The following is a 60,948-nucleotide window of genomic DNA, read 5'->3' on the forward strand; positions in this document are numbered from 1 at the left end:
GATCCAAATCACCCCATGGGGGTGCAAGGGAAACAACAGGAACAGATTGTTTGAAGATGCCCTTTTTAATAGACAACCCCCATTTACAGCAGATGAGGTGAAAGGTGGAACCACAACTGTAGTAAATCTAGCTCTGGAGTTGCCGTGTTGTTGAAAAAGAGAGAAATCCTGGGAGCCACATCTAATGTGCAGCTAACTGAAACGTAAATAACATGCACAGCTAACTCCAGCTATTTAAGGGGGGGGAAGGGGGAGGAGAGAGAGAGACACCAAAAAAACCCACACCAAAACAGCTTTAGTTTGGGGTTGCCTATAGAAGACTTACAGGGTTATTAAAGAATAGTTGCATGGGAACTGACCTGTTTGCTACAGTAAGAAGGTAAGGTAAACAAAATCAGCTGATCTAATCTATGGGCATCAAATACACTTTGATGCTCTTCAAGCCTGCTGTTCTTTAGGCTGTGCTTTGGTTTGGACTGGCAGAGTTTTTAAATACCATCATGCTGCCCAGGCTGTGATGAAGCAGTGATTGAGTGTGGCTGTTGAAAAACAAAAATCATGTTCTGACTTGTAATCTGAAAACAACCATTGCTTGGAAAGTGATTTTTAGATTCCTGATGTATTCCTGCTTTTATCTTCTAAGCTTCAGCCACACATTGCTAAGCTGATTTGTTACTCTTTTTTTTTTTCTCTTCTTTTAAACACATTCTATTTATTTACTACTCATTTTTGTTTAGTTTTAATGTGAGTGATGTACTTTGTCCATATGCAGCCCATTATCTGTCTCAGGTGTAGGATGGAGTGCTCTCCATTCTGATTGAGACACCTTGATTTTCTGGGGATATTTAACTACCTAGTGCTGTTCTGAAGGCAGTGGCCCTTTTTATGATTCAAATTGCAGCTGAATAGCTATCTGGCAGAGAGGATGATAAAAAGGGCTAGTTACTGAAACGAAATACAGTAGTAGTAAAACTATTACTTAATGTCTTGGTATTAAGTAGAGACTGCATGAATATGCAAAGCTTCTGGAGTTCTGCAGGTAATAACAGATGCTGAAAACAACTGAAATAAAATTACTGGGGACCCAGACTCACTTAGGCAGCAGGAAATGACCAAGCATAAACATTTCTTCATAATCTTTGGATCGTATTAAAGTAATAATAGCCCTACTGGTGGCTGGCTGCTGACATTAATGTTCTGTCTAGGCTAGTAGACATCCTTCCCCTTTTTGAATGTTTTCCCTCTCGGTTGTTAATACACAGCCTGGTGCCCTACCAGCTTTACCCTCACAAGGTGAATTTCTCTCCAGCTGAAATGTGTACTCAGAGGGAAAAGTTGACATGTCTTTGCAAGAGCGTTGTATATGGCTGTTCCCCCCACCAAGAAATTTTTTTTGAAAATTATTAAGTTAGTTAAATAACTTCTGAGTGTACCAAACTGGAGAGTTGAAAAGGTAAATTTAATCACAGGACTGAAAAGGAATTCTTTTAATACACCTGAACTTCTTTTAAGTGAAGAAAGGAGGATTAGCTCTTCTTTCCATGGACGCGTGTGGGAAAAGAAACGAATAGCTGCACCCTTTAACAGCATCTGCTCAGCTGCATCAGTTTATGGAAAGCTTTTATGGTGGGATTTTTCAGTCCTTAGTGAAAATCCCTTTAGATATGGATGAGTTATAAAGGTGTAGAATATGTATTTCATGCATTTATATTATCTTTTGTTCAATTCATTTAACTATTGGTTTGCCACTAGGTACCACCCAGACAGCTGCACTTGCAGGAAGTTCTTATTCAGTTAAAATCACCCACTGATTCATATTTCTCCTGAATGTCTTCCTAGGCCTGCTGTGAGAAGGTATGTGTTGCATTAAAAAGCAAGTAATCTCAGCTTTTGGTGATCACCAAATCCTCGCTGCTGAGTTAAGTCTAAGCAGTCTGTCCTGTGTTGGGGCAGGCAATAGCTGTGTAACCACTCATTGGTAACTTTGTGTCAATTAATTTTGAAAGGTATTCGATGGCAGTGAGGAGCATGAAATGTATTGCTCTATGGAGAACTGGTAGGAGAAGCCTTGCAAAAGGGCTTGTGGGTCAGGTGCTGGCTGTCTCCAGCTGTTTGACTTATACTGTGCTCAAAGAAGCAGGGCTGTATAATTTTGTAAATAAACCAAACTGCATCAAAGATGCTTTATTCCTAACTGGAGTAACCTATCTGACTCCGAGCTGGCCAACTGCCCAAATCAAGAACAATCTCTTCCTGCAGAAGGGAAACTGGCAGATGGAGCAGAATTAGGAATTTTGATTTTTTTTTTTTTGTCAGCTGTGTTTGAGACATAAAAAAGTCTACTTTGAAGTAGTTTTATCTATCTATGCATTTTCAAATTTGAAAATTATTTCTGTGCTACAGTATTTTTCCAATGTGGTCTTGCTAATGGAAGGTGGTAAAAATGGCATCTTCTTTCTTAGACAGTTCTGGTCCTCCTGTATATTCCATGCTGTATTTCCTGATGTTAATGGCAAAATTAAGTCCCTGCTACTGTCAGCTGTGAGTACACCTTCATAAAAATTATTTGCTGAAGTTTTTAGTTCAGTTGCAGTAGTATAGCTGAGATCAATGTGGCCTTGTGAAGCATCAGAAATAGCTCCTGTCAGAAAACAGGATGTTAGAAACACTTTAGCACCTTGTATTAACAATGACTAGCGAACATGTATTCAAACATGACATTTATAGTTGAGGCCAATTTACAATCCTGGGGTTGTGCAGATGTAAGTAATGCTTTGGTTTTGGCTGCAGGATGTTTATGACTGATGGTGAAGTGCCAAGTTGGTTCTCCAGTTCCAGACTGAGTTTGCAGCTAGGAAAACAGAGCCCATTTGATTTAAAGAAGAGGGAAAGTTCTAAATTTGTTTTTTACGGAGCTGTGTTTCAGAGTGGGACCATGCTTCCAGGATAGGAAGTGCTTTCTTTGCTTTGGCATAGTGCTTGGTCCTGCTCTCCTACTGTAAGCAGTAAGAGATCACCTTGCTGGATTTCAGCCACAGGTGCGTTTTGATGCTTAAGGCCAGTAAAAGCTTAAGTGTCTTCTGCTTGTGTGTTTGTTCTGCAGAAGCACAAGAGTTGTATTTCCTGCTCCATAATGTAGGATATGAACAATGAGACTAGCTTTAGTTTTGGGGGATTTTCTTAAGGATTTTTTTTTAATTTCTCTGTGAAGGACTTACTATGTAGTAAATAGCTGTTAAGTAAAATCATTGTTTTATCCTTTGGCAAAGAGAATTAAGCTGATGCCTAAGTAAACATTAAGGAAAACATTTAGTGAGAAAAGACCATACATACCAAAATAGGATACCCTGATACAGATGGCCAACTCATCAGTGTGACACATCCTGTGTTAAATATGGAAAGCTCAGATATCATTTGTTGTATCTCAGTAAGAGCAGAAAAAGGTTTATTTTATCTTCCAAAGATGACTTATAAACCAGACAGATCTTGACTTACTGTCTATGCATGTGAAAATATTGATATGGTGTGCAGCTTCTCTCATTCCTTGCTGCAGCCAAGGGCTTCCCTTGCAGATGCATCAGTGTTGTTTGGAGATTCCTGGACCACACCAGGACCACCCTCTTACGCTGCTAGATGTATTTCTATTACCAGTCATCAGCTGGGTTCCTCCGCTAAGTTTTTGTTTCTAACTTCCATTTTAATTTGTGACTGGTGATACTTTAGCTGCTAATCCCTTTTTCTCTCTCCTCCCTGGGGAAGTCATTGGAGTCCTGAAGGTCTAATCCTGGCTTCAGTGACATAGCTTATCACTGTGAGCATCAGATTGCCTCCGGCAGCCGTGGGAGACAAATTTTTGGGAGGCCCAAAAGGTAGGCTGTGTTTTGTAGCTAGTCCTGCAACTACCTGCATCAGCATGGGAAAGCGATCTGATGGTCATTTGCCACATATTGCTGTTACTATACTAGTATGAGGCTTTGAGGCAGACAGGTATCAATGTCCTGGCTTGAAGTTACAGTTTAAGGGTAGATGGATTCAAGAGAAAAGGAAAGCTGCTTCTGCCCTGTTCAAAGCTAACTTTTGCAACAATTTAGTACCTTTAAAAAGAAAGATGATAATGTAAAAGTAAGTGGCCATCAGCAAGACAGCAGTTCGTATAATTGAACAAGCAATGCAAGGACTCTTTTACACTTTTTCCTTTTCCTCCCAGGTATAAAAAAGTATTTTGGAGAACTTTTCTCATGCCAAGTTTTTTGACACTATTTTTGTCAGGCTTGCTGGCTCTCTCCTAGTGCTGCTGGGGTAATCCTGGTTATACATACAAACTAGGGGACGAGAGCAGCCCCATGGAAAGAGTTCTGGGGGTTTGGGTTGATGGCAAGTTGAACATGAGCCAACAGTGTGCCCTGGCAGCCAAAAGAGCCAACCGGGTCCTGGGGCGTATCAAGCACAGCATAGCTAGCCAGTTGAGGGAGGTCATTGTCCCACTCTACACTGCACTGGTGCGGCCCCACCTCGAGCACTGTGTGCAGTTTTGGGTGCCTCAATATAAGAAGGACATCAAGCTATTAGAGTGTGTCCAGAGAAGAGCAACCAAGATGGTGAAAGGTCTCAAGGGCAAGACTTATGAGGAGGAGCTGAGGTCACTTGGCTTGTTCAGCTTGGAGAAGAGAAGGCTGAGGGGTGACCTCATCGCAGTCTACAACTTCCTCAAGGGGGGGCAGCAGAGGGGGAGGTGCTGATCTCCTCTCTCTGGTGACCAGCGATAGGGTACATGGAAATGGAATGAAGCTGCGTCAGGGGAAGTTCAGATTGGACATTAGGAAAAGGTTCTTCACTGAGGGGGTGGTCAGTCACCGGAACAGTCTCCCCAGGGAAGCGGTCATGGCACCAAGTCTGTCAGAGTTCAAGGAGCATCTGGATGATGCTCTTAGCCATATGGTTTAGTGTTAGGTAGTCCTGCGAGGAACAGGGAGTTGGACTCAATGATCCTTATGGGTCCCTTCCAACTTGAGATATTCTATGATTCTGTGTCTGGGCATGCAGAGAAATGTACTCAGCTGCCAGTTCATGCTGACGCGGAAGTCACGGACACAGCACACGATCAGTATGATCAAGCAAAATGTCGGTTTATTACATACACAGCTTAGTTAATATAGTTTCTGGCCTTCCTAATCATGCATAAACTTATCGCTAATTGGTTAATTATGTTTGGCAATATGCTGTTCATGCGCTACTAGCGATATTCTGATTCGTTCATAACAATAGTTCACGCGCACCGCCCGCTTCTCCCATATCTTGTTTTCAACATTGCAAGCCAATAGTTTCTTCCTCTTAATCTGCTTGTTTCATGTCTTCCAAACCGCAGTCGACCTTCGCAGCATCCTTGAATTCCTCTTGTGTTAAATGCAGATTAAGTCCACATAGTCTGAGTCTGGGTTGCTCACTACATGTCCTTGGCTTTTCAGATATCCCACAAGTTCACTCTGGAGTCAGTGAGGCTTTTGTCTAGTGAGTCCCCCATCCCCATTCTAGGATTCCCTAGGAAAAAAGCCATATAACCTTTCCAGCTATACTGTGTATTTCTGGTGCTGTTTTTTAGCTCTTTTTGGCTTCAAGAATGAAGCTCCAAATCCCCTTTCTTCTTCCTTGATCTAGTTTTCAGGGAGGAGGAAAAAGCTACTAAAAGGCAAAAATGTGTAGATGTACAAGGCTGATTGTAAAAATATTGCTTTGCTGTGAGTCTTCAGATAGTTCCTGATTACTAGTTAGGTTTCTGCTCTGTTTGACTCCACTGTAATTGCTACAAATACCAGTATTAAAAAACTGGAGATGCTATAGTCGCACACCCTTGTGTCTCATGGTTAGATATTGTACATCCTTACTTAGTCATGTGCAGGTAGTCTTGTGCTTGGTGCTAAACAAGTACATAGCAGGAGTTCTTATATATTTATAGATCATTAATGAACTCCTAACAATGCAATCGGTACTTATGAAAAAATACTTTATTCAACTGGACAGCAACATGTTTTTAAATAACCGGCTAGCCTCAGAGACTGTTGTGTTTGATGCTCAAATGCTCATCAATCTATACTATGCAGGTAACATGTCCTAAGTGTCCTTTGTCCCAACAATTCAAATTATTACTTTAATTTGAACTAAGAATGTGGTCTGCAGTGTAGATTTCATTCAAAAATTCCTTGCAAATCCCCTGTGAAGAGATTTCTGTTTAAATAGCAGCTCTTTAGCATCAAATGTATTAATAAATGCTTGCATGGATGGTAAAGTGATAGCCAGTGAGATCTCCTTAAAAACCATCTCATAGAAAGGATCTAGTGATAATATCATTTTACAATACTGAAGATAAATGGTGTTGCACACATATAATTCAGTACAGAATTAACCCAAAGAAAATCAATCCACATTTGACTTGCTTTAACCCTATGGGAAAATGTTCACAGGACAATATTCTCAAGCTTTCTGCTTTGCAGTCAATGGAGGCACCTGGAAGACAGGTCAAAACAGAAAAATGGCAGTGCCTGGAGGAGTGCTCTGTTGCTGAGTGAGCAGTCTGTGCTGGTTTTGGCTGGGGTAGAGTTAATTTTTTTTATACTAGCGAGTATGGGGCTATTTTTTGGATTTGTGCTGAAAACAGTGTTGATAATTCAGGGATGTTTTAGTTACTGCTGAGCAGTGCTTACACAGAGTCAAGGCCTCTTCTGCTTCTCACACCACCCCACCAGCGAGTAGGCTGGGGTTGCACAAGAAGTTGGGAGGGGACACAGCTGGGAGAGCTGACCCCAACTGACCAAAGGGATATTCCACACCATAGCATGTCATGCTTAGCAATATAAACTGGGGGAAGAAGGAGGAAGGGGGGGACGTTCGGCGCGATGGCGTTTGTGTTCCCAAGTAACCGTTACGTGTTATGGAGCCCTGCTTTCCTGGGGATGGCTGAACACCTGCCTGCCGCTGGGAAGTAGTGAATGAATTCCTTGCTTTGCTTTGCTTGTGCATGCAGCTTTTGCTTTCCCTATTAAACTGTCTTTATCTCAACCCATGAGTTTTCTCACTTTTACCCTTCCGATTCTCTCCCCCATCCCACCAGGGGGGAGTGAGCGAGCGGCTGTGTGGTGCTTAGTTGCTAGCTGGGGTTAAACCACAACAATCCTTTTTGGTACCCAACGTGGGGCTCAAAGGGTTTGAGATAACAATAGATTTGACTGGAATATGCTAGATCAAATTTATAGCTGTTTACTGCTGTTTAGCTTTTAATCGGCAGGCTTCTGTGCTTGCCACGGGGCTTGCTTGCCTTACTGTATACTAGAGTCTAGTGCTCGTTAGTGGCTGCTTTTGCTGCTTGCTGTACTGCTGAACTGCTTATCTTACTCTGCTGTGCCTGGGAACATTTTGATAACAGTAATGGCCATGTGCCTGGGCTGGCAGATGGCCAGGGCATAGCTGCTGTTTCTGTGCTGCTGTACTGGACAGGCTGGAACTCCAGTGAGAACTTGAGTCGACGGGACTGTGACCTGTGGATGAGTCCATGCAGGAGCAGGACACCCCGAAGCATCTGTGGCTGTGGATAAGCCCATGCCAGAGCAGGTATGTCTCGAAGCATCTGTGCCCGTGTTTGTCTGTGCCACAGCAGGTATACCTCTGAAGGGATTGTGGCCCAAGGATAAGTCCATGCTGCAGTAGGTACACCTTGGAGCATCAGTGGCTGTGCATAAGGTCATGCTGGAGCACCTCAAAGCGTGTGGCCATGAGTAAGGCCATGGTGGAGCAAGTTTACTTCTGAAGAGACTGTGGCTGTGGGTAAGGCCATGCTGGAGCAGGTATATCTCTGAAGGCATTGTGGCCCATGGAGAAGGCCATGCTGGAACAGGTGCACCTCTAAGTGACTGTGGCTGTGGATAAGTCTATGCTGTAGCAGGTATACCCCTGGAGAGACTGTGGTTCATAGACAAGGCTCCGCTTGGAGCAGGTACACCCCTAAGGGACTGCAGTCTGTGGATAAGTCCAAGCTGGAGCAGGGGCAAGGGGAGGAGTCCATTGCAGTGTTAAACCCAATGATCTGGTCCAAAGGGGCCAGGGGCGGAGACTGCAATGGAAATACCTTTAAATTGTTGTAACCCAGGATTTGAGTTGCATGTTATGGGAATTACCATAGCAGGAACCACCTGAACCAATGGAGGAGAAGCCTTACAAAAAGCAGTGCAAGTGCAGCAGTGACCCGACCTGAGCTGGCTTTGGTGCCCAATGACTCCACGCAACACACCACCTCTCCTGTCCTGAGTGACCACCATCACAATGGAGCCCAAAGCCATGGATTAAACGAACTCAATGGACATTTTGTGGACATTTGTGGACATTTTACAGACATTTCACAGGGGTGGTCCATAGACTAAGGGAATGATATCTGTATATTATATCAAAGGATGGGAAGGGGGGGGTGGTGGTTAATGAGGATGTATTGGATAATGTGGGACCTGAGCATGACGTAAATGGTATGGAATAAGGGGTGGAGAATGTGCTGGTTTTGGCTGGGGTAGAGTTAATTTTCTTCATAGTAGCTAGTATGGGGCTATGTTTTGGATTTGTGTTGAAAACAGTGTTGATAATTCAGGGATGTTTTAGTTACTGCTGAGCAGTGCTTATACAGAGTCAAGGCCTCTTCTGCTTCTCGCACCACCCCACCAGCGAGTAGGCTGGGGGTGCACAAGAAGTTGGGAGGGGACACAGCTGGGACAGCTGACCCCAACTGACCAAAGGGCTATTCCATACCATATGACATCATGCTCAACATATAAGCTGGGGGAAGAAGAAGGAAGGGGGGGGGGACACGTTCGGAGTGATGGCGTTTGTCTTCCCAAGTAACCGTTATGCATGATGGAGCCCTGCTTTCCTGGGGATGGCTGAACACCTGCCTGCCCATGGGAAGTAGTGAATGAATTCCTTGCTTTGCTTGTGTGTGCAGCTTTTGCTTCACTGATTAAACTGTTCTTATCTCAACCCATGAGTTTTCTCTCTTTTACTCTTGTGATTCTTTCCCCCATCCCACCAGGGGGGGAATGAGCGAGCAGCTGTGTGGTGCTTAGTTGCTGGCTGCGGTTAAACCACGACACCGGGTTAATTTAGATGCTTGTCATCTTGATCGTAATCCTCAGCAAAATATCCGAGTGGCTCGTATAGGACTAAATTAATAAAGATTTGAGTATAATTACTAATCAGAAAAGACATTTCCAGAAAAGAGATCTTGTAATGCTATTGTGGTATCTCTTCTTCATGCAAATGCTTATTTGATAAAAGTAACAGTGGTATTATAACCTTAAGCTTTGGTGTTGTGGTTTGACCAAAGGGATATTCCATACCATAAGATGTTTGTTCAGCAATAAAAGCTAAGAGAAAGGAGGAGGAAGTGGGGGCATTCATTATGACACTTGTCTTCCAGAGCAACCGCTTTGCGTACTGAAGCCCTGCTTCCCGGGAAGTGGCTGGACATCGCCTGCTGATGGGTAGTAGAGAATAAATCTTTTGTTTTCCTTTGCTTCCACGCATGGCCTTTGCTTTTGCTCTTATTAAACTGCCTTTATCTTGACCCACGAGTTCTATTTCATCTTATTTTCTCCCCCCCCCCCATCCTGCTGAAGAAGGGGGGAGTGATAGAGTGGCTTGGTGGGCACCTGGTATCCAGCCAAGGTTAACCCACTACAGTATGTGAATTCCTGAAGTAAATAGTATATTCCCTAAGTTTTTACGCTAACAATGCCTTGATCTTATTATATGTGCAAAACAATCTGGACTTTGGCCACAGAGCATTTTTGTACTGCCTTTGACCAGAGCTTTCTGAAATCAGTAGCACCTATACTCTCCAGTGCACCAAGCTTCTTCCTCTGGGGTCAGGGAAGAAGTCCAGTTTAATATGCAGTTAATTCAATTAAGAGCTACACAGCAACAGCCTCTAGTAAATTTTAACCTCTCCTCCATGCATCATTTACTAACCCACCATTAATTAAACACAGTTAACTAAGGTGTTTATAATTACTGTATTTTCCATGAATGAACAAAAGCTATTTATGAGATCCAACCAAACACCACTTGTTTATTTGTGATGCAGGACTGAATGTGGATGCCAGAAGCCAGCTGGCACATTGACAGCTGTGGTGGGTTTGACCTTGGCTGGCTGCCAGGTACCCACTCTATCACTCTTCCTCCTCAACTGTACAGGGGAGAGAAAATATAACAAAAGGCTCCTGGGTCGAGATAAGGGCAGGGAGATCGCTCAGCAATTACCGTCACAGGCAAAACAGACTTGACTTGGGGAAATTAATTTAATTTATTACCAATTAAATCAGAGTAGGATAATAAGAAATAAAAACTAATTTTAAAACACTTTCCCCCCACCCCTCCCTTCTTCCCGGGCTCAACTTCACTCCCGACTTCTCTACCTCTTTCCCCTCTGAGCAGCGCAGGGGGACAGGGAATGGGGGTTGTGATCAGTTCATCACATGTTGTCTCTGCTGCTCCTTCCTCCTCACTTTCTTCTTCCAGCGTGGGGTCCCTCCCACAGAAGACAGTCCTCCACGACCTTCTCCAACGTGGGTCCTTCCCATGGGCTGCAGTTCTTCATGAACTGCTCCAGTGTGGGTCCTTTCCATGGGGTGCAGTCCCTCAGGAACAGACTGCTCCAGCGTGGGTCCCCCACGGGGTCACAAGTCCTGCTAGGAAGCCTGTTCCAGCGTGGGCTCCTCTCTTCACAGATCCACAGTTCCTGCCAGGAGCCTGCTCCAGCACTGGCTTCCCATCGGGTCACAGCCTCCTTCGGGCATATCCACCTGCTCCGGCGTGGGGTCCTCCACAGGATGCAAGTGGATATCTCCTCCACCATGGACCTCCATGGGCTGCAGGGGGAGAGCCTGACTCACCATGGTCTTCACCACAGGCTGCAGGGGAATCTCTGCTCCGGCATCTGGAGCACCTCCTCCCCCTCCTTCTTCACTGACCTTGGTGTGCGCAGAGTTGTTTCTCTCACATATTCTCACTCCTTTCTCTTCTGACTGCTGTTGTGCAGCAGTTTTCTCCCCTTCTTAAATATATGTTATCACAGAGGCGCTACCAATGTCACTGATTGGCTCGGCTTCGGCCAGCGGCAGGTCCGTCTTGGAGCCGGCTGGCACTGGCTTAATCGGACGTAGGGGAAGCTTCTGGCATCTTCTCACAGAAGCTGCTCCTGTAACTGCCCCCACTACCAAAACCTTGCCACGTAAACCCAATACGCATACCTGTAATAATTATTAGAAGTCATTTCCCAAGCAGTGCTATTAAAACAAACAAACAAACAAACAACAAAAAAAAACCACAAAAAAAAAAACCCAAAAACTTCTTATACTCACGATTTTGCAGCCATTAGTTCTTTGTATAGTTTTTCTCTGGGAGAATAGGTTGTCCTGTTTTACAAATTTACTATCCCCAAATCCATCCATCTACCAAAACAAAGATATTCTGAAGAAAAATCTGAAGGAAAATGGCAATAGTCTGTTTTTTCAGCAGTCTGTGTTCAGCAAGACTATTTACAGCAAAGAGGAAAAAATAATCCTCAGGGAAGGTTTGTAACACAGGAGAATGAAGGTAGGACCTGCTGTGTCCTAGGCGTTGCATGCTCGTGTCCCATTTATTTTATAGAAACTCGTTTAATGTTTGCATCACTTGCGTCCTTAGCACAGGAAAGTCACGTGCACATGCGGAGTGATGATTGTTTCAGTTTGCAAATGGGAAAATTAAGGAGAAGCTGCTATTGAGTTTGCTGGAAGCTTTGGATACGTACTACCATTTTATGTGATGGAGTAATGTTCTTTAACTTTTGGAATAAAAAGCTTCTAATGGACTTTATAATGCATTTTGAGGGTCAGAATTAAATACTGCAAAGGAACCTTTTCCTGTTTTATGAGTATGTGTTTCCCCTGGGTTCATGTGCTCTCTTTTTGCAGTGTCCTCTGGATGTTGCTTTACCTTTGCAGTTACAACCTTTGCCAGTAGTTCCTATGGAGTCAGCTTGAGTTTTATCTACACGGCAAACCAGGAGTCGGGTTTGGATTTAATTTTTTTCCTCCCTTGAGATGCACAATTTGCGCACACAGGAAAAAGCAATTTGCGTGAACTGAAGTGGTCAATATCCCAAACAAACTGAGTGAGACTTTGCAGAGAAAGAACTTGCTGGTTGTCATGCTTTAATCCTAGCTGGCAACTAAGCACCACGACCACGCAGCTGCTCACTCACTTCCCCCTGGTGGGATGGGGGAGAGAATCGGAAAAGTGAGAAAACTCATGGGTTGAGATAAAGACAGTTTAACAGGTAAAGCAAAAGCTGTGCACGCAAGCAAAGCAAAGCAAGGAATTCATTCACTACTTCCCATTAGCAGGCAGGTGTTCAGCCATCCTCAGGAATGCAGGGCTCCATCACGCGTAACGGTTACTTGGGAAGACAAACGCCATCGCACCAAATGTCCCCCCTTTCCTTCTTCTTCCCCCAGCTTATATGCTGAGCATGATGCCTTATGGTATGGAATAGCCCTTTGGCCAGTCTGGGTCAGCTGTCCTGGCTGGGCCCCCTCCCAGCTTCTTGTGCACCTGGCAGAGCATGGGAAGCTGAAAAGTCCTTGACTAGTGTAAGCACTACTTAGCAACAACTAAAACATCAGTGTGTTATCAACATTATTCTCATCTTAAATCCAAAACACAGCACTATACCAGCTACTAAGAAGAAAATTAACTCTATCCCAGCTGAAATCAGGACACTGGTATCTGTTTCATAGATCCACAGCATTGGAGTTCAAAGTCTTTTCTGAGATGTTGGATAACTGAATCCCAAAATGTGGGCAGCTTGTGCTTGAGTGTTTTTTTCTCCTATTGCATAGGTTGCAGAATCAAAAATAATATAAGAGGAGGACCATTAGGACAAAGCTGGGGGAGCTCTCTCGGTGTTCGATATTTACTTTACCATTTGACCAAGCCCTCAGTTATGGCATTTTGTCAGAAAGACATTGTTTTCCCTGAAGTCCTTAGAAGAATTCTGTTTGAACTTAAAAAGCCATATATTGTGCATAATTTATTTCCCATGTTTGTTAAAACCGTTTTTTTAGTTTTACACAAAAGTAGGTCACAGTAAGGTGCACTGTTTCTTTTTGTGGCTTGCAAACAAAAATGTAATCATAGAAGGATGAGTTTTAATGAAACAATTAACAGAGAGATTTGTAAAAGCATTTGATGAATGTCAGGTTTCCAGGAAGCCAGACAGTTTGGGAAAGGACCAGACTTTTAAGAGATTCAATTATCTGTAAGAATATTTGAAATGAAGTGTCAACAAGAAAGATTAAGGTAACCCAAAAAGTCATTTACAAAAATGTGCGAAGAAATTTAGTGGGTTTGGAAGTCTGAAAAAATTCAAGAAGTAGTGGAAGAAGTGTTTAACAACAACTTCTGAAAAAGGGTAAGTCAACAGAATATAAAGACTATTGTGCCAGGCAGAGCTCACCTCTTGGTCTTGGTGATGTTTGCGCCCTCTGGGTGGGATCGGTCCTGATGCTGCTTGTGGCGGGGTGAAAGGTGACGTTTCAACCCATGTGAAAGCTCTGCTTTTTTATGCTTAGGGTGATGCCTGTGCAAGGAGATCCAATGTTCTCTGCAGGGCTCTGTGCAGGACCGACATAATAGTTTTGTGGATGAAACAGCTGCTTTTAAAAAATCAGTGCTAAGGCTTGTGACATTGTGGCACAGTACGACACACTTCTGTTTGGTTTTGTGTTGTAGGTGAGTATTTTGCCTCCGGGGTTTTCCTGGGAGAAATGTGCCTGGTGAGAACTAGACCAAGCTAAAACTGCTAAATCTTGCTTGCATGGAAATGTTAATCTCTTTGGTTAATCTCTCCCACAATATAATGCAGTTTAATATAAGTTGCTTCAAAGAAATCCTGCTGGTGTTGCTGCTTGTTATCCTACAACATTTGGGTTAAAATAGTATGGAAAAAATGGTGGCTTAGCTTTGATGTCTGATACTGTTAGGAGCGAGTTGCTCTTTCCTGCTTCAGAGAGCTTCTCACAGCTGTTGAGAGAAGTACTTAGCCCCAAAATGCAAGACTTCTATCCCCCAGGGCCAGTGGAGAAGAGGCTGTAAATAATTTGACTTGAAGTCAAGGTGGTGTTTGGTGGAGCAGGAAATTAGGAGTGCTATTTTCAAATGCTGAAGAACTTATTAAAAAGCAGTAATAGTTTTCATTAGACAAAGAGCTTTGAGTTTGGGAGGCTCGTAATTTGAGGTAGCATTGTTCATCAAGTAAGTGTTTTTTGAAGAGTGCCAAGTAAATCTGTCTTTGTGGAAGGGTTGGTGGCTATCAGAAGAATTAAGTAGGGGATGCGAATCTTAGTGACATAAATCTTGGCATGCCAAGTATGTCTCTCTAAATTGGCAGCTGGTGTTGCCACACATTAGCATCTAGAATAAAACAGAAATGACAAATTTATCTAATGTGAGAATAAAACTAACACAAAAATTCTGCCCAGTCTGTATTTTTCAGTCCTCTCTCTTCTTTGCTCAGTGTCTGTGATTTTCCAAGAATTCTGATGATGAGAAAGACAAGCGCTCATACTCCCTCTTCTTCTGACACCAAATAGAAAATAGCATGTGGACATAGGCTTGCAGCAAAGGAGAAATAATTCAGACATTAGAAAAGAAAATTCTGACCGTAAGGGTGAGAGTCACTGGGAGAAGTTACCTAGAGAGGCTGGAGAATCCACATCAGTGGAGATTTTAAAAAATTTGTCATGGAGGAATCTGCAGGGATGTGCTGGCTCTGTTCAACCCTATTTCAAGCTGGGAGATCGAGCAGAGGCCCATTGAGGTACCTTCCAAACTAGGTTAGTATGCTTTCTCTGACAGAAAAAAGGCAGTCAACCTTTGAAGATGGTTGTACTAGGTTAAAATCAAGAAATCAGAAGTCTTACCTCCCTTTGTCCTTGCCCAAGACAGAAAAGCATGTTAATGCAAAGAATTTTTGACATTAAAAAATTATGTACAGCCAGAGCAGAATAAGGTCCAGATCCACATGGCTGCAAAAAGTCACTTTGATTTTTTTCCAGACCTTTGGGTTTCTTAGCAGCAAGTTCCCTGCCTAAGGGCTTTTCAGAGAATGGGAAGTCTAAAGCTGGCAGGTCTGGAGATTCATTTTATATTTTCCTGCTGAATGTAAGTCCACAAAAATTGCTTGGAAGATGTGTAGTCATCATGATAACACATACACAGCTCCACTGAAATGCCCTAACCCTAAGCAGGTCATAAGCTTCAAAAAGTAAGTTTTCCGTGATGTTAAAATAGCATTTACTTTTTAGATTTGTAAGACTTTATAGTTCCCTGTAATGCAAACAAAAGATTCGTATTTGGTGCTTTGGGAAGATTTTCTATTTGTTAACGCCCAAGATGTCTCTTCTCTCCAAAACAGAGATGATTTTTGAGGTATCATACTCTTCAGCACCTGGTTGTGCATGTTTGCACAGAGCCGTGAGTGAGATATTTCCTCACGCTGTTCAGTCACTCTTGTTCAAGAAGTGGTATATGCGTAAGCAAAACTAAAGAGGATTTTTTTTCACTGATTATTCAATGGAAAGCTGATTAGCGAGATCTTGAAACCTGATGTTGTGGCTTAACCTCAGTCGGCAACTAAGCACCACACAACCACTCACTCACTCCCCCTCGGTGGGATGGGGGAGAGAATCAGAAGAGTAAAAGTGAGAAAACTCATGAGCTGAAATAAAGACAGTTTAATAGGACGGCAATGGAAGAGAAAATAATAATAAAAATAATAATGATAAAAGAATATACAAAACAAGTGATGCACAATGCAATTGTGCAATTGCCTGTCAGTCTCACCTCTGTGCCTGGCAAAATCATGAAGAAGATTATTCTGGGAGTTATTGAAAAACACCTGAAAGACAACGCAGTCATTGGTCCCAGCCAGCACGGATTCACAAGGGGAAAGTCCTGCTTGACTAACTTGATTTCCTTCTATGACAAGGTTACCCACCTAGTTGACCAAGGGAAGCCAGTCGATGTAATCGTTTTGGACTTCAGTAAAGCTTTCGATACTGTCTCTCACAGTATCCTCCTGGACAAAATGTCCAGCATACAGCTGGATAAACACATAATGCAATGGGTGAGCAATTGGCTGACAGGTCGGGCTCAAAGGGTAAATGGGGTTACATCAGGCTGGCAACCAGCGGGTCACTAGCGGGAGCATCTTGGGGCCAGTGCTCTTCAATGTCTTCATAAATGACTTAGATGCAGGACTTGAAGGTTTGTTATCAAAGTTTGCCGATGACACAAAACTGGGAGGAGCCATGGACACTCTCGAGGGCAGAGAGGCCCTGCAGAGAGATCTGGACAAATTAGAGAGCTGGGCAATCACCAACCGTATGAAGTTTAACAAGGGCAAGTGCCGGATTTTGCACCTGGGACATGGCAACCCTGGATGTACATACAGACTGGGGAACGAGAGGCTGGAGAGCAGCCCCGCAGAGAGGGATCTGGGGGTTCTGGTCGACAGCAAGTTGAACGTGAGCCAACAGTGTGCCCTGGCAGCCAGGAGGGCCAACCGAGTCCTGGGGTGCATCAAGCACTGTATTGCTAGCCGGTCGAGGGAGGTGATTGTCCCACTCTACTCTGCACTGGTGCGGCCTCATCTTGAGTACTGTGTGCAGTTTTGGGCGCCACAGTACAAAAAGGATACGAAGCTACTAGAGAGTGTCCAGAGGAGAGCCACGAAGATGGTGAAGGGTTTAGAGGGGAAGCCGTACGAGGAGCGGCTGAAGTCACTTGGTCTGTTCAGCCTGGAGAAGAGGAGACTGAGGGGAGACCTCATCGTGATCTACAGCTTCCTCACAAGGGAAAGAGGAGGGGCAGGTGCTGATCTCTTCTCCCTGGTGACCAAGGATAGGACCCAAGGGAACGGCAGGAAGATATGCCAGGGGAGGTTTAGGTTGGACATTAGGAAAAGGTTCTTCACCCAGAGGGTAGTGGAGCACTGGAACAAGCTTACCCAGGAGGCAGTCATAGCACCAAGCCTGACAACATTCAAGAAGCATTTGGACAACGCCCTCAGACGTACGGTGTGATTTTTGGGGTTGTCCTATGCAAGGACAGGAGCTGGACTCGATGATCCTTGTGGGTCCCTTCCAACTCAGGACATTCTATGATTCTATGAATTGCAATTGCTCACCACTCCCTGACCGATGCCCAGCACGTCCCTGAACAGCGATTGCTGCCCCCCAGCCAACTCCCCCCAGTTTATATACATGATGTCATATGGTATGGAATAGCCCTTTCATTTTTCATTTGCTGCAAAAGTCTAAGATATATACTCTATATAAATACTACCCTTAACAAACCAAAATAAGTCAATAGTAATGGTCAAAGTGTCTCAGATTAAAACACTCAACTACAAATCTTCATAGAAACATTCATTTTCCAAGCTCCTGAGGGTAAAATGCTCTCTAAGATTATTTTGCAATATATATAAGATACAGTTCTCTAATGACTCTCTTCCATAAAATTCCAAGATCAACACTTGTTTTAATTTCAGTGGTATAAGATATCATAGGTCAAATTCATTCATTGGATGAACTCAACTATAGATAGAATATTTGCAGAGACCAAAGTAGATATGAAATGTCTAAGGTTAAAAATAAATCAGGTACTAAAGATCATCTTAGACCTTTTCCTCAAGATAAGATTTTTTTCCTAATTTCTTGTCATGGTTTAACCCCAGCTGGCAACTAAGCACCACACAGCCACTTGCTCACCCTCCCTCCCCAGTGGGATGGGGGAGAGAATCGGAAGGGCAAAAGTAAGAAAACTCGTGGGTTAAGAACAGTTTAATAACTGAAATAAAATAAAATATAATAATAATAGTAAAAAGGAAAGCAACAAAAAAAAAGAGGAACAAAACCCAGGAAAAACAAGTGATGCAACCACTCATCATCCACCAACCGATGCCCAGCCCGTCCCCGAGCAGCGATCTTTGCCCCCCTGGCCAACTCCCCCTAGTTTATATACATGACATCATATGGTATGGAATAGCCCTTTGGCCAGTCTGGGTCAGCTGTCCTGGCTGGGCCCCCCCCCAGCTTCTTGTGCACCTGGCAGAGCATGGGAAGCTGAAAAGTCCTTGACTAGTGTAAGCACTACTTAGCAACCACTAAAACATCAGTGTGTTATCAACATTATTCTCATCCTAAATGCAAAACACAGCACTATACCAGCTACTAGGAAGAAAATTAACTCTATCCCAGCCGAAACCAGGACAGCAGCCACCCCTTCCATACCATCTATGTCATGCCCAGGTCCTACCCTTTCCAATACATTCCATTTAATCACCACCATTTTTTCTGTCTTTTGATATATACACACAGGTATCATTCCCTTAGTCTATGGGCCATCCCTCTAAAATGTTTGTTGAGTTCATTTAGTCCATGACTTTGGGCTCCATCTGTCATAACAGTCTTTCAGGGCAGGAGAGATGGTGTGTGGTGTTGGATTGTTACATGCTGAAGCCAGTTCTGGTTCCATCACTGCTGCACTTGGCTCGGTTTCCTCAAAGTTCATTCTTCATTAAATTGGGTGATTCTTACTGTAATACCATTGATATGGCATATACCCATCACAGAAGTGATGACACACAGTATTATATAGCAATTAACATCATGCAATTCAGTTCATTGGCTATTTTCACCCAAAATCAAATCCCCTTGAGGTACACATCGGACTTCCCCATCCTCCTGCATCACCCACCAGGTGCACCCAGGTCCTTGAGCAAAAGCAATCCCACAAATGGGTTTACCTCTGCCTGAAGCAGGAGTAACCCAGACCGTCTTCCCTGTCATATTTTTTAGGTGGACTACAGGGGCTTTATCCCCCTCTACAGTACGTAAAAGTCTTGACTGGGCAGGGCCAGCTCGATTGGCAGATCCCCCCTAGTGTTGACTAACCAGGTGGCCTTTGCTAAATGTGTATCCCAATGTTTGAATGTCCCACCACCCATTGCTCTCAGCGTAGTCTTTAACAGTCCATTGTATCGTTCGATTTTCCCGGAGGCTGGTGCATGATAGGGGATGTGATATACCCACTCAATGCCATGCTCTTTGGCCCAGGTGTCTATGAGGCTGTTTCGGAAATGAGTCCCGTTGTCTGACTCAATTCTTTCTGGGGTGCCACGTCGCTATAGGACTTGCTTTCCAAGGCCCAGGATAGTGTTCCGGGCGGTGGCATGGGGCACGGGATATGTTTCCAGCCATCCGGTGGTTGCTTCCACCATTGTAAGCACATGGCGCTTGCCTTGGCGCATTTGTGGGAGTGTGATATAATCAATCTGCCAGGCCTCCCCATATTGATATTTCAGCCATCGTCCTCCATAGCAGAGAGGCTTGAACCGCTTGGCTTGCTTGACTGCAGCGCATGTTTCGCATTCATGGATAACCTGTGCAATAGTGTCCATGGTCAGGTCCACCCCTTGATCACGAGCCCATCTATATGTTGCATCTCTTCCTTGGTGGCCTGAGGTGTCATGGGCCCACCAAGCTAGAAATAATTCACCCTTCTGTTGCCAGTCCAGGTCCACCTGAGCCACTTCAGTCTTAGCAGCCTGATCCACCTGCTGGTTGTTTTGATGTTCTTCAGTGGCCCGACTCTTGGGTACGTGAGCATCTACGTGACGTACTTTTACAACCAGGTTCTCTGCCCGGGCAGCAATATCTGGCCACAATGCGGCAGCCCAGATGGATTTTCCTCTGTGCTGCCAGTTGCTCTGCTTCCATTGCTGTAACCACCCCCACAGGGCCTTTGCCACCATCCATGAGTCAGTATAGAGATAGAGCATTGGCCACTTTTCTCGTTCAGCAATATCCAAAGCCAGCTGGATGGCTTTCACCTCTGCAAACTGACTCAATTCACCTGCCCCTTCAGCAGTTTCTGTGACTTGTCGTACAGGACTCCGTACAGCAGCCTTCTACCTCCGATGCTTCCCCACAAGACGACAGGACCCATCATTGAACAGGGCATATTGCTTCTCATTTTCTGGCAGTTTATTATACAGTGGGGCCTCCTCAGCACGCGTCACCTCCTCCTCTGGCGATATTCCGAAATCTTTGCTTTCTGGCCAATCCACGATCACTTCCAAGATTCCTGGGTGACTGGGGTTTCCTATTCGAGCCTGTCGTGTGATGAGTGCGACCCACTTACTCCATGTAGCATCAGTTGCATGATGTGTACAGGGGACCCTCCCTTTGAACATCCAGCCCAGCACCGGCAGTCAGGGTGCCAGGAGGAGCTGTGCTTCAGTACCAACCACTTCCGAAGCGGCTCGAACCCCTTCATATGCTGCCAATATCTCTTTCTCAGTTGGAGTATAGCCAGCCTCGGATCCTCTGTATCCCCGACTCCAAAACCCCAGGGGTCGACCTCGAGTCTCCCCTGGTGCTTTCTGCCAGAGGCTCCAGGTAGGACCATTCTCCCCGGCTGCAGTGTAGAGCACATTTTTAATATCTTGTCCTGCCTGGACTGGCCCAAGGGCTACTGCATGGACTATCATCTCCTGTTTAATTTGTTCAAAGGCTTGTTGTTGCTCAGGGCCCCATTTGAAATCGTTCTTCTTCCGGGTCACTTGATAGAGAGGGCTTACGATCAGACTATAATTTGGAATATGCATTCTCCAAAAACCCACAACGCTCAAGAAAGCCTGTGTTTCCTTTTTGCTGGTTGGTGGGGACATGGCTGTTATTTTGTTGATCATATCCATTGGGATCTGACAACGTCCATCTTTTGCCATTTTATTCCTAAAAACTGGATCTCCTGTGCAGGTCCCTTGACCTTACTTTGTTTTATGGCAAAGCCGGCCTCCAGAAGGATTTGGACTATTTTCTTCCCTTTCTCAAAAACTTCTGCTGCTGTGTTGCCCCACACAATGATGTCATCAATGTATTGCAGGTGTTCCAGAGCCCCACCCTGTTCCAGTGTAGTGTGGATCAGTCCATGGCAAATGGTGGGGCTGTGTTTCCACCCCTGGGGCAGTCGATTCCAGGTGTACTGGACCCCCCTCCAAGAGAAAGCAAACTGTGGCCTGCACTCTGCTGCCAAAGGGATTGAGAAAAATGCATTAGCAATGTCAGTTGTGGCATACCACTTGGCTGCCTTTGACTCCAGTTCATATTGAAGTTCTAGCATGTCCGGCACGGCAGCGCTCAGTGGTGGCGTGACTTCATTCAGGCCCTGATAGTCTACTGTTAGTCTCCACTCTCCATTAGACTTTTGCACTGGCCATATGGGACTGTTAAAAGGTGAGCGAGTCTTGCTGATCATTCCTTGGCTCTCCAGTTGACGAATCAGCTTATGGATGGGAATCAGGGAGTCTCGGCTGGTGAGATATCGCCGCGGGTGCACTGTTGTGGTGGCGATTGGTACCTGTTGTTCTTCGACCCTCAGCAACCCCACAACAGAAGGGTCCTTTGAGAGACCAGGCAGGGTAGACAGCTGTTTAATTTCCTCCATCTCCAAGGCAGCTATACCAAAAGCCCACCGGTACCCTTTCGGGTCCTTGAAATACCCTCTCCTGAGGTAGTCTATGCCAAGGATGCACAGGGCCTCTGGGCCAGTCACAATGGGGTGCTTCTGCCACTCCTTCCCGGTTAAGCTCACTTCAGCCTCCAATACAGTCAGCTCTTGGGATCCCCCTGTCACTCCAGAAATACAGATGGGTTCTGCCCCTTCATAGCTTGATGGCATGAGGGTACACTGTGCACTGGTGTCCACTAGAGCCTTCTACTCCTGTGGGGCTAATGTGCCAGGCCATCGAATCCACACAGTCCAGTACACCCGGTTGTCCCTTTCCTCCACCTGGCTGGAGGCAGGGCCCCTCTAGTCCTGGTCATAGCATTCGTTATTCACTTCTTGTAAATACAAATCAGAAGTCCCTTTATTGAGATCGGAAGCAAAATCAGCCCTTCTACTCTGTCTGGGGAACTGCTCACTGGAAACTGGAGCAGCAATTTTCCTGGAAGAACCCCCTTGTTTGATAGTTTTTCCTTACAACTCACGTACCCGTGCCTCTAGGGTCAAGGTAGATTTTCCATCCCACTTCCTCATGTCCTCTCCATGGTCATGCAGATAAAACCACAGGGTGGCCCGTGGCGTGTATCCACTACATCTTCTCTCTTGAGTAGAAGGACGCTTACTCCCAATGGCTGAGATACTGGTCCGTACAGGTGAGGAGTAGGACATGTCCTCTTTGAATCGCTGGAACTCCCAGTATTATTTCTCAGCTAGCGTTCAGGCAGTTTCTCCACAGCCGAGATGCAGGCCCGTAGGGAGGAAGAGAGACTTTCTCCGTATTGTTGGAATTGGCCAGCCATTTCATCCACCGTTGGTCCCTCTTCATCTTTCCAGGTCATTACTGCCAATGAGTTTGTGTGCGATGATGGTGCGCTCTGTACAAACTTCTGCCACATGGGTCGTGTGCACTGGACTTCATCTGGATCTTTGGATAACTGCTCATTGTTTAAGTCATTATAAATCACCTCCAGCACAGCTAATTCCCTCAGGTACTGGATACCTCTCTCCATGGTGGTCCACTTGCCTGGGTGACATATAACATCTTCCTTGGAGGGATACCTTTCCTTCACACTTGACAGGAGTCGCCTCCAGAGGCTGAGGGCTTGTGCCCCTTTTCCGATCGCTTTGTCAATGCCCCCTTCCCTAGAAAGGGATCCCAGCTGCTTGGCTTCCTTACCCTCTAATTCCAGGCTACTGGCCCCATTATCCCAGCATCGGAGCAGCCAGGTGATGATGTGCTTGCCTGGACGATGACTGAAATCTTTCCACATATCTCTCAGCTCACTCAGGGACAGGGATCATGTGGTTACCATCTCATTTGTGGGTTCTGCCTCTTCCTCCTCCTGTTCTCTTGATGGCCCTGGTTCATCATCAGCCCTTACTAAACGAGATGATTATTTTCTTGTGTATTTTTTCTTCTGTATAGGGGTGACTGATACTGGCACGGGTTGGTTCTCTGGTGTAGCCTGTCGCAGGGGCTGGCGTAGCTGCAACACCTGTCATTTTGTCATCCGATCCAGAGACCTTCTCTTCCCCTTGAGAGTTCTGAATAGTGTTTAATAGGGCTCGCTAGGCATGGGCCAGGCCCCAGCATGTTGCAGTGATTTGTGTCTCCCTAGAATTGTCAGGGTGACAGCATACTTTTTCCAAATATTCTACTAATTTTTCAGGATTCTGCACTTGTTTGGGGGTGAAATTCCAAAATACTGGAGGGGCCCACCGTCCTAGGCATTTGCCCATACTCTCCCACACACCCTGCCACTCATAACTATCCAGCCTTGGAGCAGATCTCTGGATGATATTCTTAAACTGCTTATTAACCTTAGAAAAAACTGAAACAATATTCCCAAGAACTACCAATAGATATATCTTAACTACCCAAGGATGTTCAAGATGATACTGAAAAGTTGTTGCAATGAAGGAGGAAACATCATAGAAGAAGACAGCGAAGGTGCCATTCTGTATTTCCTCCATAAAAAACCTCTCAGAGGAAGAGGTATAATTGCTAATTGTCTCCATGAGGTGGTACCCAAAGTACAGTAATGGCTTCAGTACAGAACCCAAATACCAGATAGCGCTCAAGGTCAGTGTTTTAATAACAAATCTCCCAGGCAAAACACCACTAATCACTGCAGAGCAAACTGCAAAACCCAACACCAATCTTTAACATGTACTGCAAAAACAAGAGCATGGTGCAAATCAGGTAGACTAATACCAAGAGCAGATGAATCAATATTATGACCGGCAACTGTTAACATACAAATTCCTTAATACACTCTGGTTAATCTGTTATTATCTCAAACCCTTCATGCCCCATGTTGGGCGCCAAAAAGGACTGTCGTGGTTTAACCCCAGCCAGCAACTAAGCACCACACAGCCGCTCGCTCACTCCCCCCGCCCCGGTGGGATGGGGGAGAGAATCAGAAGGGTGAAAGTCAGAAAACTCGTGGGGTGAGATAAGAACAGTTTAATAATTGAAGTAAAATAAAATAGAATAGTAGTAGTAATAATAATAATATAATAATACAATAATAATATACAAAGCAAGTGATACACTATACAATTGCTCACCACTCGCCAACCGATGCCCAGCATGTCCCCAAGCAGCAATCGCTGCCCCCTGGCCAACTCCCCCCAGTTTATATACTGAGCATGACATCATATGGTATGGAATAGCCCTTGGGCCAGTCTGGGTCAGCTGTCCTGGCTGGGCCCCCTCCCAGCTTCTTGTGCACCTGGCAGAGCATGGGAAGCTGAAAAGTCCTTGACTGGTGTAAGCACCACTTAGCAAGAACCAAAACATCAGTGTGTTATCAATCAACATTATTCTCATCCTAAATCCAAAACACAGCACTATACCAGCTACTAGGAAGAAAATTAACTGTATCCCAGCTGAAACCAGGACATTTGGTTTGGCGTTTGACCTGGTACAGCAAGAAGCTGATCTTGAAGAAGCTATACTGAATTATCACCAAGTCAGATTATGCAAGAATTGGGGGTGTGGGAAATAATGGAGTGACTTACAAAGTGACTTGGAGCTCTTGGCAAACAGGGTGCACCTAAATATATATATATATAAATATTTATTTCAATATTTTTTGATATCTTAGATACATATTATATATATTATTTAAAAAAAAATCTCTATATATCTCAGTGTGGCCAAATGGAATATCCTAATCGTGGACTAAAAAGTATAGGCCATCCTTGCATCTTAAGCACCTTTATTCTGCAATAAAATACACTACCTGGAAACATATATGGGATTTAGCCTTGATAAATAGTTTTGAGTTTTTGGTGTGCCATGCTCAAAAGGGCTAAAGGTTTGAAAAGATGCCTCATCGACAGCAGAGCCGAGGGACTCCATTTACTCGGTTTAAAGTCATAGAATCATAGAATCATAGAATTGTTTAGGTTGGAAAAGACCCTTAAGATCATCGAGTCCAACCGTTAACCTATCACTGCCAAGTCCACCACTAAACCATGTCCTCGAGCGCCACGTCTACCCGTCTTTTAAATACCTCCAGGGATGGAGACTCAACCACTTCCCTGGGCAGCCTGTTCCAGTGCCCGACTACCCTTTCGGTGAAGAAGATTTTCCTAATATCCAACTTAAACTTCCCCTGGCGCAGCTTGAGGCCGTTTCCTCTCGTCCTATCGCTTGTTACTTGGGAGAAGAGACCGACCCCCACCTCGCTACAACCTCCTTTCAGGTAGTTGTAGAGAGCAATAAGGTCTCCCCTCAGCCTCCTCTTCTCCAGACTAAACAACCCCAGCTCCCTCAGCCACTCCTCATAAGACTTGTGCTCTAGACCCTTCACCAACTTAGTTGCCCTTCTCTGGACATGCTCCAGCACCTCAATGTCCTTCTTGTAGTGAGGGGCCCAAAGCTGAACACAGTACTCGAGGTGCGGCCTCACCAATGCCGAGTACAGGGGCACTATCACCTCCCTGGTCCTGCTGGCCACACTATTCCTGATACAAGCCAGGATGCCATTGGCCGCCTTGGCCACCTGAGCACACTGCTGGCTCATGTTCAGGCGGCTGTCGACCAACACCCCCAGGTCCTTTTCTGCCAGGCAGCTCTCCAGCCACTCCTCCCCAAGCCTGTAGCGTTGCATGGGGTTGCTGTGACCCAAGTGCAGGACCCGGCACTTAGCCTTGTTGAATCTCATACAGTTGGCCCCGGCCCAACGATCCAGCCTGTCCAGGTCCCTCTGTAGGGCCTTCCTACCCTCCAGCAGATCGACACTTCCACCCATCTTGGTGTCATCTGCAAACTTACTGAGGGTGCACTCAATCCCCTCATCCAGATCATCAGTGAAGATATTGAACAGGACCGGCCCCAACACTGAGCCCTGGGGAACATCACTCGTGACCGGACGCCAACTGGATTTGACTCCATTCACCACCACTCTCTCGGCTCGGCTGTCAAGACTGTTGAGAGCTGCATGTGCTCACCTGAGCTTAGTCTATGAGTATATATATATATATATATGAAGATATATTCCTGGAGGGCTGCACTAGCAATCATCAGACATGGTCTTGTGACTAAAAATTAAATCAAGCAGACTTAAGGTTGTAAATAAGGCACTTTTTAAGAAAAACATATTAATTTAAGAGAGCGTACTACCCAGCCCCTGGGTTATGCCACGGAGGGCATCGGCTGGCTGCTCCGCCTCGAGTGTTGGATTAGCCGTCCTCCACAGCCCCAGGTAACAGTAACAGTCAACAACGCCCGTCCCCACCCGCACTCTCTGAGGTCTAGGGGGCCGCGTCCCCGGGGCGCCCCGTCCCCACCTCCTGTCCCGCGGGGGGGGGGGGGGGCTCCTCCCGCCTGCGGCCGTTTCCGGTCGTCCCCCGCCTGCCGCTGCCACATCCTCCGCTGACATCACCTCGCGCCGCCATATTGGAGGAGAAGCCGCCTACGCCAGCTCGGCCGCCGCAGGGGGGGGACGTCGGCCCCCACTGTCGCTGCCTCTGCCTCCCCTGCCGCGGCCGAGCGCTGCTCCCCATGACTTTCCCCGGCCGGCTGCTCCTCTGGTGCGGATAGGGCGGAGGCAGGAGCGGCTCCCGTCCTTTCTCCTTCTCCCCCCCCACCCCCCACCCCTTGAGCGGTCGCCAAGCCCCTCTCCCCGCGGCGGGCCTTTGCCCTCCCGTCGCCTCCAGCCATGACTTCCCTGACCCAGCGCAGCTCTGGCCTGGTGCAGCGCCGGACCGAGGCCTCCCGCAGCGCCGCCGCCGACAAGGAGCGGGGGGTGGGGGGCGGCCCGGAGGATGAAGGCCGCCGGGACGAGCCCGGCGACGACGAGAAGGGCGACTCCAAGGAAACGCGGCTCACCCTCATGGAAGAGGTGCTGCTCCTGGGCCTCAAGGACCGTGAGGTGCGGCCGGGGCCGTGGCGGCGGGTCTGGGGCGGGCCGAGGTGAGGGGCGCTGGGCAGGGGGTGTCTGAGGGGACACCGGTTATTCGGGGGCTTATGGAGGTCGTTGATGGGGAAGGGGAGTCGAAGTGGCGCTAGGGTGCGGGTGGGATGGGGGCAAGGACGCTGTTGGGTGAGTATTGTTGTGGGTTTGGGGCAGAGGCGTTGCTGGGGACGGGGACTGTGATGTTGCTAGGGGTAGGGGCGCATGCTGGAACAGGCTCGGGATTTTGGAGGAGGTGAGGAAGATGCTTGGATGTTGGGCAAGAGGGAACCTCGCGGAGATTTCGGATCGCCCTTTGGATGTAGGCTTCGCAGAGGGGCTCTAATGTTTCTAGTATCTCAAGGAAGGCAGCGTAGGGCTTGGGGGAAGACGGGGACCTGGAGCCTCTGACAGCGTTGGTGGTTGACTTGGAGGCCCTGGTTAGACCCGTGATATTTATACTCCTGTACTTACCCATAGCTCTAATGTGGGAGCCTTGTCTACTCCTATGTATTTTGTCAGACACAACTATATGGTACTTATGGGTTTTTCAGGTGCTTTAGGATGCTTAGCAGCCCTTTTTAATAAGACTTTCCAGACTAATGCATGTTAAAAATGTCTTTGTGGAGATACATTTGACAAAAATGGGTTTTAATAATGAGAAGTGTGTCAAAATGAGGAAATGGCATTATTATGTAATTCTGTGGTTTTACTCAATTTATAGCTTAATTGGGTGTCATGATACTGTGAATAACAGTCATTGAGGAAGGTATACTTCTACCAGTGTGCTGGATTTTTTGTTTCATTTGAGAGAGGTAATCAACATAAAAAGCACGCACACTGCAGAGTCAGTCCTGTCAGTTTAGTTTGATGTTGTGTATGGTGAAGTATAATGTGAGTTTATTTTAGATGTGAGTTATAATATGAATTTAATTAAGCAACCTGCTTTTTTTTTTTTTTTTTTAGTGATAAGTAAACAAATGAAACCAGTTTATTGATTTGGGTGGAAGTCTCTTAATACTGTGCGTGTTCATGAGCACAGAATAATGGGGGGGGGGAAGCTGCTAAGTTATATGTTCTTTGACTATATGTTGCATCTAAAATAAATTTGCTGGTTGATAATGAATAGGTTAAAGAGTAGCTTTCCTAGTTAACATTTGTTTTTTAATGCATGTGGGTATATCTGTATATATACCTGCCACAATAACATATTTTATTTCTCTCTCAGATTGTGAATTTTGGGCCATATTCTTGTAATCCCATTTTTTTTCAGATGGACCTTGCCATGGCATCCTAATACAGTCAGTAGATATTCACAGTGTTGTGTTCTTCCACCTGTTGAATCTGAAGACTTGTGCATATGTGTGTTTCTCTTTCTACATGCCTGAATAGTTGCAAGAAAGTAAGTTAGGTGTGACAAGACAGAAGGTGGGATAGACTGGATGGTCTTTCAGCCCTTTTTTTTTCCCATGATTGTGTGCTAAATCTTCTGAATTTGTGGGCGTTAGGCTGTAAAGATTTCAAGGCAGGGAATGTTCTGTCTGCCTAGAAAGAATATACGGTGCAAGTATTCCTAGTTATATCAAAAGTTAATAATTAACATTGGGCCTAAAAATCCAGCTTTGCACTGGTGTGCATCAAAATTGTAAATCATCTTAACTTTACTAAGTGCAGCAGTGGCACACACTGCAGATAATCTAATATTTCTTTGTATGGAAAAAGGAACTAAGTGATTACAATGGCACAGATATTCATGACTCCCTTGAGATTTTGCAGTTGAGACATCAGACAAAAAGGATGATAATGTCATCTCTAGGGTAAGGGGCTTATGTGCACAAACTGCAGCATACACCGTTTCTGAGCTTTGTTAGACATGAATCACTAGGGTTTGTATTTTGGTTTTGTGTCTGCTTGTAACCTTCTCTCTTACACTATGTAAACCACTTTGTCTCCACGGTTTTTCCCCTTTTAAAACTGAAAATAAAACTATAGATTTATTTTGAAATATGATTTCTTTTTTTGTTCTCTATTGTTCTAATTATAAGCAAAACTTAGGTACTTTATGCATCTGGAAATGCTTTTTATAAAGTTTTTACTTCCAATAGAATTGATTTCCCGTGACATTTGTGTGAAATTTTGTCATGACAGCAAGCAGTGAAAAGCAATATAGGGTCTGTAAAGTATAATTGTGTAAGGGAAAGGCAAAGGCAGGTATGTGAGCTATAAGCTCAATTGAAAGCCAGTAAATTTAAAGCTGATAACGTCCTTCCTTTTTATTGCAACAGGATAAAATAATTTAGTGTTGAGTTTAAAATAAATAAATAAAATAAAGGAGTCTGAATTGGCCTAAGAACATGTTTCCCTAGAAATAGCTTCTTTCTCAGAAAAGTCACTGATAACTGCATTGATAACTTAGCTTTGAGGGGTTTTTTTGGGTAATTTTATTTCTAATATTGAACACTGGTGAATATGGCTTAACATTATGTAAATTGTATAAAAAACAAAAAAAAAACCAAAAAAAACCCAAAACAACCTTCACATGTAAGGAGCTACCATCTATAATTTTTAAGTGTAGATGGCAGAACCTTTACTCATAGGAGAGAGTTTTCCAGGAAGATTCAGACAGTGATGGACTGACGAGTTTAGTGTTTCTAGGAGATTGTTAGATATTTATGTGAATCCTGCTTTCAGGATAGCACAATGATTGCAACAACCACAGCAAAACTTTTAAGTTGTTGCCTGGTTGTTGCTGTAGTATGGGTTCAGTGATGGGAATGTCCAGCTGCCTTAAAACAAACACAGCATGCCTCAATCCCATTCTTAATGCTTGAACACAAAATTAACTGCATTTGCACATGCTTCCTAGACACAGTCTTCCCCCCCCCCCCCCCCCCCCCCCCGTTTGGCCTAATTAAAATGTAGTTTATGTATGTGGACTGGTTGCTCTTTTTTCCACCAATGGTTCCTCTTCCGTTTGTATCTTCTGTGTATATATAACTATTTCTGTATTCCAAGGTCAAGATACGTTTTAAGTGGTATGTGCTGAAATATGTGCATGCTTGCATAACATGACAGATGCAGTGTCCTTGGAGGAGCAGGTAATATACTGGAACAAAAGGAGCATCACAAGAACACCTACAACTTATTTGGAAACCCTTCAGAAACATGACTGGGAAAGGGAATCATGTTCATCCATTTAGAATAGAGCAATAGCCTGTTGCTATAGGAATAAAAAATACTTACCAAAATAAAATACTTTGCTGTATTAGGTTAAAAACAGTATTGCAATAGAATAGGTCAAAGCCACAGCAAAAGGGAGGTTATTCTGTAGAACTACTGAAGCATCTGAGGTCATCACTCCCAAAAGAAGGGAGTGATAAATATTAAGTTAGCTTATTTAAAAATGACAGCTAAGAGATGAGTACAGGCCAGTTTGTTTATTACAGCTCTTCCAGACATCTTGTAGCTCAGTCCCATAGAAAACTGAGAGGTTGCTAGGTGTCTGTGCTCTATAACTGTTGCTCCATTTAAGTTTTTTGTACATATAGGGGTGTTTATGGCTTTTATGTTTTTTTGTTTTTGTTTTTTTTTCCTTTTTGGAGTTCTCCTGGTACAAATTGTGAATCTATTAAAATACAGCAATGCACACAGCTGCTCCTATCCTCTATACGATGTACCACAACTAAACAAATTGAAGCAGCTATAGAGACACAGCACCTACTTCTGTAGTTCAGATAACTATATTTAGTAAGAAAAAATACTTATTTGATCTGTAAGTAATTCCTTATTTGCTGAAAGAAAACTCACATGAAGTATGCTGAAATAATTGTCATGTACTGCAGTATGCTGCAACAGTAAATATTTCTGGTTTTATTTACACTTTTGTTGGTGAAGACTAAAATGTCATTTGTGAGGGTGAAGTAATGTTAAATCATTTTGTTAGGTACAGAAATTCTTTTGGATCTTTGTTACTCGTATTTGGCTTTCAGAAACTTAATTTATTGCTGAAGATTTAGTGTTACAGCTTTTTGTCCAAATAGTTCATGTGAAGGTCTCCAGCTTATGATACTTTTCATTGTATTGAAATAAGTTATTAGGGAGCCAGTTTGCCTGCTTCAGATTTTGGGCTCTTTGGAGGATGACATGCTGATTTGGAAGCAGCACTTTGGATACAAGTTGACATTGTGTTGAAATGGTGTTTATGTTTCATGGTTCTGCATGCAGCTAGTGTGGTTATCCCTGTTCTTACAGCATGGCTAATCTGTAATCTATATTATTTATTCATGGATAACTTCCAGTGTAGTGTAGTCCCTTCTTTCATGTCAAGCTGTCTAGTGTAGGACAAAGGCAAAAACATTGTTAAAGCCTTTCTAGTGATACTTCTCGGTTTTTCTAAGTGCTCTTAATAAACAAAGCTGTAACTCTTTTTCCTCTCCTATAGCAAGCTGTTTTTATTAAAAATTTTGCATGAAGTATATCTGAAAAAGTATTGCTGTTAATTGCTAGAAGGGAAGTAATCATGGAACTGAAAACTAACTTTTTACGTTAAAGAAAAAATGGTATTATTTCAGGTGTTCTTTGATACTAAAGTAGTTCAAGTACTGCAGCATTTATCTCAATTAGCTAAGCTACATGTACGGTGCCGCCTTAGCAGTGCTAAATTGACCAGGCTACAGACAATATATTCAAGAATGACTTTCCTACTCACAGAGCAAATAATTACTACAGCACATATTCACTTCTGTGTTGCATTACTGGGGGAATTGTAGAATGGCTTCAGTTGGAAGGGACCTCCAAAAGTCATCTAGTCCAACCCCTGCTGCAATGAACAGGGACATCTTCAACTAGATCAGGTTGCTCAGAGCCCTGTCCAGCCTGATCTTGAATGTTTCCAGGGATGGGGCATCTATCACCTCTCTGGGCAACCTGTTCCAGTGTTTCACCACCCTCATTGTAAAAAATTTCTTCCTTATATCTAGTCTGAATCTGCTCTCTTTTAGTTTAAAACCATTACCCCTTGTCCTATCGCAACAGGCCCTGCTAAAATGTCTGTCCCCATCTTTCTTATAAGCCCCCTTTAAGTACTGAAAGGCCGCAATAAGGTCTCCCCACAGCCTTGTCTTCTCCAGGCTGAACAACCCCAGCTCTCTCAGCCTTTCCTCATAGGAGAGGTGTTCCAGCCCTCTGATCATTTTTGTGGCCCTCCTCTGAACTTGCTCCAACAGGTCCATGTCCTTCCTGTGCTGAGGACCCCAGAGCTGGACGCAGTACTCCAGGTGGGGCCTCACCAGACCAGAGTAGAGGGGCAGAATCACCTCCCTCGACCTGCTGGCCACGCTTCTTTTGATGCAGCCTAGGATACGGTTGGCTTTCTGGGCTGTGAGAGCACATTGCTGTCTCACGTCCAGCTTTTCATCCAGTGGAAGGATGGGAAGGGGAAGCTACTCTGGAGTAAATGCATGGCTCAGTTTCCTCTGCATAGACAACATTCTCAATCTGTTTTCTCATAACTTAGTAAAGAAAGAAAAAAATAATAGTCAATTTATCACGTGCCACTTTTAACTGGGTTTTTCCCAGCTTGCAAACAGGTCTTAGATCAATTTCAGTAATTTATTTTCTTTCCTTTCAGAAATATTTGTAAAATGTTACTGCAGAATGATTTCACATTTCAGACACAAAAATTACAAGGTTACACATAAAATAGTGCACAACTGTTCTCTTCATCTAAGTGCATTGTATGTAAGCCTGGATGAGTAGGGGCACATAGGTATGTGGAACTATGACTAAGCTGTTAGTCTGAGTGCAGACCACTATTATGCATGTCAAGTCTTCCCCACCTCCCCCAGTATATCTTATACTAAAATACTGCATTTCAATCCTTTTTTTCCTTTCCTTTTTTTCCTTTCCTTTTTTTCCTTTCCTTTTTTTCCTTTCCTTTTTTTCCTTTCCACCATTAAGATAATAAAATAGTATGCCTTGTAAGCTAGACCTTTGTAAATGGAGAGCTGTTAAACGCTCATAGGTCTTTTATTTGTGGATGTTACAGGATTTATTCATCACACTGAGAAATTAGGCTATCAGGCTTTTTGCATATCTTTCTGTTGCTGATATTCTTTTAAGCACTTGTAAGCTACTTATTGCTATACACTTTCTAGTCATCTGCCTTTATGGTCTTACTAGATAGCATCGTGGTTGTATTAGTTAGAGAGTACTTAACTGCCATGCTAGGTGTCTTTTGTACATGGGATGTACCATGAGTTTTCTATTTAGCAAATAATTTTTGCACAGCACATTGCACTTCCATTTTTTACTTCAGTAGACACTTGATTTTACTCCGGCACTTTCACATTTGACAGTATCTACCACGAGAGAAGCATTCCATATGTATTATGTTGCCATTTCAGTATGTATTCTGCATTGCACAGTGGAGAAGGCAGGTATGACATTTATTGGCTAGGTTGAGGTAAATGCCAGATGGATGTTTGATCTATACTAATCACTTAGGAAGTGCTAATTACAACTGCTTTGCCCATGCTGGGTGTTTAAATGGGACTTCTGCTTTAGCAGCATCTGCAGTCTGTGTCTGAGACTTTCAATTTACAGTTAGTACATGTTAAGTACTAAACGGAAGAACTTGTTCCTTTTAATGTGAGAACAGTGAAATGAGTGGAATTTTTTATCTCATAGTGAAAATGTTGACATGGCATTATTATGAGATAATCTGTTTCTTGAAAATTGTTTGCACCTGCATAAGTGAAACCAGTGAGAGACCTGTTCACAAAAGAACAAACTGAAAGGAAACTAGGGGACGTTTAGACAAAGAGAGGAATTCCTATCCATTATGCACACTTTTTTTTTTTTTTTTTAAAAACACCCAAAACATTGCTCTGGAAATCCATCCACATTAATGGTTTGAAATAACACAGTGCTTTATAGTGTTTTAAATTGTGACAACTGTAGAAGAAAAGGTAGAAGAGAGGGATAGTTGTTGTATTTGGGGGCAGATACAGTATATTTATAAGCCCAGAAGAGGGAATTGTAGTTTTAATGTGGCTTAGTTAGTCAAAGTCAGTGAAACTTCCACCTATTCTTTAGTCAGCCAATATTAGACTTGCTTTGTCTGCATTAGAAGGACATACCAGATTTTGGTTTTCTTACTGTTTTTAAGAGGAGTGTACTGGGTCTGGCTGGGGTAGAGTTAATTTTCTTCACAGCAGCCAGTATGGTGCTAGGTTTTAGATTTTTAGATTTTTTTTTTTTTTTTTTTAACCAAAACAATGTTGATAACACACCCATGTTTTAACTGTTGATGAACAGTGTTTACACAGCATCGAGGCCACCTCTGTTTCTCACTCTGCCTGCCCCCAGTGAGTAGGATCGAGGTACGCAAGAAGCTGTGAGGAGGGACAGCTGACCCTAACTGATCAAAGGGATATATATAGTGTATAGTGTCATGGTCAGCAATAAAAAGGGAAGGGGGGGGTTGGTAGGTGGTCATTGCTTGGGGACTGGCTGAGCATCAGTCTGCGTGTGGGAGGTGGTGAGTGAATGTCTTTGCATCACATGTTTTTTGGTTTGGTTTGGTTGGTTTTTTTCTTCACTTTTGTTCTTCCTATTCTCTCCCCCCATCTTGCTGGGGGGTGGGGGAGCAGTTGTGTGGGACTTAGCTGCCAGCCAGGGTCAACCCACCACTAGGAGACAGTAAATGTGTGTAAGATTTGCATTGCAAGCTTCTGGTTGTTGTATCTAGGCAGGATGTGAGTTATTTTTCTGATCCTGCTATATTTGCTTACTGCTGTGGGAAGCCTTGGGGTTTTTTTGAGTGAAATATCTGATGTGGAGGATTTAAGCACCAGTTCTAATTAAACATTTCTTTCAAATAAATGTCAGATTTTATTCTCAGTGACAATAAGTAGTAGTATAGAAATCAATTTGCAGGTTATGGAACAAATTAACTACATCTTTTATTTTGCACAAAGTATGGAGAACAGAGATTGGACCCTGATGGAAGGCATCTTTGCAAGAACCATACAAATATTTGAAGTCATTATCTGCACATGTATACACTTAATCATGGTGAAAGTTAGGCTTCTAAGTTTGTCTTTTCATTCCTAAATGAACAGTCAGACTCTTAAGTGTTGATTTGTTCAGGGGGTCTCTTAAGGGTTCAGCATTGTGCATGTGTTAGTTGCCGCCTCTTCAGCAAAGTTATGTTTTTTTTTATTAACTTCATTTTAGTGAAGAGATGCATCTCTGTAATGTATGCCTGTGTACATGCTTGAAAAGCTGGACAATAGCATTTGACTTGTGGTGGGTTGACCTTGGCTGGCTCCCCCACTCCCGCTCCTCAACTGGACAGAGGAGAGAAAATATAATGAAAGGCTCGTGGGTTGAGATAAGGACAAGGGAGATCACTCAGCAGTTACTGCCACAGGCAAAACAAACTTGACTTGGGGAAATTAATTTAATTTATTACCAATCAAATCAGAGTAGGATAATAAGAAATAAAAACAAATCTAAAAACACATTTTCCCCACCCCTCCCTTCTTCCAGGGCTCAACTTCACTCCCAATTTCTCTACCTCCTCCCCCTGAGCGGCGCAGGGGAATGGGGAATGGGGGTTGTGGTCACTTCATCACACACTGTCTCTGCTGCTCCTTCCTCCTCACACTCTTCCCCTGCTCCATGGGGTCCCACCCACAGGAGACAGTCCTCCGTGAACTTTTCCAACATGGGTCCTTCCCACAGGCTGCAGTTCTTCAGGAACTGCTCCAGCGTGGGCCCTTTCCACGGGGTACAGTCCTTCAGGAACGGACTGTTCCAGTGTGGGTCCCCCACGGGGTCACAGGTCCTGCCACAAGACCTGCTCCAGCACAGGCTCTCCACTGGGTCACAGCCTCCTTCGGGCATATCCACCTGCTCCGGCGTGGGGTCCTCCATAGGCTGCAGGTGGATATCTGCTCCACTGTGGACCTCCATGGGCTGCAGGGGAACAGCCTGACTCACCATGGTCTTCACCACAGGCTGCAGGGGAATCTCTGCTCCGGCATCTGGAGCACCTCCTCCCCCTCCTTCTTCACTGACCTTGGTGTGCGCAGAGTTGTTTCTCTCACATATTCTCACTCCTTTCTCTTCTGACTGCTGTTGTGCAGCAGTTTTCTCCCCTTCTTAAATATGTTATCACAGAGGCGCTACCAATGTCACTGATTGGCTCGGCTTCGGCCAGCGGCAGGTCCGTCTTGGAGCCGGCTGGCACTGGCTTAATCGGACGTAGGGGAAGCTTCTGGCATCTTCTCACAGAAGCCACCCCTATAGCCCCCCTGGCTACCAAAACCTTGCCAGACAAACCCAATACAGTGCTTTCAGTAGTCAACAGCAGTTGCTGTTTGCCATTTATTCTTAAATGCAGCGGCAGGTTAATCAAATACCTGACAAGTTTCTTGTCAGCAATATTGCGCCTTGTAGAATATGTGTATGATTGCTGAAGTATTTCTAGCATTTGGCTGTCAGAACACTTCAGAGATTTTCCTTGCTAATTTACCTTCTGTTTATAACTAGACTACAATTTATGTTCTAGCAAAATGACTAATGATTTAAATTGCATCAAAAGAGGAAATCAGGAGGGACTGCAGTCTGCTGTCAAAGTGCTCACATTGTAGTATTCCACTAATAAACACTTCTGCACTCTGGCTTGCTTTTCTTTTTTAAACCAGATACTAATTTTCAAAAGTTCTGTAGCTCAGGATGTATCATTAGATGTTGCTGCAACCTTCTGGGTTGAGAAGATGGTGGTTTACTTGAAAGGTAAGATTTGCAGCAAAGAGCTAGCTAGGTATAGGTTGACATAGACCCTTAATCTAGTATGAAGAGGAATCCAATTTATTTTAATTGCAAATGACATATCCAGACTTGAAGTTTGAATATTTTTCCCTTTGACATGTGAGAAAATCCAAAGTATTCCTCTAGCAGGTGTCTTACTTGAATATTTTGAATATTCACAAATTCTGGGTATGTTGTTTTTATCTTATTATTATGATTTTTTAGGGATGACTGCTAAGAGGGATGAATGTCTCCTTAAATTATTTTGTCTTCAGAAAAGCATTTTTATTTTTTGTAATTATATAGATAGATAGAACTGTATTTCTTTTACTGGATCTGAAATACCTTTGTACCCATTTAAGAGCTACATGAAAAATGAATCTCTTGGTTTGGGTTATTTTATTTATACATACACACACATACACACGTGCCTGCGCCTGCCTTCTCTGAATGCATTCCTGTCAGGTGAAGCTGGGTCATGTCTTTCACCAAATATATTTTAAAACAGATTGGTCCAGAGAAGCAGTGAAATTCAAAATCCATCAGACAGTAGATGTGAGAACAATTCTATTAGAAAAATTGAGGTTTGTCTTTTTATAATCTTCTAGATAATAATAAATTTTATTGAATACTATTGCTGTCAAAACCAAAAATCAGTTTTGCATTTCAGGGATGCTTGTTGTCTTAGAGCCTAAACATGAGAAAAAAATTTTGAGCATGTTCTCATCTTACTGTTGTTCTTGTATTCCAGAACTGTGGAGGCTTTGGTTCTTCTCTCTTGTCTTATAGGTCCATAGAGGAGGGAAGGGATTGAAACTATTAATGAAGAATTTTTTAAGCAAGACCCTAACCCTGAACATTATATTTTCAGCTGAGTATGAATGGATTGGGGTAAGACCACACAGTTCCTTGTCAAAGGAAATTGATTTGGGTCTTGCCAGAGAATACTGCCACAGAAGCTGAATTTGGGTTTGTGTTTTAATCTGTCTGGCATTGTGCAGTACCATAGTGTCTGGGAGTATAAGATTTTCTTAGCGGTAATAAATATATAGTTATTAGACTTATAGATAAATATATGTGTATTGAATGTATATTGGAAAGTAACAGAGAATCTCTAGGTCATTAAAGTACATGCATAATTTGACCATGTCAGCTTTTCTTGTTTGAGACTTATTCATTGTCAGCTGCAGCTTCTGTGCTGTGGTAACGCTCATCTTCAGGTAGATAAAATTGCAATAACCTGCATTGGAAAGAAAAGAACAGATCTTTTTGATCCCCTGAAGGTGAAAATGGATCAATTCATATAATAAGATACCTGTGGTGAGAGCAGCCTAATTTTACCTTGAGGGTTCAAATAATTTTGAACATTCTAACCTGTCTTCAATGAATGTTGCAATGAAGCTTTTCCTTTTTCTCCTCTTCCATCATTATTTTCTATTGTTTGCATTTTCCCCCAACTTCTTATGAGTATGTTTAGTTATGCCGGTAAAAAGACTTTTAATTGGTTCTCACTGGAGTTTAAGGTGCTTTATATGTTTACAGTCTCTTTAAGGTTACTTGAATAGCTGAATCAGAGCTTTATAGAAATCTGTATAAGGACCTAGTTAAGGAGGAACAAATGCTGGTTGGCTGTACAACAGGATCTAAGGGCTTCAAATTATCAGAATAAATATGCAGTTAGTTCTCCTAGTATTGACCAGCTTTTCTATTTGTCATTGAGAACTTGGAAAAGCTTGTGGGTTGAGGTTTTTTTTGTTGTTTTTGTTTTTTGTATTTTGTGTTCATTTTTACAAGATCTGTTTGCTTATTTTTATGTTGAGAAGCTTCTTGCTGGAAGAATAAACATTATTTCTAATATAAGAATTTCCTGCTCTGAAAAAGGATGTGGTTGAAGTTTTTAGGATTGACTTGAAAAGTCAGGTATCAGATTTGTTGGACAAATACTTTATAAAATATGCTCAATATTAAATTAAGCATATATAGCATCAGTCTTGCTGACTTCCACCCCCTTCAAGAGATTCAGAAATTGTATTAGTTATTCCTTATAGAATGATGATGTTCCTAAATAAAATACTAGCTTTTAAGAGTTTTTTTTATCTAAAGAATTGTCCTGGTTTCAGCTGGGATAGAGTTAATTTTCTTCCTAGTAGCTGGTATAGTACTGTGTTTTGGATTTAGGATGGGAATAATGTCCATAGCACACTGATGTTTTGGTTCTTGCTGAGTAGAGTTTACACCAGTCAAGGACTTTTCAGCTTCCCATGCTCTGCCAGGTGCACAAGAAGCTGGGAGGGGGCACAGCCAGGACAGCTGACCCAGACTGGCCCAAGGGCTATTCCATACCATATGATGTCATGCTCAGCATATAAACTGGGGGAAGAAGGAGGAAGGGGGGATGTTCGGAGTGATGGCGTTTGTCTTCCCAAGTAACCATTATGCATGATGGAGCCCTGCTTTCCTGGGGATGGCTGAACACCTGCCTGCCCATGGGAAGCAGTGAATGAATTCCTTGCTTTGCTTTGCTTGTGCATGCGGCTTTTGCTTTACCTATTAAACTGTCTTTATCTCAACCCATGAGTTTTCTCACTTTTACTCTTCCGATTCTCTCCCCCATCCCACTGGGGGGGAGTGAATGAGGGGCTGTGTGGTGCTTAGTTGCCAGCTGGGGTTAAACCACGACAAGAATCCATAAACTTATTACAGTAACTCAGTTATTGACTTTGATCTGCCTGAGAGATCTGCTTATAGTTATATTATCACAAAGAAGAGATTTATTTACCTGCAACAATAGCAGGAAATTTTTCTTTCTTTCTAATCAGCAATTTTACTTTCAGCTAAAAGGATAGGAACCACAGAATTGTGTAAAGGTGTCAGAAGCTAACATTCACTTATTCTTCTTTGTCCTCTCCCACCCCTGTCTGATAGCATCTCCAATTAATTGCATGACTTGACGTGAATATCCAAGAGGATGTAGTGTTTCTGTTGTAGAAGAATACAATGATAGATGAATTTGGATTTAATAAAATGAAGCTTTTGGGTCAACAGAAAGGATTGAAATTCTATGCTAAAACATAATTTATAATAAACCAGGTACTTTCATTATCCTTTATATGTACTTAGTGCTTGTATTTTGTATTTTACCTCTTTGGATTTGGGAACAGTTTTAAGGAGATGTGTTGTAGAAGTTCTTCAGGTGATTCCAGCTGCTTTCAAAAAATCAAAATAATATTGGTAATTGTAGAGAGACTACATAAAGGAAACAGTGTATTAAGATGGTTCTCGTCTTTTTTGGGAATATGATAGCCCTATGCTCCTCAGTCTGCTAGTACTTTTCATTAAAATCAAAATACTTAAAAACAGTGTTTGTCATCAACAATCATAGCTGTGAAGCAGATTAAAGTTGTAAATTGCTTGCAAGAGATTCTTATGTTGGAGATAGGATGCAAGGGGAAGGAAACAGCCATCTTTGACGTGAAAACTGTGGCAGATCAAAATTCCTATTAACTTTTAACCTGTTGCAATGCACCTGGACAGCATATGCTGTTATTCCTTTCCCCTCTGCCCTCCCCAGCTGTCTTTCTGTAGATCCAAAAATTACTACTTCAGACAGGAACTCCTTGACTAAAAAAGTGAGAGTTCTGTCACAATTGTGATCAAGTCCATTATGAAATACAACTCACCACAGCCCATATTTCGAGATAAATTGTCTCTGCCTGTCTTTTGCAGTAGGTTTCAAATGGATGACAGATGATGATTTTGGATTATGATGTTCTGTCTGTGCTTTTTGCTGGCTAAGAATAGGGTAGTAGACACCTCTGAAAAAACTTGCTATTGCTTCAGAGAATCAGAAAGGGATGCTATTGCTGTCCTGTCAGATTTAAATAATATAACTTCAAATTTATGATGATTAGGGTAATCATTGCTGAGCTCCAAAATGGGGAGCTCAAGGTATTGATGAATATAGTGCATGATACCTTAAGCATTATGTCCTTTGTGTTTTCTGAGCAGATTGTGCTCATGAATGGCTTCAGTATAGGTAACCCAATAATGTATGGGGTGTTTTTTTTAAATTTTTTTTTTTTTGAGCTCTTTATCCCAAAGACTAACTGAATAGTTCTAGCTGTAACTATTCAGGTTGTGAAAACGATTCAGGTTTTGAAATAAGTTTGTCCATTGAAGTGTGGATTATCATTGAAGGGGATGCTCTTGCCTTTCGCTGTCTGTCCCAACCATGTTCCTTCCCTTTTCCATGCTGCTTCTGCAATTTGTTCATCTTCTCAGTGAATCAGGTGAAGAGACTGACCATTAGCTTTCAGACAGGCCACGTTCTCATCTAGTTGACTACACAAATGCTACTGTGGTGTCAAAAGAGATAGCAGCAGTGTGCTGCGATGGGGTGAAAAAAATAGATACTTTGTCTTCAGCAGCAGTTCGTGCTTTGTTGGACTGTGTTCTTGGGTTTAGCCCTCAAATGGCTAAAAATGAAGACTGTGGGGAGGACGTACCTTCTCAAGTTATATGGTTTTGTGCAAGGTTAAAATGAGATGCTGTGACATTGATTTGAAAGGTCAGTAAAACTGAAATAAGTCTCTTGAAGGAAGAATAGTTGAAGTGGTGTGCAGAAAAGTAGTGGTTCAAATAGAGATGCTGATGCTGGGAAAGTAATTAAACACTGGGGTGTCATTTTGTCCTCAGTGTCTTTTCCTGCTTTTTTCCCCTGGTGTTTCTCTCTGCCACTTTAAGTACCTCTAAGAAAAGATACCTGAATTTATGTATATACAAAATATGAGTCTTTTTCTCAGTATTAAGATAACTACTCAAAGCAAGCATTCAGGTATTCTTGCTTCATGACACATACTGTGTAAATGTTATAAGTAAGCAGGCTCTTTGCCAATTGTGCTATGCAACATGAAAATCAGTCTCACACATATAATTTATACCAGCAGACTACTCAGTTTGCTTTGTCTAATCCTATAAATGACCTAAACTGACTTTCAAAGTTCTTCCAAGTTCCATATTTGCTTTAGTTAGTCCATCTCAGCCTATACATCTGTTAACAACTGTTTCTTCTCATTCTCATCTTAAAAGTAGAACTGAACTGTGTATGTTTTACAGGTCTCCAAGTTGTATTTTTATTATGCTGGCATGTAAATTTTGTGAGGGTGATTAATGAGACCTGGAGATAATTACCCTCAATAATTTCCCATGATGCCAGTAAGCACAGAATATTTTCCAGTATGTTTTTCATCTGTGATTTCTGAGAACATACTATAGAAATAGTCTGCCACATATCAGAAAGAATAGATGGCTAGGAAAAAAACATTGTTTGGGAAAGCTAGATAGTTTGTGTATAAACAAAACAATAGTTTTATGTCTCAAAGCTTTTATATTGCTACTATCGACACAGTATTTGAATGACATCCATGCAGAAGTAATAAAAATAATAGCAAACTCCAGCAGAGTTTAGGAAGTCTAGTTTTTCTGTCTTTTAGCATCCAAGTAGAGCTGGCTGAAATTTTTCCTCTGAAATATTCTTCTAATGGAAAACAGGCTACCTGTAAATTCAGAATTTACTGTTTGCTAAAGTGAAAGCTTTCTCTAACCTAGATTGTGCCTCCTAGCTGAGAAACCCTGAAGTTAGGGGTTTCATGTCTTCTTGATAGACTGTCAGATATATTGCCTCGGAGCTAGGACTTTCAGACTCCTCAGGAGCTGTAATTGTTGTCTATCTTGGCTTTCTGTTACTTTCCAGGTTGACCAGCTCCCTTTCTGATGGGGCTACTATGGCTAAAAAGGGTTAAAACAACATTTTATTTCTGCTGTCTCTAAATTAAGTTTCAGAAAATGCATTCTTTACTAAGTTTTGAAGTCTTTTTGTTTGTGTCTTTCATAAAAGAAGAATTTGGAATTTCCTGAGAGCAGGAATTCAGGGTTTCAGGTAACTCTGGTGATGTTTCTTCTTCAGAAGGTTCCCCTTTGGTTTATTTCAGTTTGGTTACAATAAATCTTTTGTTTTGCTTTTAAGTAGAGGGTGCTAGGTGAGTGTTTAAGGAGTACTATTAAGTCTAAATATAAAATGAAAAGGCATTTAGAAAGAGAAGTTTAGAATGGGCAGTGTTATATGCATTATCTCAGAGAAGCTCTGCTGTTGTGGTTCTTCATAAATGTAAATTGAGTCTGAGTCAGGGCCAAGACTTTGACCTAACACTGACCTCTAATACTGAATACGAGTCTGTGTGGATCTGAGGATGGGCCTGAGGGGCCTGTTGTTGCTAAAATAAATAAATATTTTATTTTATGGTGAGCAGGCTATTGTAAACCTCAGTTATCTTTGCAGACTATTACATGGGTTTATGATGCTTTTTTAAAAGACTTATAAAGCTGATTTCTATTTGCCATGGCTCTGTGGTCTGCAAAGTAATCTATAATACTTTGAGACTCACTGGGTTAGATCAGGGAATGCATTGGCAGCCACAGTCTATGTTGTGCTGTAGAAAGTTCTGTAAACAGGTGGCCTTAACCAAGTAAGTTAAACACTTTCTTTTTTTTTTTTTTTTTTTTTTTTTTTTACTACCATGTGTGTATCTTACCTCAGGGTTGGAACTCTGCAAGTGCTTCTTTTCTTTCTTTTGAATCAGAGATTTTCACGAATTTTTCACTCTTCCCCACCCTTTTCTGGTCTGTGCCAGGTATAGTAGAACTGCTGCTCTCCTATTAGGAGTTAACTGAAAATTAGAGAGGGAATGTGTATTTCTGCAGTGGGAAGAGATTTTTAGTAACTCTTATGGGTAAAACAAAGAAAATATTCTGAAGCAAAACATTACATGGTCTCATATAAGTATTTTGTCCTCATTTTTATGAAGGAAATTTTTTTTTTTTTTTTTAAATCCTCACTCTAATCCATTAAAGAGACTTTCTCAGTTAGTATTTTGAGGTGTGTAATGTCTATAAATGTGAAATGGCATCTGCAATTTAATTGTAGTTTTTGCACTGCTACTTCTGGGTGGCTTTAATTTGCACTTGGGATAGAGAAAATGCCAAACGTTGGTTGTTGTTTTGGGTTTTTTTTGTTTGGTTTTTGGGGATTTTTTTGGTTTTTTTTTTTTTGTTTTGTTTTAATAGAACTAGCTTGACAATTGCTTGGAAGCTGAGTAGAACAACGTAAGAGGTAACAATGACTGCTCGATGAAGGTTGGCTGTTTTGTGCTTAAGTGAAATGATTTTGAAGTTTCGTGCAAGTTCTTAAAGCAGCATCGATTCTGTAGAAATTGCTAACACACTTGTCACTCATCTTTGCCAAATACCTTCAGGCGGTCTGGTCATGTTAGAATCTTCTCATTCTGATTGTTTATGTACTTAGTAAATTATAGTGGTCATTACTGCAGTGCCTTTTGGGATCAGAGATGGAGAAAGTGGTGTCTTATCTGTCTTTTAAAAAACATTTTTTACAAATAATCTTTGATTTATGAAATCTCTTGAGTAACTTATGGATTTTAAATATCTAGAAATTTAAATTTTGAGTGTCTTGAAAAATTAGAAATCAATGTGTTCTGTAGAAGTGTACCTTAATACTTCCACAATAGCTCTTATTCTGTAATACTTAGTACTGAGTGCTTCAACAAAATATTTGAATAGCCACTAAATTCAGAATGCTATGGTGTTGTCAGAGCTAATGTGTACATGTCTTCTCTATATATAGTTTGCCCATCTTGCTATGGCTTTATTATAGCATAAACAGATGATCCCACTAGGTTTTTCACAGCTGGGGTGATAACCTTTGAGCTGTTCAATGACATTAGTTCTTTGTCTATGCAGGAGTTCTCATAATTTCTAGCAATCCTTATAAAACGCTTTTTTGCAAGTCCTAGGACCCTATTCCGTTTTAAGTATAGCTTTGTGAAGTTTGAGAGTCAGGCATCTTGGAGGCAAACTGGGAAAGGAGATTGTTAGGGAATAATGTAAGCTAAAGTTTTAAGGGATATTGGTAGGGCATTTCCACTCGGGGTCTCTTCCCTGTCTCTTCCTTTCCTGTGGGCTACGCGTGTGAACGCTGTCTCCTGTTGCACTCTGCATGCCAGCATCTGTAGGAGGCTGGGTCCTGGTATATGTTTACACTGTTTTATATGCAGATCTGAGCTGGAGTATTCCTACAGCAAGTAGGAAGAAGCTGTAAGAGCTTGCGCTTTGCTCGGCAAAACTAGACCCAGCGTATCAGTAAGGCTTACTTGCTTGTATGTATGCTAATATAATCATGTGGCTTTCCCCTCCCCTTCTTGGAGCAGAGACAAGAATAAGATGGCTGCTCACCATATATAGTGTACATACTTTGCTATCTTGTCTGCACCATTTGTGTGAACAGGTCTAAGGAAATCCACAAGGGCCGCAGAAATTCAGATCTTTATAAACCTGGAAGTGAAAAGTTAACGTATTACATGTCACGGTAAGATGAGGTGGGGAAGGGAGCTGCAGTAGGAGAGTGAGTGTCACAGTTTGATCATGGGGAAGTGCAGCTGAAGAGGCAAGGTAAAAGCAGGGAGTGGAAGGTAAGGTAGGTTGGGTAACACTGAGGCACAGGGCCATCGTTAGGAGATGGACAGTATTTAATAAGTGAGAGTTTCAAGTGATTAATGGATAACTGAACAGGAAGACGTGTGAGCTTAGGAATTGGGTAAGGGGCATGGGAAGAGGAGAAAGTGAATAAATGCTACGAGAGGTGGTGGGAGAGAAATGGTCTAATGAACATGGATTTTGGATAACTTATTCTTTAAGCAGAAAGAGGATCTAATTAGCTCTGTGCTTTGCCATACCTGAGTGGAAAGTCTGAGCTTTCAAAGTTAACATGGTAACAATTTTCTGTTGTAAACTTTATTTTCATTTCCCTTTATGCTTGTCTAGCAAAACTAGTTTTTACTTGAAAATTTCTAGGTCAGCTCTGACAAAAAATGCTTTTGTGCTGTCTTTGTGTAAATAAACATGACAGTTGTAAACATTCTTTTGATCTTTGAATCAATGTAGATTTAAAATTTTTTCTTGCGAGCTATTCATAGCTTGAAGTGCTATTCTAGCGTGATTGCTGTCAGATAAAAATAATTCCCTGCCTTATAAGACTTTTTTTTTCTCCCCCCTGCTGCTTAGCAACTTTAATGAAATAAGTATTTCATTGAGTTAGGATGTTTATAAAATTATAAAAGACTTGTAGGAAGCCAGATAAAAATATTTGGTGGTGTATTTGTGAGAATACTAGTGCTATTTAAGAGCATTAAATAGTGGAATGATTTGCATCTATAAATAGTGATCTTTGATCTTCAATCAAAGTGTTTTGAGACTGTTAGGTATTTGGAATATATTATAAGAACAGTGTTAAAAGTTCAAACCAAATCCTTGTTCCATAACCTGTAACCGGCAATGGTCAGGCCATGTTCAGGGAACATGGAATGACTATTCCTCCAGTGTACACTGACTTCAACTGGGTGGGGGCTTTCCAGGCCATGCGTGGGCTTACAGATCTATTGCTGTCTGTCAGACTTCATTATCAATCTCCTATGAATTTAACTCATTTTTTAAAGGTGTGTGTTGTTGGTTTTGTTTTTTTTTTTTAACTTTTGCCTTCCTATAAAAACAATTGAATAGAAACATAGAAAAGAAATTGGCCTTTGACTTTTCCAACCCGTGAGCTAGCTTCATTTACGACCTTCTAGTTGTCTGTGGAAAAAGAGAAAAATAATTGTTTCCTGTGCAAATAGTACATTATTCTATATTGCTATTCTCCTTCTATGTATGTTATTATTCTCTTTACCCATTTTCTTCACTGTCCATCTATAGTCTCTTTAATAGGCAATAGCTCTATAATGCTAAGCATTATTGTTTCTCTTTTGTGTTTTGTGCACCTTTTTCTAGTTATGCTGTATGCCATTTAAAGTAGGTGTCAAGGAGCTGTTTGCAATGTTGAAGATAAATGTCTGCTTCTACTCTGTTTCAGGTACACCAAGAAGTTTGAGTTAATTTAAAGGATTATTTAGTTAGACTGTTGTGTGCTAAACTGACCTTCTGTGAAGGTTCCTTCAGTTGTCTGAGGTCTTTGCAGTAAGTGCCAAAAATGATCAGTCTATCTGACTGAACTATTTGGAAAGATCAGTTTAATGGACTGAAAAATGTTCAGGATGACACTGACTTATAAAATATCTTTTTCTTCACTGTTTAATAGCAGTATAATCTCTGTATATTGAAATATGACGTTCCTTTTCTTGTGGATCACCTGTAAACTCTGAGCCTGGGAAAAACCACAAAAAAAACCCCAAAACAGAAGGTGAGGCAGTATACGTTCTATGACTTTATTGTCATCTAGCCCACTAGAGCAAGCAGTTCCATTTATGAAGACCATAATCTTTTTGAGCTGACTTTCAGGATCACTTGATTAAAAACTGTTAGATGGTTGTGCAGCCTCTATCCTTGGAGGTTTTCAGGACTTGCCTGGATAGAACCCTGAGCAACTTGATCTGACTTCATAGCTGAACCTGCTTTGAGCAGGAGGTTGGACTAGAGATCTCCTATGGTCCCTTCCAACCTGAATTATCCTATGATCCTGTATTTCTCTGCAACCCACAGCCTGAGGCCATATATATTGAATAACTGCTGGAGCAGAGGAGTTTACATCTGGTAATTGCTGCCGGGAGTGGTATAGTTAAAGTCACTTCATTGAAAAATACTCACTTTAAAAATAAATTCAGTTTTCATTGCTAAACAAGGGAAAAAAATTTCTAGCGCTTGAATTGTTTGCATAATAATATAACAATTTTTGTGAATAGAAAGAAGTGTATATTTATCATGCCACAGCTGTAAGTTTGTCCAATAGATTTTTAGTTTGCATATGTGTTGTCTGATTTTAAAAATTATTTTTATGTAAAGAGGCTATTTGATTGAAAATAGTAGAATGTAGGAGTAATCTTTTTTTCTTGTTTTTTTTTTCTTTTTTTTTGTTTGGGGGGGTTGGGGTTTTGGTGTTTTTTTTGGTGTTTTTTCTTTTTTTTTTTTTTTTCTTTTTCATCAAGCAAATACTGCACCTTATCTTGTATGTTTTTTGGCAAAGAAATGTCTGGTGCCAACCAAAATCTTAATTTACAGAATGGCTGACTTATGAGAGTAGCTGATACTCGCAAAGTATCAGCTCTGAGTATAAGGCTGATTAGATAACTTCTCAAATGCCTTTCCAAACTTATATTTATGGCCTTTAAAATAAATGTCTGTGACATATTTCAGTAATTACTTTCTAGAGATTCAAAACTTTTGTAGAATTTTTGGAAGTATTGGTCATCTATATAATACAGCTCTTGAAAATAGCTAAGTGCTAAATGGAAACAAATATTATCACGTTCCTAGAAATCTATATTTAATGGCATGTGTTAGTGACTGGTTTGTGTTTAGCAAACTTCAGATGTATGCATTTAATATCTCTATACATTGGCAGCTTTTATTTGCGAATAGAATAAAATTGTATTGCTCTTGATTTAAGCTGGTCTTTGTTACTGGTTAGGATAAATTTTATGAAAAGGAGTGTTCTCTCTCTTTTTTCTTTTTTCTTTTTCTTTTTTTTTTTTCTTTTTCTTTTTTCTTGTTTCCTGTACTTTTCTCTAAAAAAATCCCAAAGTGAATGTTTTCAGAGATGCATCGCTAGAGGAGTTTTGGAAGGTCTTTCTGAATCATACCAAGTGTTTCTGCAGTCATTTCTCAAAAGACAAATAATTTCTCAGAATTATTTTGTTTTGTCTTAGATACTGTTCTTGCATGTTTTTTAATATTTAACTTAGCTACTCTGTAATTAAAATAGAATCATTTTTATAAGATTGGGGGGAAGGGCATAATTGTTGAGCAATGGAGTACCAAAGTCAATACATGTATTTCTAGATATTGAGTAAATGTATTGGGTCAAATATTTTGTTCTGCCATTTAAGCAGACAGCTGCCAATGTAGAAATATAGATGAAAAAGTGTGGTAGATGTGGTGTGGTTCATAGAATAAATGTGGCTTGCAGTTTTGCAGTCCATATAAGAACAACATGCATCAAGTTTTAGAAATATATGTTTTCAAAGGATTTAAATGACAAAATAATAGCTGTTCCAAATATTTGCTTGAAAACTTTTTTGGCTTTTGGTTTACTATATTCAAGCTGAAAAATCTGTTCTGTGGTTTGTGCTGATTGCCACATTTGTGTTTGGACTTTTAATTTCCAATATACTCCATATTTTATGTAATATCAATTTTTCAGGTTATTATTACTTCATTGGTGCCATATTGTTTATGGATGTAAAATCATGTTAATATCAGGAAACTCAAATAAGCCTGTGTGATGTCAATAATGCCAAATGCTTGATGTCTTAAAAATATAATAAGTTTATTTTGACTACATATAAACTACACTTTATGTCTCGCAGTTCTTGATATCTTGCTGTTTTGTTTTGTATCACTTTCCTGAAGTTTCCCTGCTCTTCAAAGAGCAGAGACTAAATGTCGAAACTAATAGGGGATGAGTCTGTTTTCTCTTTCATGTTTTCAGTACAGGAATGGTAGTTGACTAGTGATGCTACTTCAAAAGTGTATGAGGGCCAGAGAACTGCTTAGAGAATGCAGTAAGCCTCTTTTTCTATTTGCGTTCAGGTGGAGATGGAAATATCTTACTGTCTTTCATTCTTTACAGGGTTACACATCATTCTGGAATGATTGCATCTCCTCAGGATTGCGTGGCTGTATGTTAATTGAATTGGCATTGCGAGGGCGTCTTCAGTTAGAGGCTTGTGGAATGAGGCGCAAAAGTCTATTAACAAGAAAGGTAAGTGGAGGAAAATGGTCACATTTACTTTTGTGTCATGCTCCAGGCAATACAGTAGCTATAAATTACAACTGGTTGTAAGAAAAAGACATTTTTTTTTCTTTATATGGGGATAAGGATTCTGAGTAGTGACCTAAGTTAGATGCAGAGAGTTATTACCTAAAGAGTTTAAACGGTGAGCTGAAGTGCCTTGTAAAATCTTCTGTATGTGTTCTCTGCTCCTGTTTGTTCTCTTGATGTGTTTCTGCTGCTGTTGGGAACCTTGCACAAACAGTTGGCAGTGGTTCTGGCCAGGGTGTGGTGGCAGTGGTTGCTGCTGAGAGCCAGTAGCACCAGTTGTAATCTGCTGAAGGAACTGGATTTTGCAGTGTTGGCGAGATGTGGGCTGGAGCTGAGAGGGATGGCTAACTGACAGCCTGCCAGATGTATCCTGCAAGTCACCAGTTTAATTCTGGCGTACACAGTGTTGCAGTTAGTGCTTGCAATGCATGGGAAGGAAACGATCCTTATACCTTGGGTCTCTGAGAACACAAAACTGTATCTAGTTTAAGCATGTGACCAGTGCATTAAATTTGTTGTACTCACTGACCTTTAAGATGGGCAAATTTTTAAGGTTCTTTATTGAATTAGGCTGAAGATTTGAGGCATCTTAATTTATTACTTTTGCCACTGGATTTTTTTTCCTTAGTATAAAATGTGCAAAGTCACACTGTTTAAAGAATTTTTACTTCATCAGTATTAAAGGATACTTGTAAAATAAGTTTATTGAAAACGTATTCAAATGTTGTCTATCCATCACAAATAAATTCTCTTCTATGGCACATTTCCCTGTCAATATTGTCCCTTGCTAAATTTTTTAAAGGAAAGCTTACAAATTCCCTAACCTTCTCCCAGCTTCCTTCTCTTCTGAAGAATCAAACCTCTGTTCAGACAAACAGCTCCTACTACTTTTAGCTTCATTTAAGCATATTCAGCATTGATTAGTTTGCACTTTTTTTTCCTCCAAAGCTTTTGGCTCCTTAGGCATTCAGGAATGTTCTTTAGCAGTTATTTTCATTCTACACAAACCTTGTCAGCTCTATCTAACTGAAATTTTAACTGTGTCTTTTTAGGAAAATGGAAAAATAACCTGTACATATCTTCAATAAAGAATACAAGGAAAATTATTGTTTTCCTTTTTTTAATTTTATCATGTGATTTTTGGGGGTAGGTTGGTGTGTTTGTTTCAATCCCCCCCCCCCCCTCCCCCCCATTGTTTAAGGAGAGCTAAAAGCTACCCAATATTAAATGCTTTGTTCCTTCTGCTGTTGTAAGGCAATCGAGAGATTTCTTTTTGCAGGCAGGAGGGTTCTATGAAAAAGGCTTAATATAAAATTCAAATGAAGATTGATTTCTGCTTAAGGAATTTCTTGCAAATAAAATCCTGAACTACTGATATATATGATGTTTCTTCTCCACTTGCCCCACCTCTCTCAATTTAGAAATCCTTCTCATGAATGACTTGTGTTGTTTTATACCTTATTTGAAGTCTTGCATTAACACTAAATTTCAGTCTTATTTCTGTGTTTGCTAGATTTAATTGTCTCAGCTCTACCAAGTGTCCCCCTCGACCCCCTTTTGCAGGCTTTGCTCCCCTTGCCCTCAGCTTTCTCTGAATTAAATATTGTGTTTAGTGAGTGGAATGAGCTGTCTAGTTGCATCCAAGGTTGTGATTCAGTGAGGTAGAGTTTCAGTGGCAATACCATTTTTATATAGCTTCTGCCCCTCAGGCTAGCCCTTCTCCCTCCCCACCCCTGCTCCATTCTGGGACTTTGTGGAAAGGTAAAATCTCATTAAAACTAAAGCTTTGATTTGTGACTCAAAACCCTGTATCTTCAAGCCATGGTCTGAAGGGAGGAGTTTAGGCTTCAGTCACTTTAGCCCGTGCTGCAGCTGAGAAGGGTAGTCCTGTCTTTGCAAAGAGGCTTATTATTGGAGTCTCTCTTGGGTTGTTACTACTGTTTGTGCAGCCTTGTCAGGTAACCACTCTGGCTGAAAACTAATTCACTTCTTTGATCAGTTTAGTTTTTATTTGAATCACTTTCTTGATCTTGTCATCAGGTGGGGCACAAGTGAGACTGCTGGCACAAGTGATAAGGTGAGAACAAGAAGAGGGTAGAACTAGTTCTTTGGGCAGTAGTATGGATTTATAACCAGCTAACGGTGGCCTTGATCACACAGCTGACTTAAAAGATTGCTAGCTACAATGATTTCCATTTCAAGCATTAAATCAGGTGGATCTTTGCTGATTATTTTTTGCCGTTTCTAAGACACAACTTCAGAAGTGATCAAGATGCATTAAATCCATGCTTGAATGCCATAGAGAGACAAATGAGACTGAGAAACTGGCAGACAAGGACTTGATGAACGTTAGTGAAACTTCTGAAAGTCAATATGATGTATTTTATGTTGCAACATCCTTGTAAATTTGGCTTCAGAGTATGTAATCATTGCATCATTTTGGAGTTCTATCTACTGGTATCACTTCTAGAAACAAATAAATGAATGTTGAGGTTTATGTATAAATAAAGTAATTTCTAACTAGTGGTTATTGAAGATAGAAAATGGTACTCTATGCTACCTTACAGTCTCGGAAAGCAAACCCAATAATTACAGTTCTTAAAAGAAATCCCAACAAATCCTTGGCAGATTAACTTCAGTATTTTATAGCTGGCAATTCTGAGTGATTAATGCATGAGTGAATTTTTGTATTAAAACTAAATAATGAAGTTTACTTAAAAATCAATGCAAGAGATGCTTCATCTTTAGCATTGCTTAATTGCAAAGCTGCATTGTGGAAAAAGAAAATTAAATATTCTGTATAATTGAAATGTCCTCAGCAGTTGGATACAAGGCAAATCTCATAAATGATAAATCACTGAAAAATTGGAATAAAGACATATTCTTTGCAGTAAGGCTAAGGACCATCATCTCTGAAGAACCAGGATCTTAGCTTCTTTCTCTACCTTAGCTCATCTATTAAAGAGAGAGAGAAAATACCCCCTTGCAGATGCTTGATCTTCTGTGATGATTCAATTCACAAGATCCCCAACCCACTCGATTTCACACTCTTCTTGTGTTGTTATGACTCTGGAGAGAGTTAACCAAGAAGCATTTGTCAATAAATCCTCCTTCAAGAGCAGATCCATGAGCATAGGAGAGAGGTGGCTGGGCTTCCTCTGTTGCCTGTCTGCATGTACTGGGAAAGGGAGGGGAAGTACCATGGAAGTGTGAACCAAAATACTTTTATTTGAGGGAAAGGGTAATCAGAAGAATGTGTGCAGTGAATATGCAATGTAGCAGAGAAGTGAGAAGAAACAGTGTTGTATGCCTGGCTGCAGAGAATGGTAAACTTGGAAACAAAATTGCTGTGTATTGTGGCTTCCCAAGAGCTTATGGAGCCCTGACTGAGTTGAATGGGAGAGTCTATGCTCCTTACAGCTCTTTCCTTTAAATGCCTGTATGTTTAGGCTTATACTGTTATGGTGGATTATATTCAGACTAGCTTCTTAAACTTCTTTGCAGTAGTAGGAAAAAGTATCTTAACCCCAAATATGCAAGAAAAGCTGTTTTCTAAACTTTTTTTAAAAAAATCTTACTTAAAAAATGCTTTTAAGCATGGGATATATCTCTTCAGTGAGGTGTGTGTTTGTTTTAATAAAACAGGTCAAAAAGATGATTTCACATCTTACCTGTTAAAGTGAGATGGTGAGTAGTAGGTTACCAACTGCAGCAGGCTGGAGTGATCCAGTGTAACTAAGGTTACCGTGAAACAAATCATATGGGACACATCAAAGAAACTAAAATACTGCTGGAACATAATTTTTAAAAAGAAGTAAAGATCAATAAGTTGGGTGTTCTTAGGCTAATTAATAAAGGAATATCTGAAGGGTGGCTATTAATAGCCACGGTCTAGCAGCTTAAAAACCCAACTTAAAGTATGCTCCTGTATAATTAAAGAAGAGAAACTTCAAAAAAATTCCAAGTCTTGATATAAAACTGGAAGATATGTAATATCATTATACGTGGTTAATAAAGGTTTTGAGTGACACTATGGTGCAAGCTTGTAAATCAGAAAGATAAATATGCATTGTTGTGTGTTTAGTTTCAAATAGGGATTGTCTGGATTAAAATGTAGTTGTGTTCTTAAAACCAAATATCTAAGATTTATGGTTGGAGTAATCTCCAGCTTCCAAAAGTGGAGATCTGGACAGTATCTCAAGAGACCATTTAATCTTGATGCAGTAACAGAAAATCAGGTTTCTCTGGTCCCTCCCTGGCAGATGTTTAGTCTTAAAATTCTCCACTGAATGCAATTCAACAACCTCCCTGGATGTTTAATTTGCCTGTTGAAGTTTTTGACAATACATCCTGCATCTTCTGTATATCCAGAATAAGCTGGTATCTTTTATTTTTCCCAAAGTAGATACCCTAAACTACTGTTTGATACCCTCTTTGTAAAAATATCTTGCATGCTTCTTTATAGATCTAAACAAACATCGTTCTTCTTAGCCTGGCATTGTGGACTGGTTCATTCTTGCTGATTTTTATTAAAATCTTAGTTTTTACGCTTTATAGACACCATCTAAATTGGACGTAGTATTCCAGCTATTCACAAAGATCTCTCCAGCAATTTCCTGTTAATACAGCTTAGAATTAAATTCTTATTTTGTCAAAAGACTTGGCTTTTGTTGATTTATTTGGTTCGTAGTCTACTGCTAGAATTACTACATGGTTTTTCTGCTATTCTGAACTATACAGTCATTTATTATATCTTTTATATTTGTCATCTGTTTCCTCATCCTGATTATACTACTTTGCATTTCTTTTTAATTTCATCTCATTGACTTTGTACGCATCTCTAGTTTGGGATCATCTTGCCAGTATTGAAGCTGTCTTACCATTTTAACTCATTTCAGTGTCATCTATAGACCCTATGAAAATGTACTCCTCTATTGTTTGTTGTAAGGATTATTAGAACTACAGAACAGAACTGAACTTGGGATATATTTCAATAGGACACTTAAAGCTTTTTCCAGCACACCTTTCTGACTACTGTGAAGCTTTACTAAAAATAAGATCTTTCACCTGCTGCTTCTCTTGTATACGTGGAATTGTTTTGATGTGTTAGTTTTTCTGTCAGTTGCCTGTTATCTTTTTACCTGATGCTTATAAAGTGTTAACTTGTAAAACTATTCAAATTGCCAGATTTAATCATTATTTTCATAAATAGCTTTGAAACAGTAGTTTCTTTTTTCTTTTCATAAAGAAAGATAGAATTTTGTTGTTGTTTTGTTTCTATTCAAACATATTGACTTGGGCTAGTCAAATCTGTATGTTTTAGTTTGGTGCTCTTGTTTTTTCTAACCAGAAAAAATGGTATTTGTACATGGCTTATATAACTACTTATACTGGTAAACAAGCAGTTACTCAAATTCTTAAATTTTATTATGTTACTGTGAATGATTTTTTTTTTTTCTCTCTCTCCTGTGCTCTCTTGGGGGAAGAACTCATAATTTTAGAAGCTATTAAATAACAAACTTAAGTGATATTGCATTTATTATTACATATTAAGGGGTTTATTGGTATGTACATATTTTGCCTAATACGTGTATTGTAACTGTTAGTGAAGGGAACGTAGTGTTGCTGGTCAACATGTTCTTCAGAGCTGTAAAACTTATAGATGTTGTCTTGAACCTAATTTTATCCATCAATATATGGAAGAAGAAAGCCGGTTTTCCTGCTTTTTCGCTTTCTAATTGATTTCTTAGTTTCACATGGCCTAATTGTTTCACTGCCGTATTCCGAATAAATTGACTTGAAGCAGTAAAATTGACTGCCATCAGAGAGCAATTTAACACTGTAGTATACTTTGTTTTGGGGAGGAAGTGAAGAACCTGGCCAGGTTAGTGGATTATCTACCTTAAAAAATTAGGTATTAAGCATGTTATTAATACTATAGTTTTAGTCAATTAAGGTTAATTTAGGTTATAGATAACCTAAGACTGAACGTAGCTTTGTAATTAAAATCCTAAATAGATTTTTAACAACTAGGTATTTTTTAAACTTGTGTATTCTTAGAAAAGATTCCTCACTCCTTAAAATTTTCCTTGGTTCTGATAACAGGTAGATTTTTCCAGTTTTTATTGTTGGATGTTTATGGTATATGAATTAAGTCAAAATATTGATTGTGTTTTATTCTATCCTAGGTGATTTGCAAATCAGATGCTCCTACAGGGGATGTTCTGCTTGATGAAGCTCTGAAACACATAAAAGAGACCCAACCTCCTGAAACAGTACAAAATTGGATTGAACTGCTTAGTGGTAAGCCTTGAACATAATGTATTTGCTCCCCCCCCAATAAAGCTAATTATCTGGCATCACTAGAAATTATACTGTAAGATTTTTGGGGAGAAAGTATGCAAAAAAGTTAATTAGTCTGTCCTCTAGAGTAGTCTCTTGTTGATTGTAGCCTTTAATCAAATATAAGTAACTGTTGCTTTTGACTTAACTTGGTACAGAAAGGGTCTAGATGGAAGTGTCAGAGGACATCTCTACTCTGTGGAAGAGGTGTCTTCCGCTGACTCCGAAGTAAATCGGGACTGCACCCTAGAGATATAACTGCCTTCCTCTGTAATTGGAAATGAGGGTTAGTGGAAGTTTGGAGTATAGCTGTACGGATTCAGTATTCAGATCTTTTGATAAAGAAAGGAGATAAGGAGCTCACTGTTCAGATGTAAAAATTGAGGGTGATTTGGCTATTAATCATAAAGAAACAATAGAGAGTCAGGAGTTCTTTCTATTTTTCCATTAACTGGAGAAAAGTAACAAATATTTTCAAATATTAGATACTTCTAGTTGTTCAAAACAAAGTCTTCAAGATGAGTACTTTGCACACAGCTCTTCCTGTAAAGCTAATAAATTGTTGCCAAAAAAATGAAATGTCAATTAGATTTCATCTTTACAATTGCAGTTAACACTTTTCATATACCTCACCAACATTTGTATTCTCAGGCTGCATAAATTAAACTGAAATTAACAATAACCACCTTTTAACATGTAGTGTTTTTATTGGGCTTTTTTTTGTTTGGTTGTTTTTTTTTTTTCTGTAGCCAAAATTAATCACTAAGGTTTGTCTGTTTTTACAAAACACACAAAATGCAGCTTCCCTGGAGTAGATCAGAGCTGTACTTAGTTGTGCAAACAGTGCAGGGAAAAAACCCACTGTTCTGTCAACAATATGACTTTGGGAGGTAGGGGGTAATGGGACTTGAAGTTGTCTATCTAAATCTATTTGTTACTTGTAACAACAGATAAGTAAGAGTTTCAAAAACGAGCAAAATCTCTCTAGCTTTCTCTGCCGCCTTGTTTTCGTTATGTTCTTCCCATTCATCCTGCACCACCTGAAGCAGCCTTCCTTGCATACTCACATACAGTTCATACTCGGTGCCCTTGGCATCCCTCCCCTCTTGCTCCTTGACTATCAGGCAGAGGGGGGAGAGAGGAAGAACAAAGCAGCCCTTGTCAGTAGGGGGCATGGCTGCTGCGTAGCCTTGCAGTTTAGTTCTTGCTCAGCTCCCCTTCACTTTTACAGCCTGCAAAAACAATTCATTTTTCTTGTCCCAAATACATAATTTGTGCTGACATTTCACCTTCTCTCACAGTGCGGAGCACATCAAGTTAGTACTGATTCAAAAAAGGCCCAACTAATGAATGAACAATGTTGTAGGTTTTCCTTGAGCTGAGCTAAGCTAAGGTTTTCCTGACCCTGCTAAGCTTTGGCTCTGGGAAGATAGTTATCATCAGTGTTGTGGCTGAGACTTAGATCATTTTTACTTACACATGGGTATTTAATTACTAGTTCTTAGATGGTATTAGGGTTCTTTGCGTCTCCCATGGTTTAGAGAACTGCCCTTTGAAGAAAAATATTTTGGTGTTTTGTTTTGGGGTTTTGATAAACTCTTTTAGAATTTTGCTTTAGGGCCAGATCCTGGAAAATAGCTACTCTATCCATAATTATCAGTGATGCAAAGAATGCTGCTTGAAGTTAGTGTTCAAAGCCATCATGGAAATATTTATATGCACATTTAAGGCGATATTTGCCAGGCTGATCTTGTTTATAAGATAGCCTCTAAAGGAAGCAAGTATAGGGAATACGGAAGTTTGGATCAAAATGTCAGGTCTTCCTGTAGATATAACAAACATCTGTCTGTGAACAAGCAAGTGCCTGTGTAATTGAGGAGGTTGGTCACAAGGTGTCACCGCAGTACTGATTTTTATTATCGTATAGCCACATCCACCTAACAATTTTAGAAACATCTAGGAAATTACCTTTATCCTGTGAAACACTGCAAGGAGATGACTTTTTTTTTTTTTTTTGGTGTGTATGTGTGATAGCTTCATTCGTGGTCAAGCTGGGGTCAAGCTCATTCAATGAGAATGTGATTCCTACAGGGACTTGTGGAGTTCAGGCCTGGGTGGGTTCTCTACCTTTCACTATGCAGTTGGTGTCACCTCATTTGTTTACTTGTCTGTTACTTGGATACAGTGTATGTCACCTTCCATCACAATGGGAGAAACCTTAAAGTAATCTGTGTATTATTATTATTATTCATTAACCAATGATTTTTTTTTTAAAAAGCTTTCTGATATAGAAATTCTCACATCATTTATGGGAAAAAACCCATCTATGTAAAAAATACTTTATGCTGTTTCTTCCCTCGCCTCTTAAAATGCATAGCCTCTTTTATATCAGGAGGGGATTTTAATACTTAAATACTTAGGTAGGCTGGACCTAAAATTTTAGCTTGTTAAGTAAACTCTTAAGCAAAGATGGATTTCTCAGTGCTCAGCAACTTTAGCTTTCTCGGTAGCTGTTGATGCTGATTTTGTGCTTTTAAAATTCCCTCCTCTAAGCACACACATTCACACGCTCTGAAGTGCCCAGTTCTCCTGCCTTAAATAAAAAACATGAGAAATAATTTTTATAGAAACATCAAAGCCCCTGCCCAACATGTGCCCGTGTGTAATGCACACACCAACACTCACACAGTGCATGTCACTGTTTCACATGGTGGGGGGAGGGAAGGGAGAGAAGAATGTAAACCTGAAGAAATAGAGAAATGAGGGGGACACATAGGGTAGGTGTGCATTAGCTTGTCTCTGTGGCAGAAAGAATGGCAATGACACTTCTTCCAGCTTCTGAATTGATAAAAGGCTGGAAGTAGACAAATGGACAAGATTGGATGAGATGCTTATTTTTGTTTTTATTAACTCTTTCTTCATGACTGTGTGTGGTGTTTTGTTTGGTAGTTTGTTTTGGTGTTTTTTCGGGGGGTTTTTCTTTGTCCCTCCCCTTCTCTGCCCCCCCCCCCCCCCAAGAGGCTCTCATGGTCTCTGCCTCTATGCATATGTCTATGTAGGTCAGAGATCAGAGAAATGTTGACATGAGCACAATATCTTAGTGTAGTAGTCAGCTATATGAATTTGACAGCTCATTCTGCAGTGGGGGGGGGGGGAGAATCACTGTGATAATACAGCTTAAACTTTGCCTGACTCTTGGCTTTTTTGCTTATTTTTTTTAGGTGAAACATGGAACCCATTGAAGTTGCACTACCAATTGCGAAATGTCCGTGAACGGTTAGCTAAAAATCTAGTGGAAAAAGGTGTACTGACAACAGAGAAACAGAACTTCCTTCTTTTTGACATGACTACGCACCCTCTCACCAACAACAATATCAAACAGCGCCTCATCAAGAAGGTTCAAGAAGCAGTTCTTGACAAATGGATGAATGACCCTCACCGCATGGACAAGCGCTTGCTGGCACTCGTTTATTTAGCCCATGCTTCAGATGTTCTGGAGAACGCTTTTGCCCCCCTTTTGGATGAGCAGTATGATTTAGCCACAAAGAGAGTGCGTCAGCTTCTGGATTTAGACCCTGAGGTTGAATGTATGAAAGCCAACACGAATGAGGTTCTGTGGGCTGTTGTAGCAGCTTTCACAAAGTAACTGCATTCGGACTGAAGCGTTCTCTCTTCTTTCATGTAAACCAGTTGTTTCTCTTCTATTGACTGTTCATGGTTTCTGTAATTTGTACCTTCTCACATGATGAATCAGCTCTTGTTTAATGGGAATTATAAGTGGTGTGTTCCTTCCTTCTCTGTGTATCTGTATACAGGACTCTGCTGGTACAAGAGACCTTCCTGTTTAAAAACAACAGAAAAAGGTTTTACTGCCATATTGGCATTCTATTTCCTATTCAGTTTGAGTTATCTGAAATACTTTGTTTAATCTATTTTTCATCTTACTGTTATTGAAGTGGTTTAACATGGAAAGTACCTCAAAGAGGAAATGTGCATGCAGTTGGATCACTAGTCTCGGCTGACACAGATGTGTGCATGCATCAATACTTCTGCAGTAAAATTCATAACAGATCGAAAAAGGGCCTTTTAAAATCACCAAAGCTCCATGTTGAAGTGTCTGTCAGGACATTTTATGCACAGACGTTGTTTCAATTCTGTCTAACAAAATTACTTTAAAAGCAGAAATGCCATTAAGCAGTTTTGTCAATAGTTCCTGTAAAATGCCCCATAAATTTTACTTTTCATGCAAGTCTCTTGTGTACTTATGTTTTCATTAGAACGATAGCTGAGTTGTAAGGCTAGTGTAGAAAGGTCCAGTTGTTTCATAAACCAGTTTTGGGATGGGATACATTCCACTATATTGTATATATAGTTCAAATTGTATATTAACAACTGCCCCATCTTAGTATTTTGCAAGATCTACTTAGTTGTACACCTGATGCCCCTTATTTGCTATCAGCCGTTGCCATTTCATGGAAAGAAAGGCCTCCTATAAAGAGCATGTATGTGAAAGCTGTTTGTTTCCAGTGTCTACAGAGTTTGCCATCCAGGTATTCTCAGTCTATATGTTGCCTTTGATAATTAGTGTATAGAAAGAGACTGCTTTCTATCATCATCGTTTGTACTTTTTTCTCCCCCCCCCCCCCCCCCCCCCCCCCGTATGGAAGAGGCTTGTGACCAGTACAATTCTTGAGTGCAGTTTTAAATTTTCTTTGTACACAAATTAATGTTTGTCTCTTAAACCTTGTAATCTATTTTACACTTTAAAAACAAAAAGTCAGTCCTAGCAGGTGTTGCATGTAAACGGTTAGCAAGTAATGACTGCAGTTCAGATGACTAAAATTTCTGTAATGG

The 60,948-nt window shown here is 41.2% G+C and overlaps 1 protein-coding gene across 1 annotated transcript; it reads left to right on the forward strand.

Annotated features, from left to right (window-relative positions):
• Positions 1–26,816: 26,816 nt before the first annotated feature.
• On the forward strand, positions 26,817–60,660 carry LOC309602002 (Golgi phosphoprotein 3-like; the record flags this gene model as incomplete). The annotated part of the gene is made up of 4 exons (XM_082335279.1): positions 26,817–27,029; positions 49,561–49,692; positions 55,941–56,055; positions 59,316–60,660. The coding sequence occupies 4 exons, from the start codon at positions 26,817–26,819 to the stop codon at positions 59,738–59,740; spliced, it is 885 nt and encodes a 294-aa protein (XP_082191405.1). The 3' UTR covers positions 59,741–60,660.
• Between the last annotated feature and the right edge of the window lie 288 nt (positions 60,661–60,948).

Source organism: Platalea leucorodia (genome assembly GCF_965183815.1).
Source record: "Platalea leucorodia genome assembly, chromosome: W".
Classification (NCBI taxonomy): Eukaryota; Metazoa; Chordata; class Aves; order Pelecaniformes; family Threskiornithidae; genus Platalea; species Platalea leucorodia.